This window comes from Aulonocara sp. 'chitande type north' Nkhata Bay, linkage group LG3 (genome assembly GCF_057382095.1).
Source record: "Aulonocara sp. 'chitande type north' Nkhata Bay isolate Kocher_YH1m ecotype deep benthic linkage group LG3, A_spYH_male_GT1.1, whole genome shotgun sequence".
Lineage (NCBI taxonomy): Eukaryota > Metazoa > Chordata > Actinopteri > Cichliformes > Cichlidae > Aulonocara > Aulonocara sp. 'chitande type north' Nkhata Bay.
In genome coordinates this window covers 16,998,487-17,070,575 of record NC_141346.1, presented here as the reverse complement: position 1 = coordinate 17,070,575, position 72,089 = coordinate 16,998,487, and the positions used below count along the sequence as shown (strand labels likewise).

At 40.5% G+C, this 72,089-nt stretch overlaps 3 protein-coding genes and 1 long non-coding RNA gene across 10 annotated transcripts; 2 read left to right on the top strand and 2 right to left on the bottom strand.

Annotated features, from left to right (window-relative positions):
- The first annotated feature begins 3,227 nt into the window (after positions 1 to 3,227).
- LOC147334241 (uncharacterized) lies at positions 3,228 to 10,308 on the top strand. Its single transcript, XR_015128467.1, has 2 exons — positions 3,228 to 5,542; positions 6,330 to 10,308. It is a non-coding gene; the product is annotated as an uncharacterized LOC147334241 (long non-coding RNA).
- Positions 10,309 to 13,991: 3,683 nt separating this feature from the next.
- On the bottom strand, positions 13,992 to 32,331 carry LOC147334240 (junctional adhesion molecule-like). Of its 6 annotated transcripts, XR_015128407.1 has the most exons (7): positions 32,028 to 32,325; positions 31,672 to 31,760; positions 21,253 to 21,606; positions 20,785 to 21,144; positions 18,443 to 18,486; positions 16,799 to 16,880; positions 14,003 to 16,189 (listed from the first exon to the last, which is right to left on the bottom strand). XR_015128407.1 is itself a non-coding variant. In XM_086286588.1 (6 exons), exons 1-6 carry the CDS (start codon positions 32,069 to 32,071, stop codon positions 16,872 to 16,874), a joined length of 900 nt encoding a protein of 299 aa, XP_086142714.1. In that variant the 5' UTR covers positions 32,072 to 32,325; the 3' UTR covers positions 13,999 to 16,871. The 6 variants fall into 6 exon arrangements, 4 of the variants coding, with proteins under 4 accessions (XP_086142712.1, XP_086142714.1, XP_086142713.1 ...); XR_015128406.1 differs by having other exon boundaries at positions 13,993 to 16,189; positions 16,799 to 18,486; positions 32,028 to 32,331; XM_086286588.1 differs by having other exon boundaries at positions 13,999 to 16,880.
- A 3,820-nt stretch (positions 32,332 to 36,151) lies between these two features.
- Positions 36,152 to 38,770, top strand: LOC147334239 (Fc receptor-like protein 5). 2 transcript variants are annotated; one of them, XM_086286664.1, is made up of 6 exons: positions 36,152 to 36,497; positions 37,304 to 37,339; positions 37,629 to 37,895; positions 37,975 to 38,220; positions 38,296 to 38,475; positions 38,560 to 38,770. In XM_086286664.1, the coding sequence occupies exons 1-6, from the start codon at positions 36,467 to 36,469 to the stop codon at positions 38,661 to 38,663; spliced, it is 864 nt and encodes a 287-aa protein (XP_086142790.1). In that variant the 5' UTR covers positions 36,152 to 36,466; the 3' UTR covers positions 38,664 to 38,770. The 2 variants fall into 2 exon arrangements, with proteins under 2 accessions (XP_086142790.1, XP_086142791.1); XM_086286665.1 differs by having other exon boundaries at positions 38,296 to 38,503; positions 38,588 to 38,770.
- Positions 38,771 to 48,107: 9,337 nt separating this feature from the next.
- On the bottom strand, positions 48,108 to 50,780 carry LOC147334238 (uncharacterized). Its single transcript, XM_086285898.1, has 4 exons — positions 50,476 to 50,780; positions 50,108 to 50,390; positions 49,952 to 50,016; positions 48,108 to 48,690 (listed from the first exon to the last, which is right to left on the bottom strand). Exons 1-4 carry the CDS (start codon positions 50,778 to 50,780, stop codon positions 48,108 to 48,110), a joined length of 1,236 nt encoding a protein of 411 aa, XP_086142024.1.
- Between the last annotated feature and the right edge of the window lie 21,309 nt (positions 50,781 to 72,089).

Below are 72,089 nucleotides of genomic sequence, written 5' to 3'. Positions count from 1 at the left end.
GGCCTCCTCCCGGTGGGACATGCCCAGAACACCTCACCCAGGAGGCGCCCAGGGGGCATCCTTGTCAGATGCCCGAACCACCTCAGCTGGCTCCTTTCGATGTCGAGCAGCAGCGGCTCTACTCTGAGCCCCTCCCGGATGACCGAACTTCTCACCCTATCTCTAAGGGAGAGGCCAGCCACCCTTTGGAGGAAGCTCATTTCTGCTGCTTGTATCCGCGATGTCGTTCTTTCGGTCACTACCCACAGCTCGTGGCCATAGGTGAGGGTAGGGACGTAGATCGACCGGTAAATTGAGAGCTTCACTTTTACACTCAGCTCCCTCTTCACCACGACGGACCGGTGCAGCATCCGCATTACTGCAGCTGCAGCCCCAATCCGTCTGTCGATCTCCGGCTGCCTTCTCCCATCACTCGCGAACAAGACCCCGAGATACTTGAACTCCTCCACTTGGGGCAGGAACTCACCCCCGACCCGCTGCTTCACACTCGGCTGCGAACCGTTCCAGTGCGAGCTGGAGGCCCTCACCCGATGAAGCCAACAGAACCACATCATCTGCAAAAAGCAGAGATGAGATTCTGAGGCCACCAAAGTGAAAGCCCTCCGCCACTTGTGAAGAAAATATAATCTGATCAAACATTATTCAGCTTTAGATATTGTTCAGCTTTAAAGTTACTGTGCAACTGTGTAATAAAAATGTGCTCACGACTTTGGCCTTGAGAGCGATAAGAAGCGATCGCCTCATCCTGCAGGTGCAAGATATCTGCAAGCGAAGAGACTAGAACACCCAAGGCCGATTTCCTTTTATGGAGTTGTTTTTCTGCTAATGCAGCACTTTCCTCACAACCCCCTCCTGTAAGTTTTAGAGAATATATACCCATCCTCACAGCAAATATTAGGAATCTCTTGATGTGAGCTGTGTTGAGAGGTTGTCTCTGTCTCAATAAAAGTTCACTGATTCCCCATCTGCAGCAGGTGTCCGGTTGTCTTCATTCTCCGCCAGCCTGGTTAAGTCAATTCCTCCTTAACATCTAAAAGAACCTATTTAATGAAGGAAGACGGGTTCACTTTGTGTTTAATATTATTCTATTGCTGTTGTTGTTTTTTTTATATCCTTCAATTGGCGTCACGAACAGGATCCGCTCCAGGTCAACTGGAACGGATGGGAGGACATCGGCTGTGGTCTGAGTGAACGGAGTTTGGACAAAAGCTGTGTGCACACAAAAACAAGGTAAGCAGACCTTTTATTTCTGCTATATTGAACATTATAAAAATACTTAGTGTCCAAACTCCTAGTAATTCATAACCAAAATTGTCTGGCTTACTTAAGGCTTGTTGAGAATCAGACAAGTGAATAAGAAATAAGTGAATAAGAGATAAGTGAATAAGAAATAAGTGAATAAGTGAATAAAGATAAGAGTGAACTGAGGTCTGACCACGGTTGCAGCCGACGGGTTGCTCTCCGGTGTCGGATACATACCTCAGTGCAGGTCTGGGACCTTGAAAGGGTTTATTAGTAACGCCTTTCTAAACAAATTAAAAGGTTAAAGGCCTTGAGAATATTTTTTAGTAATATTCTCTAAACTACAGAAGGGTTAGGAAGGCCCAGAGGACTTTATTAGAAAAGATCCTCTAAAACTTAAAAAGGAGAAGTACTGGTTGGAGTCCAAAGGAGGGGTCCCTTTGATCAATAGGAGAAAACGGATCTCTTCTTAAAACCCCGATGATTTTAGTGTTTTAAATGTTTTGATGTTCTGTTTGATATTGGACACACATAAATACACGCTGAATGCTTGCTGTGGAACACTGGGCAGGACAGTTTGGTTCTCCGTTGTTCACAGATTACACAATTAAAGGAACTAGGTTCCTCTTTTGGTTAAAATAATACACCACACATAGAATTTTTTTTTTTTACACATTTATTACATACATAAGGAGGGTAATGAGTGACTGCAGGTAATGTATGAAGTGTGAATGAGACGTGTGAACAAGGTGACAACCAACTAGCACCCCTATCAGGAAGCTCTAGGCAAGGTTACCCGCCAGACTCCGGTTTGGTAGAAGCTTGGTAACACCTGAAGGGATATTTCAGTGCTGACTCACCTTTAAAGCAGCGCCCCAGCTGTTAGTGCCTAACAGAGGCAGAAACCCAGCTGGCCCAAATTCTCCTTTAAAATCAATAAAAGAACACTCCTCCATTGACAGTAAAATGGATGGAGAATTAGATCGACAAACTAATGATGATGGTTGGGGTCCCGGTGTTATTCTTAGCACATTGGGAGAACAATTAACATGTGTTGAGACAGTCATCAACTCCACACACCAGCCTAAAGAAGCAAAAAAGCAGAAAGAGTCATTGAGGAAAACAGCTGAAAGGTTAATGAAAGAAAAGGGAAAGGACGAGGGGAGTAGTGGTAACTGGGGAATAATTTGGCAGAATAAGGCTATGCAGGCAAAAGAGAAAGAGGAAGAAGCCAACTCAGCAGCAGCAGGTGCAGGTGTGATAAGCGGGGTGAGACACAGAAAGAAAGCAGATAAGCACGCAGGCCGCAAAGCTAAATTTAATCACTGGGTGTGTTTATGGGAAACTGCAAAACCACACATGAAGAAAAATAGGTCTCAGCCACCTCCCTATTCTGCCTCAACTCCTCCCTCAGCAGGCATATATCCGGTACTTAATATCTCTGGTGGAATAATGACTATTGGAGAAGAACCGCCCGTAGCTCCAACTCCCATAGATACCAAGCATTTTTGCCCAGGAAGCTCCTCTCTGTCGGCGACATCCTCAGCTAGTAGTAGAGCCCCCTCTTCTATGTCCCATTGTTTTGGAACCGGATCTGAGGGCCTAACTGACCCATTTGCGAGCGCACCATTTGCGGTTCGAATGAACAGACAGGAACCCACTGAACAACAATTAACTGATCTAGAAGCAGCATTACGCAGCTGCTTAAACGAACATAGGTCAGTGGTCCAGGTGAATAATCGTGTTGCGTCAGCCCCTCTTTCCCGGTCCAACCCCTTTGCCAGCACTCCTGTCGCTGTTAAAGGAGATCTGACCGCTACTGCAAAAACTGAGCCTGGCACTTCACCAAATGTCACAGTTACCATGTCTTTGGTGGGCCGTCAGGATCCGGAAACACAGATGAGTTTAGCCCACGTTTTTGCTGACATCTACTGGGCATTATTGGAAGTTGAAACACCTGCTGAACCAGGAGTTTGTACTGCTTTTCAGCAATGGCGGCCGTGGCTCTCACTCCTACATCCTTATGTCCCTCCCCCTGACCCACCTCATGTTACACTGTTTTATGACAGGCATGACACCACCTGGTACCAGCACATGTTCCAAGAGCAGTGTGAGGGGCGGGCTTGGTCTCTGAACATGTCGTGCATTTTTGCGGCACCGGAGGGAGTGGCAGCAGCGGTTACTTTTACAACAGATCAATTACAGTGGTACATGATGTCTGATGAGGCAGCTCCCCATGTGTCACTGGCCTTACATCCTGGACACCAGGCTAAGGAGCTGGGTGGAATGGTTAAACGTTCCCTTGCGGCCACTGACTGGACACCTACAAAACTCCCACAGGTTTTGTTTTCTCCATCTACCAACACATACCAAATTTTAAATGATTGCTTTAATTCCTCAACACTGCAACATGGAGTGGTCAGCGGGTCACATGGCAGAGAACACACAGACCACTGTGATGCTGCGCCTTTACTCGACTCTCTTCCAGATTGTTTGTGGTCCCTTGGACCCACAGATGTAGGTTTAGTTGATGTGGAGCCAGTCTCTTTTCAACTGTCATCTGCTACCCCTTTGTGGCAGCCTCAGTACTCACACAGACCGGAGGCTGAGGCTGGGATTGCAGAAACAATTTCTGGTTTGGTCACTGCCGGTGTCTTGGAGCCCTCCTGCTCTAAGTGGAACACGCCCATCCTACCCGTTGAGAAAAAAGGCACGGGGAAGTTCAGAATGGCACATGATTTGAGAAGGATTAATGCCTTACTTGACACTCCTACTTTGCCTGTGCCTAATCCTTATGTTGCCTTGACCAACCTCCCACCATCTCATGCCTGGTTCACCTGCATTGACTTGGCTAATGCCTTTTTCTGCCTCCCACTTCGTGAGTCACTGCGTGACATTTTCTCATTTACATTTAGAGGCCGACAATGGCGTTACACTCGCTTACCACAGGGATTTGCCCTCTCCCCAGGACTGTTTAATCAGTGTTTGAAAGAACTTTTACAAACCAGCCCACTACCATCTGACTGTATGTTAATACAATATGTGGATGACCTTTTGCTGTCTGCCCCCACGGCTGACATCTGTTTGGAGGCCACCAGAGTGGTACTTCACCACCTGGCCAACACAGGTTTTAAAGTGAGCAAAAACAAACTACAGATTGCAAGAAAACAGGTTTCTTTTCTAGGCCGCATGGTCTCACAGTCCGGTATTTCCTTGTCCCCAGAACACAGGAACTCCATTTTGCACCATCCAAAACCTCTAACTGTAAAAGACATGTTGTCATTTTTGGGCCTGACTGGTTACAGCAGGACCTATGTCCCAGACTATGTTGGCCTTACTTCCCCTTTGCGCGTTTTGGTAAATGAACAAGGCATGAGAAACCTCTCTGCTCGCCTCTCATGGACTACAGAAACAGAACAGGCGTTTATAAAGTTAAAACAACAGCTTTCTGTCGCCTCTGACCTTGCTGTGCCAGATTATGCTTTGCCTTTTCATCTTGATGTTTCTGGAACTGGAACCCATATCAATGGTATCCTGTTCCAGAAAAAAGGGGGAGAGAGAAAAGTGTTGACATATGTAAGCGTAATGCTTGACAACACTGAAAAACGCCACCCACCGTGCACACAACACGTTTCTGGACTTGCAAAAATCATTCAGAAAACAGCACACATAGTGATGAACCACCCACTAAAAATTTTGACATCACACAGTGTGGTGGCCTACGTCTCTTCACAGGCCTTCACACTCACTTCACTCAGGCAGAGACGCCTCAGTACCATTTTGGAAGCACCACACATCACCTACTCACATGAAGGCATAAACATGGCTGATCACATGGGATCAGGGGAACCACATATGTGTGAAGAGGTTGTGCAGGTACAGGAGAAAATCAGGCCAGATTTGCAGGCAGAACCTCTAATGGATGCAGAAAAAGATTGGTTCACAGATGGATGTTGTTTCAGAACTGAAAGTGGAATGTTGAAGGCTGCATGGGCAATAGTGGAACAGACAGACATGAGATGGAAAACAGTGAAAGCAGAGCAGTTGACAGGACAACAGTCTGCACAGAGAGCTGAACTGAGAGCGGTGATTGAAGCCTTAAGGATGGGAAAGGGACAGAAAGTGAATATATACAGTGATTCAGCTTATGCTGTGGGAGCAGTGCATGTGGAGCTCAAGCAGTGGCTAAGAGCTGGTTTTTTGACAGCCAGCGGAAAGCCTATTAAACATGAGATAGAAATGAGGGAATTAGCGGAAGCACTGTTGTTACCTGTTAAGGTGGCAGTGGTAAAATGCAAAGGTCACAGTGCCGGATTGGATTTAGTGGCATTAGGTAACAAACAGGCCGACTTAGTAGCTAAGCAGACAGCTGGTTACTTACCCTCCCTGATTATGGTAATGGACCCAGAAGCCACACCCCCTCCAGAAAGACCACCCATACAACTAGGCCTAGCCACAATCAGAGAGTTACAGGACAAAGCCAGCCCCCAGGAAAAATCATTATGGGTAACAAGAGGGGCCACAAACACAGATGTTTGGCGTGGCCCAGATGGAAGGCCCATTCTACCGCCAGGGGTCAGACAGACAGCAATGGAAGAGGCACATGGAGTGGGGCATGTGGGACCTGCACAAATGATGAGGAACTTAGCCGCCTGGTGGCACCCTTATCTAAAAGACATGACAAAATACATGGTTAAAACCTGTAAGGAGTGCAACCAATTTGGAATCAAGCCCGCCTTCAAGCCAATAGCAGGGTACTTCCCCATCCCACTTTGCCCAGGGAAAGAAATAATCATTGATTACACAGACATGGTGGACAGAGTAGGTAGTTACAGGTACCTGCTGGTGGCTGTGGATGCATTTTCAGGTTGGCCAGAAGCCTGGCCGACAGCAAGTGAAAACAGTAGAACTGTGGTGAAGTGTCTGATTAATCATTATATACCACAGCATGGGTTTCCCGAGGTCATAAGGTCGGACAATGGTTCACATTTCAGGAACCACGATCTGCAGAGGGTTGAAGCCGCATTAGGTTTGAAACACAAGTTTGGCTCAGTTTACCACCCCCAATCCCAGGGGAAAGTGGAAAGGATGAATCAAACTCTAAAAACTAAATTGGCTAAAATCTGTGCACAGACCAAATTAGATTGGGTTAAGGCATTGCCTCTTGCATTAATGTCCATAAGATGCTCAGTAAATCAAACCTCTGGTTACACTCCATTTGAGTTGGAGCATGGCAGGCCTTTTCCTGGCCCCTCCTCTCGCCTGTTAATGTCGGATGAAGCTGATTCAGACCTCGATCCGAGGACATATTATAACATGCTCCGCAGTTTTGTTGCCCAGTATTCCTCACAGGTCGCTGAAAGAAACCAGCAAGAGCTGAAAGAGGCGGCTACACCTGGAATGGACTACGTCCTCCTGAAAGTCACAAAGAGAAAGTGGGCTGAGCCTCGCTGGACAGGCCCTTACCGCATAACAGAGCGGACCTCCCACGCTGTCAGGCTCGAAGGGAAAGGTGACACCTGGTTTCATTACACACAGTGCGCTGCTGCCACCGAACCAGGAAGAACCTTGAGAGAGGTGCAGAAGGACCTGTCAGAAGGAGCTGCAACAGCATCACCAACCACTTGAGGGAGCCAAAACTCAACCTACAAGCCGGCTGGTTACAAAAGGGGGTGTTCTTCATACTGAACTAAACATTTTTATTTTTCTATTTTTAACATCTTTTATGACTTTGCTTTTATATTGGCTTGAGTTTTTAAGATTTACATTTTACATTGCAATAGTTTTAACCGCTGAAAGCTCATTTAAAGTTGTGTCACTGATACTTTTTGTTGCTCTTTAACTCCTAGAACACGCCCTTGGCGAGGTGGGGGGAACTGGACCACCTTTCTCTGCCCCATCATCCTCTATTAGAAGACATCCAAGCTAAGTAAACATGTCTTGGCCCTTTCCCCCTGAAATGACAGGCAGGCAAAGATGTTGCGTCTTTGTTTGCTTCCTGGCCCTGGGTCTCATTCCCATTGGCATAATCCTGATCTGTGAAGGGCCCCCGACACTTCTGACACCTTCAAGTTCAAAAGCTTCGCCCCCTTCTGACAGTCCCAATCTGACAAATGTAGCCCCTAGGGTCTTGCCCACCACTTCCTCTCCAGTTTTGCCCACGCCCGATCCATTTAGAAAGAAACGACACACGGTTACCTCCTGCACCCCAAGTACGACTAGAATGATTACTCTCTGTGTCCCCAACAATAAAAGTTGGGTAGTCGAAATAGATTTCGCTAGCTTCCCAGTCACTCCCGTCACCAAAGACCAAGGGGGGGATCTTTTTAACCTTGCAGTACATCTCTCCTCCTCAGTGTGGTATATAACCCTGGGAGGTTGGCATCAGTGGAAGTGGTCCAGTTTAGTGTCAGAAACGGACCTCGATTGGTCCAAGCACTCTAGGGGTCAGGCTTTGCACTGGAGAAACCAAAATATGCTCAGAATAGCAAAAAAACCGGATCTTTCAGGCTTAATTTTTACCCTAAAGGATCTGGCCTTGACCTCCTGTCAACAATTTATACTTGCCCCTTGGACTGATCGCACCGCCCTGTATTGGCAAATGGAAATATGCCCTAGCGTTGGTGCAGCTCCAAGCTCTGTAGTTAAAGATGATAACCCCACCTTTAATGGCCCTCCGGTGACATATACAAACGGGGGGAGAAACGGCCGAATACGCATTGTAGACACAAATAAAATGTCTAAAGATGACCTCTTCCAAATTCTAACCGGTATTTCTGGAGCAACAAACAACTGGTTACTACTAGCTGAACAAGCTGCTGACAAGACGGCTTCCGACTGCATAGTATGTATGGGAGCCCGCCCCACTTTACGAGTTGTACCGGCGCCAGTCAATAGTGCATGCCTCCTGCATCTTATGAACAATACAAAACGAGGTCATTGCTCATATCTGGAAAACCACTTTCCTAAAACTCAACGCTCGGTCTCTAATAAACCACCTTTCTTTTCTTCAGATGTAGCTGTGAACAATTTCACTTGTATTAACCTGACTGGCAATGCAGTAAAACTAGGTAGCTTGAACTCTTCTTGGTGCACTGAGATGACGGTTATGAAACCAAACTTCCGACCTACGGCTAGGGCTGATTTGTGGTGGTGGTGTGGCAATAACAAGTTATATGATGGTTTCCCTCGGGATGCGTCAGGTCTTTGCGCTCTCATAACTCTTATTTTACCTGTTTTAGTCACTCCAGTAGATCTCTCTATAAAAGTACACGAAGTTGGCCTCCCATCCTCCTCTGAACGCCGCTCTAAACGTTCTCTAATCCCAGGTTCAGCTCATAATCCAACCTATATTGATGCTGTAGGTATACCCCGTGGGGTCCCCGATGAATATAAACTGCGAGACCAGGTTAAAGCAGGATGGGCCTCGATACTTTGGATGGTTGAAATAAATGCGAATGTAGACAGAATTAACTACATTCACTTTAATGTGCAACTGTTGGCTAATTACACTCGAGATGGTTTTGAAGCTGTGCATGCACAGTTATCTGCCACTTCCCTAATGGCTTTCCAAAACAGGGTCGCAACGGATTTTCTCCTCGCAGAAAGAGGCGGAGTCTGCAGCCTTTTTGGTCAGGAGTGCTGTACCTATATCCCCAATAACACAGCTCCTGATGGTTCCCTCACTAAAGCTATTACTGGTCTCACAGCTCTTACTGTTAAAATGAAGGCACACTCGGGCGTTGATACTGCCATGTGGGACTCTTGGCTTAACATGTTTGGCAAATATAAGGCCCTGGTAGCTTCCATCCTAGTTTCCATCTCAGTTTTTGTTGCTGTCCTAGTCACCTGCGGTTGCTGTTGTATTCCATGCATTCGATCCCTCTTCCAGAGACTGATTGTTACAGCTCTCACTCCTGAGGATAAGGATCTCGCCCGGCAGATGCCTTTATTGGCTAGTCAACTTCCCACCTCCTCGCCAACGGATGATGAAAACTCTGATCGTGAGGGTGACGAACATTATCGTCTTTCTCTTGTTTAAATGCTTCTAGAATGGTTGTTTCTCTGTGGTGTTTTGTATTAGGCTTGTTATTAATTGTTTCCCTCACCCACTTCCTCTTGAAGGATATATCTGGTTGAACTGTGTCTGGTCGGGTTGTGAGGGTTAAGCGATGTTCTCAGGGTCTCCGGACTTAAGCCTGAGCGAATGTGTACTCCCACCACTGGATATAAATTGTTTTTTTCCACACCCCTTCCTCACGTTTTACCATATTCACTTTTGAATGTCCTTAGCAGTTACCGTTCTGGGTTTATTTTACGGTTGATTTATTCTTTCACATTTTCACGTTTATATCTCTCATTATTATAGTATACTCTGTACTCTCCACATTTTTATCATTACTTATCCTTTTTGGTTGCTGAGTTACAGGAACTGTTAATTTTGTGTCACTACCCTGGTTGCACTAACTCGTTGTATCCTTGGTTGCAGGACAGCTGTTACTGCTTTCGTCGGGAACCGAGACTGCTTGCAGCCGACCCCTGGGCAGGGTGGTGCCTGGACTCTTTTCTCCTCATCTGCAATGACAGATAAAGACAAATGATAAGACCCGAGGAGTTTTTCGAGCCAGGCTTCGACACGTCTCTGTGTTCCTTTGAATGTTACTTATTTTTGTGTGTTGACCCATTTAAGATGGGTCAAAAGGGGGATTTGAAGAAAATATAATCTGATCAAACATTATTCAGCTTTAGATATTGTTCAGCTTTAAAGTTACTGTGCAACTGTGTAATAAAAATGTGCTCACGACTTTGGCCTTGAGAGCGATAAGAAGCGATCGCCTCATCCTGCAGGTGCAAGATATCTGCAAGCGAAGAGACTAGAACACCCAAGGCCGATTTCCTTTTATGGAGTTGTTTTTCTGCTAATGCAGCACTTTCCTCACAACCCCCTCCTGTAAGTTTTAGAGAATATATACCCATCCTCACAGCAAATATTAGGAATCTCTTGATGTGAGCTGTGTTGAGAGGTTGTCTCTGTCTCAATAAAAGTTCACTGATTCCCCATCTGCAGCAGGTGTCCGGTTGTCTTCATTCTCCGCCAGCCTGGTTAAGTCAATTCCTCCTTAACATCTAAAAGAACCTATTTAATGAAGGAAGACGGGTTCACTTTGTGTTTAATATTATTCTATTGCTGTTGTTGTTTTTTTTATATCCTTCACTTGCCAGGCCTAGAAATCCTGTCCATAAAAATTATGAACAGAATCGGTGACGAAGGGCAGCCCCGGCGGAGCCCATCACCCACCGGGAACGAGTCAGACTTATTGCCGGCAATGCGAACCAAGCTCTTGCAACGCTTGTACAGGGATCGAATGGCCCGTAGCAATGGGCCAGACACCCCATACTCCCGCAACACCTCCCACAGGACACCCCGAGGGACATGGTCGAATGCCTTCTCCAAGTCCACAAAACACATGTAGACTGGTTGGGCAAACTCCCATGCACCCTTGTTACGAGATCGATCAACTTTAGACCAGACAACAAACGACGGAGGCTCCGGAAAAGTGCAATCAAATGATGAGTTTTATTATCACAGGAGAACAACCAACCATCAACATAGGGATTGTTTTTGCTCTCCCAAGAATACACTGGGTTCTGGTTTTATAGGACAAAATATCACACCTACGTCAATACAGTTCAAAAATACATGGTGACAGACGGGCAAAAGTTCAACCCGTGCAGACAAGGGTACATCACGTACACTTCTAATAACCATACACCGACATATAACTTCTCTTTTCTACATTGCTTGCCTTTTAGGGTAATAACTTCAGGTCTCACCATCTCCGAGAGCTAATAATGGACCCTCGTCATTAATCACTAAGTAGAGTACTTTTGCAGCCAGTCTCAAACTGAAGCAGAAGACGCTTAGGCCTTTGCTCAGACCTGCTACTAGATTAATATGTGTATCGTAAGCGTGCATGCAATTAACCTGCTATGTTCTCATCTCCCCTCAGCATGTATCATCTGGACACTCTCACCAGTGAAGCTTAAAACCTTCTAGAATGGAACATCAACTCTAACCAAGCACATTCATGCATTGTGTATAAAATGATCCCTGGGACACACAAACCCCTCCACCACGATAAGGTAGCGATTCACGGAGAGGATTTATCTGAATCTGAATGTTAGCCTAACTATTAGCCTAAAAATCCATCATCGGTATTATATGAATCATGAGATTAAAACACACTTACCTAGCATATTTTGGTTCCTGCAACTGGTTCGTTGGGTTATTGTCTCCCCAGAAACACTTCACTTGTGCTTTCAGAAATCTGTTTTTTCCTATTTCCATTTTTTCTATTTGTTTTCGTTTTTCCTATTACCATTGTGATGTGTGTGCTTTTGCAGCATTTGACTTATTGCTTGTGTCTTTTTGTTTTTTGTTTTTTAAGTTGCAGTCCGTTTGATGTCTCAGGGCCACCATCGATAACTTATTGTCATAATCAAAGTATGAAAGGACAATGTTTACACCTTGAATCAGAAGGGCTACAACAACATCATGAAAGAATGGATCCATCCTTCCTTTTATTAGCAGTTCAGGCTGATGATAGTCATGGTGCAGAGGTGTGGGCCACTTTGTACCCTTCCTTGAACAAGAAAATGAATTCACTGCACTCAGATTGTCTCAGCAGTGACTTTTTGCGTGGCGCACAATTTTTTTTTTTGTATGTGTAGGGTTGTCAGGAAGACCGTGACAGGTCAACCTGTATGAATAACTTCAGAAATGTGTCTCCCACACTGATGAATAGAACCAATCACAGTGTTGATCTTTGTCTCAGTAGGAGAAGTTTGATCTGTTTCTGACAGCAAGTCAGTGGTTAAAGCAGTTTGATTACTGATGCAGTCACTCATCAGAAATCAGACCACCTCCAGCTCACTTCCTGTCCGCTGAACCACAGTCAGGTACAGAAACATGCAAGTTGTTTCCACAAATCTGCAACACGATCAACACAAGATGGCAATGAAAAAATTTATGAAACCCATTGATAATTAATATTGAGATTCTCTCATTTTAAGTAAGAAAAGAGGTCCAAGATTTGAGGGAAACCTCAAATCTTGGACATGGAGAACTGTCAATGCGTCTGACAGACACTGAGATGTTTTCATGTATTCATTTGTGCAGTTTCCTGACTGATTTCAGCCACTTGCCCACAATTTTTGCTTTGTCTCAGACCATCATAGAGGTACCAATTTGTTTCTGTCCATCTTAATAGACAGTTATCAGCCAGCTTAACTATTTAAATGGGTTTTTCTCATGTTTGTTGCAGACTGACAGGGAAAACTTTGCTTTTACTACAAACCACAACACTGGCATCCTGTCACAGAGGAAGAGGAGGAGGGTTCAAGTTTGAACTGGTCAAAGTGTTAATCTGATATCACTGAGAGTTGGATAAAGAACACATGCAATGATTATCTATAAAAAATCTATTGTTTCTTTATCACAAACTTCCAGTTTGGTGTGGGATCAGAGCAATGTTCCCTCTAAACTGCGCGGGTGCACAATCGCACGTCTATGCGCACAAAAAATCTACGTTGCGCACAGAAAAAAATCTAACCTGAGTTGAAATTAAAATTAAAACTTTAACAATTCTGTTTTGCAGTGTTAGTCAGTAAGTGAATGGCTACTCCCATATGGGATTAGAACGATGCCATCTTATCCCATAGTCCAGCCAATGACGCGATTCACATTTTGTAACAGTTGCTGTTGTAATGCAGTGTATCACCACATGGCGGCGCCTCCCGTCTCATGACTGGTGTGTCAACCCCTTTTTGTTCTTCTTCTCACTCTCCCTGTAATGGATGCTCCCGTGTGTACGCGGACTAGTGTGTTCTCGAGTAATGTGTGGTAGAGGTAGCACTTTTATTTTTGATATTCTAAATAAATGAGTACTTTTGGAAAGTCAGAAGCTGTTGCTCATTCGCTATCCACGTGCACACCTCCGCGGCTGGGAGTTTGTGTGTTTGCTCAGACACATGAAAAATTAGAGGGAACATTGGATCAGAGGTGTATTAGATCAGTTTTGATAGAGGAGAGCGAGACAAAGGGTCAACAGGAAATCACAACTAATTAAATACTGAATTTTACATTGCTATACAGGAACTATACAGATAGCTGCACAGAAGTTTAAACAGCGTGAAATAACCGTTTTACAAGGTGATGTTTTATGACTGGTAAAGTCAGAATTCTGCTTGAATACCATATTTTTCAAACCATAAGGCACATTAAGCAAAACAAAACAGTCAGATAAGTCAAAGTTTACTCAACTCATTCTTCTTGCCTCCTCCACTTCTGTACCATTGATTCATTCATGTTGAATTCTCTCACAGCTGCTTTATTCCCATGTTGTTGCAGTATATTAATGACTAACCTGGTATTGTGGATCTCAGTTGTTCTCCTGACTGAAGTTTGGTCCATTTACAGCATCCTGCCATGCGATTGCATTTGTCTCTAACCACCAGAAACCCTCACTTTAACTTTTATCAGGAGGAAAAGAGTTAGCATTCATCCAATTGAGATGGTTTTTAACTCTGTGATGTTGCAGTGTTTATTTGACTTTGGGACCTGAAGCAGACTGAGTTTTAGACCCAGTTTACTCTGCGAGCCTCCTGACTGCGGTAACCGTAATGCTCCCGCAATCCATCTTCGTAGCTTACCAAAGTCATACTAAAACATGTTTTGATAGGTTTTGAGCACCGTGTACCACGTAAAATCGGTTTGAGGTCAGTAAGCGCAACCAGAATTATAAGTGCAGAGAATATAGTAATCATACAAAAGTAATATACCTAAAGAAATACTAACAGAACTTACTCTCCAAAATCATATAGATGATACAGGATCATAATTATTGATTTATGTCGGTTTTATTTTAATGTTGCAGCTTTAGATGGTTGGTACAACTTATATACTGCTGAGTCACTTTATCTATAATAATGTAGCATGACATAGTAATTAAATAAATGTCAGGGAGTACAATGTTTGAATTCAAAATACAGTAGAGCAGAAATAGAAAACTACCAAAAAAAAAAAAATACATCAATACGGTTCAAACATACAGTATGAATTATATATAAGTACTCAAGTACATGTACAACTTTACTTTGTGTCACTGGTGGTATTAACAGATTTACAGCACTCTGTGTAAGATATAGAAGAATAAGCTGTTTCCTACTTTCTCCACTCATCAGTCTGTAACTCAACCAAACCCATAACGTCTGTGTTCTCCACAGTCTGGTGGTTTTCTGTTTTCTCTGCTGTTTTGTTGAATGTCAAACTCAAACTAACCTCAGTGGCATTTCAATTAAGTTGTGATGTCACTGCTGAGCAGTGCAACAAATCAGGGTCAGTCAATTTAAACCTGACATGAGTTCAGACATTTGATGCTTTTTAGGCTTTGCTGTAATAATTATCATGCATGACATGATAATTATTACAGTAATTGATCACTGAAACCTAACGATGTGTCGTGTGTGTCGAAGCTCCAAAGCGTGTGTCGGGTAATCTCAGGTTGTTTTTGTGAAGCACGTATCGAGGCACACTTTGATTACGTATGCAGTGACGCTCGAGGCCTCGCGGGCAGTCCGTATCACGTGACTGATTCAGGAACTGGTTTTCTGGTGTGTGCCAGATTCGAAATCAAATGGGCAGAAAAACACAGCTGATTTCCCCATCACATTGTGTTGTTGAAGTTGATTACGTACGTGCTACATAGTTGAGCTTCTTCTTCAATGTAACCAGCAAGGAAGAGCTTTTTTTTAATATCTCATCTCTCCTAATAAAGTATGCACAGAGTAATAAATATCACAAATGATAAGAACCATAATATAAATAAACACCACAGATCCTATAATCTGATTTCTGTCTTTTAGTTTATTAAAAACTGAAGCACCACACACTAGTTTGTGTCATTATCCAGATGTAAATAAGCATGCCAAAACGTTGTCCTGATAGTTTCCACTTTCTTTTGTATCAGACATCTGATGGTGTTGACAAAATACCATACTTTCTCTCATAACACATGTTTTTCTGACAGAAGCCATCTTGTTTTTCATCATTTGCTTATGGCCTCAACAATCTACCTAAATGAGGCTGTTTTTACAAGAAAAAATAATCAAATCTTGGATTACATCGACTTGACGCACGATTTTAATCACTTAAAAAATATGTAAAAATAAATTTTCAATTGCATATTTTGATATAAGGTATTGACTTTAATACTTAGTGACGAGAGCCATGATGTTTAATTACTTTTAATTTTTTTTCTGTATTTTAATATTATCACACCTGCTTCAGGACAATGGATTTTTAAGGTACTGGTAATGTATTGTACCATTTAAAATAAATATATATTTATAAAAAATCATAGTTTTGTAGTATAAACATTGCCTTGGTTTGTCTTTTAGGCAGTTGGGTTAACACTTGTATGCATATTTTTAACCACAAAATTGGGTTTTATCTGCTGGACATGTTTTGTCCCTTATCTCAAGAATCACTGGTTTATTAAAAAGTGAAGCGCCACACAGTTTGTGTGATTATCCAGATGTACATAAGCATGATTACACAGTTACACAATCATACCAAAGCTCTGTCCTGATAGTTTCCACTTTCTCTTTTGTATCAGACATGCTGAGACAATATTCGTAATAAATAACCATGAAAACAATTTATTTATTCAGTTTAGAGGTTTACACATCCCATCATTACAATCAAAGAGCCTTTTTCACTTGAATCGTCCACTTGATGGCACAGTAGAGCAAATGAATCATCACAATGCTTTGAACCATGAGTCGACCAGTTGGATGGAAACCTTCAGTTCCTCACGAGGCTTCATCTTACCATCACTAGGAGTCATCATCTAATGACGCCTTCCCTACTTCAGTAGAATGCCAGGACCTAGAAAGGAAGAGGGGAGAGCTTAGTGCAGGACGAGCAAGCTAGGTAAGGAAGCAGTGTGTACAACAGTGTTTACGGCAGCTTGAAATAAGCTGCATTAATAAGGCCACAAGCATCACAGCTAAACCACTGTGTGTGCGTCGTGCTAGGTACCCCTGTAACACATCTCTTGCTAAACAGTTTTTGGACTAACTTGTGCTCTGCAGCCAGAGCTTTGTTAGACTGCTAACTGACATATTAACAGTTTTCTTTATATTGACGCAGAGCCAAAGGTAACACTATGAGTATCTTACATTATTATTATTTTGTCAACAGAGAGATTGTCTGAGGACTATGATGACATTACGCAGGTAACCACTGAACATCAGTTCTGAGCCTGTGCTCCATCAGTTAGATGGTGGCTCTCAGATCACTGTAATTGAATTACGTGTGCCACTATAATATATATAAATATATATACTATAATACCTGGTTGTTTGTGTAAACTTCGTACATAAATTTTATTTGTTCTGTCAGCTCACATTCTCTACATGTCAGTCTGAGGGAAAGCGCTGATCCTGATGTTGGTGTGTCAAATTTGTATTTCACCAGTTGACATCACATGCGTACCTTTAGAATGTGGTAGTAAACCCATACAAGGTCCTCTCTGCTGCCTCGTACTCGAATCAGAGTTTGATCGATGTCAAGTGATCTATTGATGTCAAATCACAAGATTTGATATATCAAAAATCCTTGTACATCGAATCAGAGTGTAATCGATGTCAAGTGATCTATTGATGTCAAATCACAAGATTTGATATATCAAAGATACTTGGATATCGAATCAGAGTTTGATTGATGACAAGTGATCTATTGATGTCAAATCACAAGATTTGATATATCAAAGATACTTGTACATCGAATCAGAGTTTGATCGATGACAAGTGATCTCCATCCATCCATTCGCTTCCGCTTATGCTTTTCAGGGTCGCGGGGGGCGCTGGAGCCTATCCCAGCTGTCATAGGGCGAGAGGCAGGGTACACCGTGGACAGGTCGCCACTCTGTCGCAGGGCTAAAACACAGGGACAGACAACCATTCACACTCCCATTCACACCTAGTGGCAATTTGGATTATCCAATTAACCTATCCCCACAAGCTGCATGTCTTTGGACGGTGGGAGGAAGCCGGAGTACCCGGAGGGAACCCACGCAAACTCCACACAGAAAGACCCCGGTCTGATGGTGGAATTGAACTCAGGACTTTCTTGCTGTGCGGCAACAGTGCTAACCACTATGCCACCGTGCTGCCCTATTGATGTCAAATCACAAGATTTGATATATCAAAGATCCTTGTACATCGAATCAGAGTTTGATCGATGTTTGATGTTTTAGAGATACTTTTGATTTTACATAACACTATTTAAAAATTTTAGTAATATCAATTTGATATAGATATTGTTATGTTATTATATGCTGTATGTGTTTTTACTTTTGTTGTCATCTTGCTAGGTCTCTCTAGGAAATGTGATTTGAATCTTAATGAGATTTTTACATGGATAAATAATGGTCTAATAATATAGTAAAGATTAATTATAAATTAACCTGAGTAGCGAAAGACCGCGGTAGGTTTGAAAATGATTTGTCGGGAGTCCGGTGTTCTCACCGGCTCTGGTGAGCCTTGAACCCCAAACACCAGCTATCGAGCTGGTGGGTAACAGAAGACGTCGGGGCGCTTTTGAAAATATGTGGTGTCTTGATAAACTGAGCAGATATTTGAGGTTTACACAGCTACATTCTCGCCTGAAAATATGTTAAACATTTATTTTGTGACCCAGAAAGAATAATAAGAGTAATATTAAAACTAACTAGCTGCCGCCATTGTTGTAAACTGAGCAGGGCCGCACTATGAATTCTGGGACACAGCTTCTTCTTCTTCGGGGTTTAACGGCAGCTGGCATCCTCGTACATGCAGTGCTGCCATCTTCTGTTTCAGTCCGTTATTACCCTCTTAAATCCTACTACTTATTCCTGCGTCTTTTGGGATCTTACGAAGCTTCAAACGACGCGTCGACTATTTAATTAGTTGTCAATGATTTTGATAGTCGACGTAATCGTGGCAGCCCTAATATCAACGCAGAGATTGTTCAGTAAACTTCATTTCCTACTTCATCAGTCAGAGGAGTAGGAAGTGGGGGATTATTTTTGTTCTTTTTTTTACAGATCAAAATAACAGCCACAAGAGCTGGTACAAGAAACAAAACAAAATATATCACTTTATATCTAATGACTCCATCCTCTGTGTCTCCTCCTGTCTGACCTGCAGGTGAGAAACAGGTGTAAGGTGTCAGCTGTCAGGTAGGTGATGAGTGAAGAACAGAACAGAATCCATTTCCTCTTCAAACTGCTGTCAGACATTATCTACTGCACTCTGATCACATCACTCAGACCAGCTGCTTTCTACAAAGTCTCATCAACAACATCTTTAGAAACAAACATCAAGTCTAATGAGCGTCTGAACTTCTTTAAGTTGCTTGAAGACATTTCACCTCTCAATCGAGAAGAGTGTCCCCCCAAAAGGGACATGGACCCCCTAATGATCCTCTACCTAATCACAATAGCTAAGGTGTAAAAACAGGTGTAGGTCACAATCAGCCAAGGTTTCAGGTGAGTTCATTGTGAAATCTAGCCCCATAAGACCCTAGTCCTATTATGAGAGGTCAAAAGGCCCAGGATGTGCGTAGGTGTTAAGGTGTCTGGGAAATGATCTCAAAACTGAATTATAGATGGCAGACAGTTGGTGACAGACAGTTTTTCACTATGGCTGAATGTTAAATTACTGTTTGAAGAGTTGAGTGAGAGATCTGATTTTTGTAGTTTTGTCCATTTTGGAAGTTTTTTGTTACTTTTCTAAGTGAATGCCATGCTTTTGGGACTTCTGAATTGATTTGAATTCCTTTTAGATTATTGAACGTGTTGCACAACACATATAATTAAATGTGTGTTGGAAATATTTGATTAACCTTGGATAATGTTTATTACTCTTATTGCTAAATTACTTTACTTTGATGGGACCCATGCAAATGGTTTTCTATAACATTATTTTTGAATGAAATTCATTATAAGAATCAAATGTTATGTCTTTGGTTATTGGTTTATTGGCTGTTATATAAAATATGACATTAATTATTTGACTTTTCTATTTATGGATTTATTTTTCAATTGTAATGGCAGTAGAACGCTGTTCCAATTTAACTGTGAATGCTAATTTATGTTTTTAACCTTGATTAAGTCAGAGTTTTTTCCCCATTATCAAACCCCTGATCAGCGCAGGATGGCGAGCCACCTGACCACCGCTGTATTGCGGTAGGACTGATAAATCTATATAAACTGATAAATGGACTTCAACTTCCTACCTGTTTGGAAACACGGCTTATTGCAGGTCAACTAAACTGAACTGACTAAACCTTGTTCAACTTCCTCTTGGGACTAAATTAGTTGTTTTGTATTATTATTATTGTTATTATTATTATTATTATTATTGTTATTATTATCACTATCATTGTGTTTTTTTATAATATATATGCTGTTGGGAATAAATAATTTTTCAGTGTCTCAACAATGCTATGCTTATTTATTAATAAGTGTTATGAAGTTATATAGTGTAGTATTAAGTCGACACAGCCCTGAAAAATAAAGGCATTAGACCATGTGTCCTTGGGGAGTAGAAAGCTGCAGGCTCTTGCTCACGCTTGCCTGGGAAAATTAGACAAGAGGGGACTGTCTCTAGTGGAAAGTTACTGAGACACTGTTGTTTAGACTAGAATGAGAGAGCTTCTGTAATAAAACTGTCAGGGGCACACCACCAATTTGAGATCTGCGGCAACGTGTCATGCAGGACGCATCTCCCTTCTAGAAGTAATAAAGTTTTGAATGTTCTACTGAGCAGTGTTTTGTCTTCCATCGGATGCCTCTGAGGAATCAAAAGAACTCGGTGAAGTGTTGATATTTACAATGTATATATATTTTTCTTTTGTTTATCTGTTTATAAATTTCATCTCACCATAAGATACATAATACATGTATATTTGAGCTCTACTTCTGTTGTTTGTATTTTATCCGCACACTCAGGCTCCGTAGTCGAAGCACTTCTGACTAGCTTATTATCAAGCTGCAGTCAGGCACCCTGATCCTTTACTGCGTTACATTGTGCCATGCGTTTATGAAGTGGCTGTTTGGTCTCTCCAATTTAGAGGTCTGAGCATTCCTCATTACATTAAAGTATACACTAGGATTTTAAGTTTGTGATTAGGAGTTCTGTCTTTGGGAAGAACCAGTTTTTTTCTGGGTGTGTTGCTGGGTCTGAGGTACACTGGGATGTTCTCCCATCGGGCTTAAGTCTGGGACTCTCCGCCATTTGAACCTAGAACTGAAGAAGCTTCTTGGATGAGAGGTGAAACATCTTTAAGCAACGTAAAGAAGTCCAGATGCTTTTCTTTCCAAGCTCCTTAGATTACGATGACCTGGATGACTGAAAACCTTCACAGACAAACAAACATCAACAAACAGGAAGCAGCTTCACCTCTGATCACACACACACTCAACTCTACTCACTCACCTGAAGGAACAACTCTCAGGTTGACAACAGTGATGAGGTCACTATCCAGTTTTGCTCTCCTTCTGTGTTTTGCTCCCTTCATGAAGACGCAACACATGTATGTTCCAGTGTCATTAATTGTCACATTGTTCAGAATCAAAGACACGTCTCCATCCTTCATCTTTCGGTCCTGCAGATCCACTCGGTTCTTAAAAGATGGATGCTGGTCATCTGGAATAAACTTCTGGTCCTGGTAAAAGAAGACATGTTCTGCCCCCAGATCAGTTCTGCTCCACTCTATAACCACGCTGCGATCGCTGTTGAGGTTTGAAACTTGACATGGCAGAATGACTGTCTGTCCAGCTGTCGTGTTTATCTGGACTGAAGGACAGGAAACACCACAGAGCAGAGAGGTTAAAAACATAATAGAAAACATCAGCAACTAGGAAGCAGCTCGTTTTTTGATCAAAAACAATTGTAATAACTCACCAAGAGGAAGAATATTTAGCTCTATGGTACAGGTGTGCTCTGTTGCTCTCTCCCTCTGGTTTGCTCCTCGCATGACGACATGGCATTCATATGTTCCACTATCAGCAGGCGTCACATTGTTCAGAATCAAAGACACGTCTCCATCCTTCTTCTGCCTGTCCTGAAGATCCACCCGATTCTTAAAAAACGGATGCTGATGATCTGGAACAAAGTGCCCATCCTGGAACAACAAGGCATAACCTGCCCCCAAATCAGATCTGATCCACTCTACAACTATGATGGGCTTCTGATTGTTGTGAGCTCGACATGGCAGAGTGATGTTCTGTCCAGACTCAGCTGTGATGTTTATCTTGTCTGAAAGAAGAAATAAAAGATAGCTAAAGTAAGAGAGAGAGAAAACAGAGATAAAGCTAATGGTATCTATTTAAAAAAATCCAATGTTGCCTTGTTCTTGAGTTACCGCACTCACAAGATTTTTGGAAAACTTGACTTCTGACCAAGGTCTGGTCAAACTTATCGTCATTCTCACATTCACATACTTCGTTCTCCAGGCCGCTGCCCACCTGCCTAACCAGTTGACAACAATACCCCATCAGCCTTTTAAAGCTGAGGTATCAGTTTGAAAGTCCTCTTTCTCAAGTTATCTTACTCACAAGGCTTGGTGTCCCCACCAGCTGCCTTTACCAAAGTTAAAACAGATAAACCCACCCACCCTCAGACCCCACATTGTGAGATGTGCACAAAGGTAAAGTTTATGCAGACTAGAAATAAGGAGCCTGATGTAAGAGTATAGGTAATGATCATTCCAGTGCAGTGTTTGTGTATTATCTCGAAAGTAAGAGTGACAAGGTGCAAGCAACACAAAAGTTTCTGGCTGATACAGCCACGTATGGGCAGATTAAATATATCAGATCAGAACAGACTTTATGGGGAAAACTTATCAGACTCTTCTTAGCAAAACTGGGATCAGACATGAGACCTAAGAACCACACACAAAAGAGTACTGCTAAGTAGGGATGGGTATTGATAAGATTTTCACGATTCCGATTCCATTTTTGATTCTGTTTAACGATTCGATTCTTTATCGATTCTTTTTAAAAAACATGAGAACACTAAGGTCGATTAGCTTAGAACTTTGTTTTATATCTTCTCTTTGAACAAAATAGAAATTTAGGAGTAACATGGCCTTACAAACCCAGCAGTGAGATCTTAAGAGATCCAGCCCACGGCTCTTCAATGGGGTGTCACAGGGTCCCCAGGAAAAAAATATATAAATGTAAAATAATAAAATAAATATTCTTCTGTAGCAATAACAAAGTATAACATAAATTATTCTGTAGCAATTACACAAGAATATCCAGTAATGTCCCTGCCTACAATTAAACACATTCACTTACTGAAAATCATCTGCTGCGGCAAATGGGTGCAAACCTTTGACCACAAACTTAGTCACTGCTCGGTGACATTCGTCTATCCTGGCCTGAAAGGAGAGGCTACCGGTAGACTGCAGTGAGAACTGCCAGCATCTGAGCCAGCCAGACTCTGTCTCTCTCATCATGGTCACCTAAATGCACAGTAATAGCAGGTTTTGTAATAAGGCAGATCGCTCTAACATAATATGCACTGTTAGTTGATTATTTACCTGCCGCATTAACGGGAGAGGACGTGCAAACGTTACCGCTGCTGCTGGGTTGAGATTCACGAGTCCGGAGCGGAATTAAAAACACGACATTCATTTAAGGTCATCGTGTGTTTTGTGAGCAAATGCTTTTGCATATTCGTAGTGTTTCCTACCTTTAATGAAATATCTACTTTGCAAGTATTGTAAGTTGCCCTGTTGAGTATTGCAGCATCGACAGCGATCAACTCGAAGGAAAATGACGACGGAGGCAAAAATGTCCTTAATATTTTGGGAACTTTATTCCTCATTAACACGCGGCAAAACTTTTCTCATGGGTGCCGTATCTATTTCTCTTCTTCTTCTGTTTTAGGAACGTACAATGAAACAGTGCCTCCTTGTGGTGAGCACTAAAACACTGTCTCTGTTAAACCACAGTAACCATAATGCAGTTAAACAATGTACAACATGAGTACACACAACGAATATCTTAACACCCCCTCTTGTACTCAGGTTGCTGGAATCTAAAGAAAAGTTTTACAATGAACGATAAACAGTCGTACAATCTCTACCATACTTCCTTTTCCCTTTTTTTTTTTTTCCTTTTTAAGCACCAAACATAATGTCAGCAAACTTAGCAAGTTTTAGCTTGGAAACAGGTTTGGTCATAACATCTGCCACCATTTCTTCAGTGGCGCAATATAACAGACACATTTTTCCTTAATTTACAATGGACCTTACAAAATGATATTTAATGTCCACGTGTTTGCACCTCTGTCGGCTCACAGGGTTTTTAGCCAGGGCAATTGTTCCCTGGTTGTCCTCGTACACTATTGTTTGAGTGTAGCTGTAGTCATCTATACCTTTCAAAAGCTGTTCTAAATATATACACTCTTGCATTGTGGAAGCCAGAGCCATATACTCTGCTTCACAGGTAGAGAGCGCCACAGTGGGCTGTTTCTTGGTCTTCCATGAAACTAAAGAACTGTTGTTACATAGACGTACACAGTAACCAGTAGTGCTGCGTCTGTCGGCAGTGTCACCTGCCCAGTCAGCATCACTGTAGGCCACTAGACCCAAATTTTCATCTGTGTTTCTTCTAAAACACAACTTCTTATCTTTGGACCCTTTGAGATATCTCAACACATGTTTCACAGTTCCCCACTGTTCTTCTGTAGGCTCATGGAAATGTTGCGATAACTTGCTTACCACAAAACTCAGGTCAGGACGGGTACCTGATGCAAGGTATATAAGACTGCCTACAGCCTCTCTATACATCCTCACATCTCTTATCTTAGTAGCACCTTCTGTGTAACACAACTTCTGATCACAGGGAGTTCCTCTGGGTTTACAGTTCTGCATGTTAAACCTCATCAGTATCTTGTTGACATAGGTTTCTTGTGACATTGTTACACATCCATCAGACTGAGTGAAATCAATACCCAGAAAATGCTTAAGTCTGCCCAAGTCTTTCATCTTAAATTTGACTGAAAGCATTTCTTTCGCATCCTTCATTACCTTTTCATTGCCAGCAGCAATTATCAGGTCGTCCACCCAGATGATCATAATCACCTTACCATCTTTTGTCTCTTTGGTATAAACACAGTGGTCTGCTGGGTTTTGCCTGAAACTGTTCGCTGTTAGGTATTCATGCAAGATCCTATTCCAGTTACGACCAGATTGTTTTAACCCATACAAGGATTTTTGTAATCTACAGACTAGCCCTTCTCCCTCTTCATAACCTTCTGGCTGATCAATGTAGATTTCATAATCAGTGGGAGCGTGTAAATATGCTGTCTTCACATCCATTTGATGGAGTAACAGGCTCTCCTGCGCTGCTTTCTGTAACAAAACTCTTATGCTGGGTAAGTTGGCTGTTGGTGAGAATGTCTCTCCATAATCTATCCCCAACTGTTGGCTGTAACCTTTGGCTACGAACCTTGCCTTGTATCTGTCGTTTCCCTCAATGTCACTCTTAACGGAATAAACCCACTTCCCCCCTACAGTTTTCTTTCCCTTTGGCAAAGTGGTTAGGGTAAACTTAGGATAAAAGTTTATCTGTGGTGATTTTAATATTGACCTGTTGAATCCAAAAAAGCATAAAATGACCGACGAATTCCTAAACACTATGTACAGTTTGAGTTTACATCCTAAAATAACCAGGCCTAGCAGAATTACACCACATTGTGCCACCTTACTTGACAATATTTTCACTAACAATATGGAAAACAACATTGTGAGCGGAATATTAATTAATGACATCAGTGATCACCTACCAGTTTTTGCAGTTTATGACACTAATTATAAGAAAAATCAGCATGAAGAACAACTGAGATACAGACGTGTAAGAACAGAAGAAACTATGACTGCATTTAAGAACGATCTATTAAATCAGGACTGGGACAAGGTGTACAAAGAAGCTGATATTGATATTGCATATGGCATATTTTTAAGAATATTCATGGAGTTGTACGATAAAAACTGTCCAACAATAAAATACAACAGAAAGCACAAATATTCAGATAGACCATGGATCACTAAGGGTTTACAAAATGCATGTAAAAAGAAAAATACACTCTATAGGGAATACCTAAAACAAAGAACAAAAGAAGCTGAAAATAAATATAAAAAATACAAAAATAAGTTGACCAATATTATACGTGTATGTAGAAAGGAGTATTATAGTAAAATATTGAACAACAATAAACATAATATGAAAGGAATATGGGATGTTTTAAACGGTATCATTAAAAATAATTCTGGACAACAAAGTTATCCACAATACTTTATCGATAATGGCAATATTATGGAAAACACTGCTGATAAGGTCAACAGCTTTAATCATTATTTTGTAAATATTGGACCAAAACTGGCAGAACAAATTCCTGAGTCACTGCCATCAGTAGAATGTAGTGAAAACCTGATTGATAGGAACCCTAACTCAATGTTCCTCACATCAGTGGAGGAAAAAGAAATAATTGACATTGTACACATGTGTAAATATAAAACATCCACTGATTGTAATGATATTGACATGAAAATCGTCAAGAAGGTCATTGAAGGAATTGTAGGACCTCTAACATATATTTGCAACTTATCATTTCAGACGGGAAAAGTGCCAAACAAAATGAAAATAGCTAAAGTTGTGCCGCTGTATAAAACCGGGGATAGACGCCACTTCACAAATTACAGGCCTGTTTCTTTACTACCACAATTCTCCAAAATCCTAGAAAACCTGTTTAATAAACGATTAGACAAATTCTTAGATAAATATAAATTACTCTCTGACAGTCAATATGGATTCAGATCAAAAAGATCAACATCTCTGGCATTAATCGAATCAATTGAGGAGATTACGAATGCTATAGATCAGAAACAGTATGCAGCTGGAGTATTTCTGGATCTCAAGAAAGCATTCGACACAATCAATCATGACATATTAATTAATAAACTGGAACGGTATGGGATTAGGGGGGTTGTACTGCAATGGGTGAAAAATTATTTAAGTGACCGGAAACAATTTGTGAAGCTGGGTGTCCATTCCTCATCATGCTTGGACATTGCTTGTGGTGTTCCACAAGGCTCTGTACTGGGTCCAAAATTATTTATTATTTATATAAATGATATTTGTAAGGCATCTGATATATTAAAATTAGTATTATTTGCAGATGACACAAATATTTTTTGTTCTGGGGGGAATCTAAAGGAGCTGCTGGATACAATTACTTCAGAAATGTGCAAAATTAAAAAATGGTTTAACAGGAACAAACTATCGCTAAATCTAAGTAAAACTAAAATTATCTTATTTGGGAATTCCCTTAGAAATGCACAAGTGCAGATTCATGTAGATGGTGTGGAAATTGAAAGAGTACTTGAACATAAGTTTCTTGGTGTGATTATAGATGATAAATTAAACTGGAAGTTTCATATAAATCATATACATAACAAAATTTCAAGAAGTGTCTCAATCTTGAGTAAAGTAAAACACATTCTGGACCACAAATCACTCCACATTCTCTATTGTTCCCTGATTGCACCGTATTTGAATTACTGTGCAGAGGTTTGGGGCAATACTTACAAATGTTCGCTATCATCAATCTTTATATTACAAAAAAGGGCCATAAGGATAATCCATAAAACTGGTTACAGAGATCATACAAATCCACTATTCTTAAAATCAAAAATTCTAAAATTCACAGATCTGGTTCATTTTCTCACAGCACAAATTATATATAAAGCAATAAATAACCTGCTTCCTGACAATATTCTAAAAATGTTTTCTAAAAGGGAACGGGGATACAATTTGAGGGGGGAATTAAATTTAAAACATCCTCGTATCCATACAACATTAAAAAGTTTTTGCGTCTCTGTGTGTGGAGTGAAGCTGTGGAACAGACTAAGTAAAGATATGAAGCAATGTCCAAGCATGGCGCAGTTTAAAAAGCGGTTTAAGGATATGGTTTTTACAGGGTACAGGGAAAAGGTAGAGATTTGATAGGGTGTTCTTGTCTAATATTTTCATGTGTGTGCGCATGCACGGGTTTGTTGGTATGGGTATATATGTATGTGTATATGTATGTATGTATATATATATATGTAATTGTAGGTTGTGTATCCTTCAGGTGTTAATGGGGTTATTGAAAATGTGTATATGTGCGTATGTGTGTATATACGTAGGTATGGATAGATAGAAACATATATGTGTATATATTAAAAAAAAAAAAAAAAAAAATTACACATAACATATAATGTAATTACAAGGAGGTATTTCTGTAGTCTATTGATACTAGATAGTGGAAAAGGGGTGGGATTAAATAAGCTTATGCTTCTTCCTGCTCCTTTTTGAACATGGACGTTATTTGGAGTTGTGGTTGCTCGTTTTCCTTTTGTTTGCTTTGTTCATTTGTCTCTTTTAATTCTATTTTTTTTTTATACTTTTTCAACATGTTCAAAATAAAGATTCAATCAATCAAAAAAAAAGTGTCATTTTCCCGTAACGAGTGAATTTCTTCATCCATGGCTTTGATCCAGTTCTTTGAGTTAGCTGATTCTATGGCTTCCTTAAATGTGTCTGCACACTTTTGCTCGGTGGCCTTTTAGTCCACACTTGAAACACACAATGTCCACATCGCTCTTGTATCTGCATTGTGCGCTGGATCTTGTGTGCTCACGCCCGGTTCTTCCTCCTGTTTTCATTACGTTGTCGCTACACTCGGATGCGCTTGACTTTTCAGTGTCTTCGAAACTCCGTAGCTTTGTTTTGAACTCAGCAAATGTCATATCGTCTTTATCGTGAGTAACGTGTATTGCAAATGGCTTAAAACTTTCAGGTAGACCTTTTAAAACCATAGCAATCAATAATCCATCACCTAAAGTCTCACCCGCATTGCGCAGTGCTGTAATGGCGGCCTCTGCTCTGATGACATAGTCTGTGACAGTCTCTTCCCTCTTTTTCTGAAGCGATGATAGCGTGGTGTACAGGTTGATGATTCGGGGCTTCCCCTTTCCAGCGTAGTAGTCCCTCAATATTTCTAATCTTCTCCCATTATCAGGGGCATCTCTCATAATCAGTGAGAGGCTTTTATCGTCCAAAAATTGGATTAACTCAGCGTAAGCGTCAGCGTTCTTCTTACCGTCTGCTGCTACTTCAGCCTCACTGTTCGGTTCCTTCAGAACAGTGGCTTTTAATCCCAACAAGTGCAAATATCCTAGCACCTTAGTTTCCCAAAGTTCATATCTGGTCTCATCTCCGTCAAACATGAGTCGAGGCAGCCTGCTTGCTCCTCGTTGATCCATGTTGCTATTTAGCCGTTAGCCCGCTATCCGTTGTGGCTCCGGATCTTCATGAGAAAAAACTCTTCTTCGAGTCGGCCCTGGGCCCATAATCTGTTGAGTATTGCAGCATCGACAGCGATCAACTCGAAGGAAAATGACGACGGAGGCAAAAATGTCCTTAATATTTTGGGAACTTTATTCCTCATTAACACGCGGCAAAACTTTTCTCATGGGTGCCGTATCTATTTCTCTTCTTCTTCTGTTTTAGGAACGTACAATGAAACAGTGCCTCCTTGTGGTGAGCACTAAAACACTGTCTCTGTTAAACCACAGTAACCATAATGCAGTTAAACAATGTACAACATGAGTACACACAACGAATATCTTAACATGCCCTGTTGTCATCCGTTCTCGTAAAGTGTAACCAAAGTTTTGAGCGTTTGAGCCGCTTAGGCGCCGTGTTTCCTGCCAGGTAAATGACGCTCCGCAATGTGGTGACGTCATTCGGGGCGACTGGAATCGAGAAGGGAATAGTTTGCAAAAATGGCAAACAATTCCAAGGAAATGAAACAGTGGGAACAAGAACCGGTTTTCGATACCCATCCCTACTGCTAAGCAAAACTGGCGTACAGTCTTTGACGTGGCCAGATGTATGCTAACAGAGAGAGAGTTACTTAAGGAGTTTGCATGTAGTACAAACAGCAGCTGTGGTGATTAACAGATGTTTTAACAAACTCACAAAACAGACATCGTATTTGATGCTGACAAGAAGAAAGCCAAACCTTTTCAAGATGCAAAAATTTGGAACAGCATATTATGTTTATAAACAGAACAAGAGAAAACTAGACTCAAGGTGTGCAAAGGGAATGTTAGCTGGAAATGACAAAAATATTTCAGCATTCTGGGTCTTTTATCCTAACAGTGGGAAAGTGCTCAGCCACAGACTTGTCATGTCTGTGATGAAAACAACTGTGGGAAGACAAACACAAACTGACATGATGCCATGTGATAAAGATGACTTAGATATAAAATAGGACTAAAAAGACGAAGTCAAAAGATGGGTGTAGACTTTGAAGAAACTTTCTCCCCCACTGCTTATCTGACCACTATCATGGTATCTATGCAAAGAGCAGTACAATTAAACATGGTTTTACATCAGATGGATGTTAAAACTGCCTATCTACGCACACCACTAAATTGTGAGACAAACATGAAACAACCAGAGAGCTAAAAGGTAGCTGAATGTGATGCAAATGAAAGGTTGAAATAGTAACTGTATGGGCTAAAACAATCAGGCAGAAGCTGGAATAAGATGTTACATGAACATAAGAGTGGGAACAACTTTGTGCTCCTCAATTTTATGGTTACACATGAACACCAAAGAATGAAAAGGTAATCTAGGCAGGAAATGTATGCAGGAAAATTCTAAATGAAAGAGTTAACTGAAACATTTTACTGGTATTGATTTTGACCAGAGAGATAACTATGTGAGGATGTCACAGAAAAAAGAAAAATATGTGGGGAAAAAAATCCTTGAAAGGTTTAATATGCAAGGTTACAAAGCTAGACCGACACCTTGTGAGCAAAAACTGAACTACACTGATGGTGTAGAAAAGATGAACGATTTCCAAAGGTACAGAGAGGCTGTCTGATCAGTGCTGCAGTAAAACCAGAGTTCTGAGCACATAGTGATACAGATTGTGGGGCTGATGTAACAGACAGAATGACACAGCAGAACTGGTTACTGTATAGGCCTGACTGTGAATGATCATTTAATGTAATAGAAAACTAAAAAGCAAACCACTGTTGCATTATCAAGCTGTGAAGCTGAGTACATGGCCTTAGCTACAACTGTACAAGAGAGTATGTACTCATACAGCTGTTCGAAGGTATCGATGGACCTATGCACCACCTAAGGTTTATGAAGACAACCAGGGTGTGATAGCATTGGCAATGAATCCTTTAACCGGACAGAGATGCAAGCATAGTGACATAAACTATCACTTTATAAGGTCAACTGTAAATGAAAGGAAAATTATTTTGGATAGCTGTCCGATGGGATGGTAAAAGATGTGATGACAAAACCTGCTACAAAAGTTAAGTTGTTTAAATTTGAATGGTTCATGTTCATACCATGCATAAAAAAGTTTTGTATGATACTGGGTGAGAAACCTCCTGTTTTTAGGAGAATGACAAAGTGAGAGCAAGTGGAGGTGTTAGATAAAAATATGCTCTAAACTGTAAGAAGGTCATCTTTCTTTAGTATTTTCTAGACACAGACAATGTTTGAGCTGATGTAGAGAGCATATAGAGGAAAATGGAAACAGCCAATAAAATTATTGTTTGGCATGTGACGTGCATGTGGCTGTCAATACAGTTAATAAAGTCTCTCTCTCTCTCTCTCTCTCTTTCTTGGAGCGACGTTAAGTCTAAAAATGGCGGAAGGCTGTTGTGTGTTTATTCCTCCGTAATAAACCTCGACGCAGTCTCGATATTTACACCAGAATTCCTGCGCATTTCTCCTTCGCTAACACTTTCAAATAAGAAAATATGAATGCTGCAGAAAATCGTTAATGTGGTGATTTATCGCACAAAGCGGTAAAACAAAGATTTTAATTACAGTTAATTATTTTATCACTGAGCGCGCTTCAGTGCTGCTGTGAAGGTGGCGGCAGCACATCAGCGCTCTGAAACCATTTAAACATAAAAGCTGACTGTCCCACCGCCAAACGTGGAAATCACTCGTTTGCAGAACAAAGTCAGTTGAATGTGACTGATTGAACACATATGTGTGTGTTCTGCGTTCTTGTAACTGCGACAGCAGTAGAGTAAGGGCGTTTCCACACCTAAAGCTCGTTTACTCTGGTCCCAATCCCAGTTTCTAAACTGGTGGTTTGGTTTGTTTTCACACAGAAAAATCAAAGTGAACTCCAAACAAAATGCTTCACTACAAACAACGTGAACATGTCTGCAAAAGGTTCCGTCAGAACAACATTTAAATGAGATTAGATTAAACTGTCACTTACCATCGGAGCCTGAGGCGAGAGTCACAGAGAGTATGATCCACGGCACAAATCCTGCGCGGAAGATGTTACACATGTTCTCGGTGACATCTCTATAAACATCAAACAAAGTTTCCAAAGTTTATTCCAAATACAACTCCATGTTTCAGCTTCTGTTTTACAGCGTACCGGAGGATCAATACTAGGCTGCGTATTGATACCGAAACTTTAGACTTGTAAGTTCCTGCTCTGAACTTGATTTGGATGTTCGAAACTCAATTTTTAACGTCACTGATTTGAGCTAAATGTGTATTTTGTTATCAAAAGAGGACACAGAAGGAGACGAATACAATAAGAAGAAACTCCAGTGTAAAAAATACCTGATATAAGAACTATTTATCCTTCCGCTGAGACGCCTCCTCATGGGATCACCTCACGGCGCGCAGCGGAGTCTTACAAATGCTTATGTTCGAGTTGCGTCATTCTCTTTTTTTTTCCATTCCCGTTCAGTTTTCTGACTCTTTGGTGACTCACAGTTGTTGTTGTTTTGTTTCTTTCGTTTCGTGTTGTGGGAGGGGGGCTGTGTCAGGAAATTATTGATCAGTGAGCAGATTAGTGGTCAACATGCACGAAGCTTTTCAGCCTCAGTGGGAAGTTATTAAAGCAGAGAGGTGCAGTCGATTAAGCAGTATTCACACAACGTTTCCGCTCACTTCCTCTCAGCCAAACCGCTTTCAGCTACAGGAAGATGCAAGCTGTTTCCACGAATCTGCAACACGATCAACACAAGTCACGTTAAGATAAACATTAAACAAAGTCATTGGTAGTCATTCAGGTTCAAAAAGAAAAGTTTTGCTCTGTAATCTCAGAGGCATCATACTGTCAGTGAAGGCATCGCACAAGTACTGACATGTTTTCATTCATGTGGATTTACTGTCTGCGGCTTCCTGAGTTAATTCAGCCACTCACAATTTGTTTTAACAGTCAAAGAAGGCATCAAATTATTCCTTTATAGTTAGTTATCATTCTGTTTGAGCATTTGAACGCTTTCTGAAAGCTTTGTCAAACAGTCGAACCATTGCTTTCATGATAACCACAACAAAGACATCATGTCACAGAGGAAGAGGAGGAGGGCTTGAGTGACTTTGAACTGGTCAGTGTTGATTTGATATTACCGAGAGTGGCATGAAGAACACTGTCCTGTCCTCCCTGTGATGGAGGGAGATGACGTCGCTCTGCTTTGTAAATCAAAGACCACTCCCTCCAACATCACAGCTGCTTTTTATCAGTGATGGCCAAATGAGGCTTTCTGACGCATTGAAGCTTGTATTGAAAAACGGCTCATTACGCGAAGCTTTGCACAGTCCTCTCTGGTGACATCTGGTGGCCAAAAATATGACGAGCAGCTTGAATCTACAAAATAAAACGAACTGCTTCATTATGACTGCTCACTCTACAGAATGGAGTTCTGCTTGATATTGGGCCACCGCTGTGTTGCTTTGAACTTTGAAAAAAATCGTTGTCCATTTCTTTAATAAATAATTTTGCTCAGTAAATTTTCCTTGTTTAAACATGCGCCATGGTGTGGTTCTGTTTTACTTGTGACTTCTCGATGAAAAATACATATAACATACATATAATTCACTGGACAGCTGGACAAGTATGTTTATAAATATAATATTAGGCCAATTTTCTTACACATATTTTTGACCTAGGGGTTGAATTGATTGTGAACTGGAAAGGGAGAATGCTTATGAACTTGCAAAATAAAAACTTGACGCATTTAAGGTAACACTTTTTCATTTTTCTTTAAGAAGAGAATTTGTTCTGCTGTGCGATGGCCGAGGCTGTTTCTTTTCTTGGAGATAATTTCTCCTGCCTTAGAGAATATTCTTTCCCATGAAACGGAAGAGGCTGGAGTGCAGAGAAACTGCAATTCAAGTTGGTAGAGATGCAGTTATACGGTCTTCCTGGGTCCCACAGAGGATCACCTTAAAAGAATAAACAGATTAAATTGCTGGACATCTTGTAGAATAACATTTTAAGATTATTTAAAAAAAAATGTTATTATATTAAATTCATGTCTTTCTAAATGTGTTTATAAGTTATATAATGATATTTATATTATGAAAAGCGTATTTTTGACATTTTAAGTTTTTCACATTTTCAGATAGAAACACGCACATAAATAAGCACAAAACCAAAGTAAACAAAAAAACCTAAAACCTGGCAAACCCACCTGATTGACCAGAATCAACTCACATACACGACAGGACCTCCTCTCTTCTGGCTCCATATCTCTCAATAGAATGATCAGTGGTTCGCCATCTCTGTTTCATTCTTCAACTGTGGATCTGCCTTGTCATTTTCCCAAACCAACTCGGACTCAGCTCTCCCTCTCTTTCAGTGCCACTCCATCACCACTGTTCCCCTTGCTGAGCTGCGTCTATCACAGTTTATGTTCAAAGTTCACAGTAATCTCATAGCTTCTGTTCATAGTACATCACACTCACTTTGTCTGAGACCTCATACTTCATGTTACAGTAACTTCATTTTTACTTCATGTAAATATTATTGTCACAACATCACTGTGAATTAAATTCTTGTTCACTTCATTCTGGGCCTCCGTTTTAAGTCTGCTTTTAGGACCACCTCACGTTCTGGCTTCAGCCACATGTCACCAGTAATGACATGCATATCTTTACACTGTGGTAGGAAACCCACACATGCTCCTGTCTGCTGTCTGGTTTTCCACAGACTCGTGTACATCACAGCCAGCAGACTCACATGTGACACCTTTCTTTGTAACTGACACGTTGGCTGTGGCTTAACTTTAGCCATCTGTGGTGTGTTTGCTCTCAGCTTTGTCTGCAGCACGCCTCACAACAAACATCTACTACAACTGCAGTGCTATTCAGGTCTGTGGCAAAGCAGATCAAAGCAGAAATAAAAAAATAATGATGTTGCATCATTAACAACAAATTGATTAACATGAATCGCTACTTTATTGTGCTGCAGGGCCCTAGTTCATGGGGCCTGGCCGGCACAGCACAAACAAGGTCCTAAAGGATGGTTCCGACCCTCCTTTAGGCCCACCACCCATATGAGGCACTATAGGGGTAGGTGCAATGCGTGCTGGGCGGCGACAAGAAGCGGGAGACCCTGGCAGACTGATCCCTGGCTACTGACACTTGCTATTCGGACAATGAATGTCACCTCTCTGGAAGGAGCCCGAGTTTAGGCAAAGAGGTTGAGAGGTACTGGCTAGATATAGTCGGTGTGCTGAAAGGTGTTCCACCTGTGGACTCTGTTGTCCTACTGAAAGATTTCAACACTTATGTGGGAAACGATAGCGAGACCTGGAGGAAGGCTCTGCCAGATCTGAACCCAAGTGGTGTTCTGTTACCAGATCACGTGGATCATGTGGTGGGGAGGATGCTGGACAGACCTGAGGCACCCAAACGTATACTCAGGGTACACTGGGAACATCTGACAGATGCCCTGATCTCCAAAATCTTCAACTCCCACATTCAGTAGAGCTTCAACAGCATTCCGAGGGAGACTGGGGATACTAAACTCAAACGGACCATTTTCCACACCTCCATTGCTGCTGCTGTACTCAGCTATGGCCGCAAGGTGGTTGGTGCTTGTTGTGGTGGTAACCCCCGAACAAATGGTGGACATCAGAGGTGAAGGGAGCAATCAGGCTGAAGATTGCTCCCTTCAATCTCCGGAGGCAGCAACTGGGACCGACAGGCAGAGTGGAACAGCTTTAGGTAGTGACTGAAAGAACAAGGTCGCAGATACAAGCAGTGGAAATAAGCTTTCTCCTAAGGGTAGCTGGCTTCTCCTTTAGAGATAGGATGAGGAGTTTGACCATCCAGGAGGAGCTCAGAGTAGAGCCGCTGCTCGTCCACATTGAAAATAGGTATTTCTGGGATCTGAAAGGTACGCTTCCTCGGTGAGGTGTTTCAGACCGTCCCATCACGAGGAGGCCCCGGGGCAGAGCCAGGACACCCTCAAGAGATTATGTATCTCGGTTTGCCTGGGAACGATTTCTTGTTCCCCTGGACAAGCTGGAGGAGGTGCCCAGGGGAGAAGGAGGTCTTAGGCTTCTCTGTTTAGGCTGCTGCCCCAATGTAATATTTAAGGGTGCAGTGTTGTCAGAAAGACAGTGACATCTCAACGTGCATAAAACCTTTCCTGTTTTCTTCACAGTCAGGGGTTAAAAAAAGACTTTATAAACGTGTCTCTCCCACACTGATGACTTTGGATAAACAGAACCAATCACAGTGTTGGTCTTTGTCTCAGTAATAGAAGTTTTACCTGTTTCTGACAGCAAGTCAACGGTTTAAGCAGAGAGAAGCAGCAATCAAAACAACTGCAGGTCACTGTCTCTCAGCTGAGCTGCAGTCAGCTACAGAAAGAACCACATTGTTTCCACAAATCTGCAACACGACCAACACAGGAGATGATTAAGATCAAAGTTAATCAAATACACAGATAATCACTTTTGAGATTCTCTCATATTATATAAGAAACGTTTGCCACACAGAACACAGGGAACTGTCAATGAAGGCATGAGGCAGGTTTCATTTATATGTATTTATTGTTGTCTGTGGTTTCCTGATTGACTTCAGCCACTTTCAATGCTTGTTTTAACATTTAGTGATTTTTTTTCTTTTTTGCAGTCTGACAGAGAAACCATTTCACTGATGACCGCGACACTGGCAACCTGTCACAGAGGAAAAGGAGGAGGGTTTGACTATAAGTGACTGTGAGCTGGTCAAACTATTGATCTGTTATCACCGAGAGCAGGATGAAGAACAGATGTCTGCTGTGGCTGCTCTGTAAGTGCACTGTAATGATCTATGAAAATCTGTTGGTACTCCAATTTAAACAGTGAGTTTCGTGTAGAATCGGAGAGGTATTAGATCATGTTATTATTATTGAGACAAGGAAAATGGGTCAACAGGAAATCAAAGATTTTCTTTACAAATAAATACAGTGTAGAAAACTGATGTGGAAACACTGAGTTATCAGTTAATATGCTCCACCTATGCAGATGGCTGCACAGGACTTTAAACAAAGTTAATAAGTTAAGTTTTTTGACTCTTTAGTAAAAGTCGGAATCCTTCTTGAATAATGATAAACAGGCAAAAAAAAGTAATATACCTAAAGAAATAGTACTTATTCTTCCAAATTATATCAGTGATATTGGATATCATTTATTTGTGTGTGTTTTGTTTTAATGTTGCAGCTTGAGATGGTTAGAACAACTTATATAATGATGTGTAACTTTATCTATTATAAATGTTGAGGAACACAGTGATTGAATCCAAAATGTGCGGGAGCTGAAGTATAAAACTACAAAACAAAGAAATACCTCAAAAACATTCAGACACGTGGTATGAATTGTACTCTATAAAGTGCTACTTTCTTTGCTTTCACTTTCTTTACTTTTCTTTGCAGTTATATTAACAGATTGCCAGCACTCTGTGTAGTATATAGAAGTTTCCTACTTTCTTCACTCATCAGTGTGTAACTCAACCAAACACATAACGTCTGTGTTCTCCACAGTTTGGTGGTTTTCTGTTTGTTCTTCTGTTCTGTTGAATGTCAAACTGAAACTTACCTCAGTGTCATTTCTCTTTAGTTCTGATCCCACTGCTGAGCAGCTCAACAAATCAAGGTCAGTCCATTTAAATCAGTTAATGGATTATACCTTTGGTCCTTTTTATGCTTTGCTGTAGCATGAGATGATAATTACTACAGTAATTGATGGCTGAAGCCTGCTGATTAATTGACCTTCCAAAGTATAAAGGAAGTATATTCACCCTTAAAAATTCCAGTTTCTAAATATACTGATCAGTATTTAATTTAACCACAGGAAGCAGACAGTATGAATCTCGAGTGGTTCTAACAGACTAGAAGAAGATAATTTATTTTGTTTACATAATCCCAAAACATCCCCCTCACAGCTCGTCTGACTGTGAGTCCCAGCAGCTCTCAGTTCTTTAAAGGAGACTTTGTGTCTCTGAGCTGTGAGGAGGACGACAGCTCTGCTGGATGGACTCTGAGGAGAAACACAAGCAAACAACAGAGGACTCAGTGTGGAACAGATGGATTTGGAAAACCAGCTGGTTCTTCCTGTAATGTCGGTCACATCTACACATGGGAGAGTGGAGTTTACTGGTGTGAGTCCAGAGAGGGTCCCATCAGTAACATGGTTAACCTGACAGTCACTGGTAAGCTGAGTGTGTGGAGTTAGTGTTGATGAAGCTGTGTGTAAATGGATGAAATGCTGTAGTTTGTCTCTGTGTTGAGGTGGATCAGTGATCCTGCAGAGTCCTGTCCTCCCTGTGATGGAGGGAGATGACGTCACTCTGCTCCGTAAAACAAAGACCACTCCCTCCAACCTCCCAGCTGCTTTCTATAAAGATGGCTCCCTCATCAGGAAGCAGCCTACAGGTCACATGACCATCCAGCATGTTTCCAGGTCTGATGAAGGCCTCTACAAGTGTGACATCAGCGGTCATGGAGAGTCTCCATCCAGCTGGATCACTGTCACAGGTGAGGAGCTTCACTCTGATTTCACCTCTTACTTCATCCACATATTCACCTGAACATGTGGGATTCTCTCTGCAGGTAGACCTACAACCACAACCTCGCCCACCACTTCTAAAAATATGCCACCTACCTCTGCTTTGTCCCCTTACTCTACCACCCTCCATCTTGTGATCAGAGTAGTCTGTCACCTGGTGGTGTTCTGTCCATACTTCATCTCCACTTTCATCGTGGTGTCTCTATATCGAGGCAGAGCCAAAGGTAACTCCCTGAGTCTCCTCGATAACTTATCATTATCATTTATGATTGCTTTTGTATTATTTCTCTGATGACCTCATGTTACAGAAAATGACCCCACTATCCCCATGGCAACAGCAACCAATGCTGAGCAGAGATTGTGTGAGGACTATGACGATATTGGGGCGGTGACCACTGAGCATCAGTTCTAAGCTCATGCTCCATCAGAGGGAGTTCACTGTGACTGAATTACATGTGATATCATAACACCTGGCTTTGCTCATGTGAACTTTATGAATAAAGGTTTTCCTTGTTGACATCCTGGTGTTGCTTTTTCACATTTTTGTAGTTTTTAAGTTTTATGTTCATGTCAGTTAGAGGGAAGATATGCAGGCTTGATCGAGAACAGCATAAGCACATGTAAGAAGTTAACATGACATTCGTGTCTTTAGACTGTGGTAGTGAACCCACACAGGCTCCTTTTCTGCTGCCTCGTATGTATGTTTTTCTACAGACCCAGGCTCTATTCTAGCCGTCTGTTGTGTGGTTACTCTCAGCTGCAGTACTCGACTTTCAGATCTGTGTTTCTGATCTGGTCGCATTTCCCCACACAACCATGTATAGAGTTTACAGAGAATGGTCTGAAAAGAGAAACCCGATGTTGAACTGTGTTCCAACTCTGAAGGTGATGACAGTGTGCTTCTCCTCTGTTTTATTTACTGCAACTGAATCAATGAAAACAACCTGAATCACAGACACAGTCCTCAGACAGGGATAGAGACCAAAGTTGAACAAGTTTATCTTTTGGATCAGAGATGAGCTTGTCTGAGGTAGAAATTATCAAATAATGAAGGAATAAATGTTCTAAGGTTCCTGTTGAACATGCGATTTCATACTTATCAGAGATGAATGGAGTAGTGTTCTTGTTTCCCTGTGTTTTTAGTAAATACCGACCTCATGATGTTTTAGCACTAGTTACAATTCACTGACTCTCAGCTCCCTGGAGTTCCTCTACATGTTTGTTATTAACAGTTTTCAGGTGTGAAGTCACAAGCTTTCTTTCTCAAATTTTCTAAAAAGAAAAAAATGTGTTTAGGTATTTTTCCCCCTTTTTTTAAATCACAGTGTTGTTTTACTGCTGTGATAACTGTGTTAAAATGTTAAACTAGGCTTGTTTAAACTCATCCAGCCATTGGCAGGAATTTGAGGAGGAAAAACAACACAAGCAACATGCTGACTCATCTATGCATGTTAGAGCAGGTTAAAGGTTTGAGTGGTTTGGCTGTCTACTCTATCACATAGTAGAAAGCTTTTCTTTTTTCTTTTCTTTTTTGTGATTTGAACAACACACAAAAAAATCAATTGTACGAAATAATATTTAAAAACCAAATGTCATTTAAACACATGGACACAGTTTCAAACATGACCCACTTGTCATACTGATGTTTTTTGGGGGGTTTTTTGGTTAAAAATAGACTTTTAAAAAAGTCTTTGTTCACTCACCTACAGACTGCAGTGTGTTACAATGTTACAATGCAAATCAGAAACAAAAACACGACTTTCACAGAATTCATCTCGCACACTCTAAGGAGTGTCGTAGTCTGAACGAAACAGAGAAGTTTTAGTGAACAGCTCTGAGGATATGGGAGGAGGAAAGTAGGGCGAGAGTAAGTCTTGTAATTCAAGAAAATTCTGCTTACAAAAAAGAGGGGAAAAGAGAAAGCTATGAAAGCTACGTGTATGTCTCTTGCACCTAAACAGAAGAGCAAAAGCAGGAAGGAAGTCAGCTTTGCTATTTAAGTACCACAGAAAATAAGACCAACAATGGCTTATGAGGAGACTCTACAGTATAACCTGGTGTTGGGGTTCCTCTTTTCTTTGCGATGCTAATCGCTGCACAGAAACACCAGGTGGAGTCCTGTTAACCAGTCCCCTCAATGCTTCTAAAGGAAACTAAGTGTCACTGCAGGGTGTGTTTAAGGAACGGATCCAAATGCAGACCATATAATATACCGTAGTAAACAGAAACAAGCTCATAACCAAGATTAAATAGAATAAACTAGACTTAAAACTCAAGGCAACCTGATAACAATACAAGAATTTAACATCCTTTCAATGTACCTAAGAAATCACAAATATAACAATCAACTCAAAATGCTAGGTCACAGATCCCAGCCCCTGACACTAAGAGTGTGAGAGGCAGCCAAATAAGATCACAGTCTCTGTTTAATAGGTTAAATATTAAAGTTCAGGAAATGAACTCCTTAAGTTGGATCTGCAAACATATGTATCGTGGGATTCACTTAATTTTCACAGAACTTCAAAGATGCCTGGAAGGTTTTTACACAAATGAAGCATGCAGATGTTAACCTCGCAACCTGCTTCTAGCCTTAAAGTGTTTTCAGCCTGTTTGGTGTTGAAGCACGAGGTCACCACAATAACTATGAATAATAATTGTATTTGTATTTTGGTTGAGAAGGATGAATAGCAGTATGTAGCAACACATTTATTGTATGTGCAATGAAAGGAAATGTGATAGACATTTTCTGTTGTTCCTTTAAATTTATCATATAAGTAACAACATCCAGGCTGTTCAGCTTTCAATGCTTTGTCACTGTGGTATTTTAATGTCTTATTTCATCAGTCTGAAACTTCCTCCTGCTCATGTTCAGTTCAAACAGTCTGTTCAGACAATATTCTAGCAATAGAAAAAGATCTTACAGAGAAATATCATTGCTGGAGAAACAGTCAGTGGAATAAAAGTGACACTAACAACATGCTGATCCCTCGACACAAGTTGGAGCGACTTAGACATTTAAGTATTAGATAATTAAAACGGCAGCTCGCAAACAACAATTAGAGCCTTCATAACTGAATACAGAATGTATAAATTATAAATTGCATTACCACAGGTAACAGGCAGTAATAACTACAAGTAACAAACACACATACATATACATACATATATATCTACACACACAAGTACATATATGTACATACATACGCACACTTTTTTTTTTTTTGGAATCCATACCAGCAATGGTAAGAGAACATACATTACAGAGAACACTAAAAACCATCATTAAGTATACTGTGACCAGACCAACTGTTTGTAGAGAAATTTAAATCTATGAATATTTTTGCATTGTTTCAATTGTAAACTCAGACTGTTCCAGATTTTCACACCACATACAGACACACAAAAACCTTTACGGGTTGTTCGAGTTCTGGGTAATTTGAATTCTCCAAAGCCTCTCACATTATAAACCTTTTCTCAAATTTCAAATCTAGTTTGTAAATTTGCCGGTAAAAGTTTAGTAAAAGCTTTATACAAAATTATGGATGTATTGTAATTAACCAGATTCTGGAATTTAAGTAACTTTGCCTGAAGAAAGAATTTGTGAGTATGATCTAGATAACCAGCCTTGTGAATAATACGCAGTGCTCGTTTCTGTACTGTGACTAATGGATTAGTTGTATTTTATATGTATTTCCCCACACTTCCACACAATATTCAATTCAATTCAATTCAATTCAATTCAATTCAATTCAATTCAATTCAATTCAATTTTATTTATATAGCGCCAAATCACAACAAAAGTCGCCTCAAGGCGCTTCATAGATACAGAGAAAAACCCAACAATCATATGACCCCCTATGAGCAAGCACTTTGGCGACAGTGGGAAGGAAAAACTCCCTTTTAACAGGAAGAAACCTCCGGCAGAACCAGGCTCAGGGAGGGGCGGCCATCTGCTGCGACCGGTTGGGGTGAGAGAAGGAAGACAGGATAAAGACATGCTGTGGAAGAGAGACAGAGGTTAATAACAGATATGATTCAATGCAGAGAGGTCTATTAATACATAGTGAGTGAGAAAGGTGACTGGAAAGGAAAAACTCAATGCATCATGGGAATCCCCCGGCAGCCTACATCTATTGCAGCATAACAAAGGGAGGATTCAGGGTCACCTGGTCCAGCCCTAACTATATGCTTTAGAAAAAAGGAAAGTTTTAAGCCTAATCTTAAAAGTAGAGATAGTGTCTGTCTCCCGAATCCAAACTGGAAGCTGGTTCCACAGAAGAGGGGCCTGAAAACTGAAGGCTCTCCCTCCCATTCTACTTTTAAATACTCTAGGAACAACAAGTAGGCCTGCAGAGCGAGAGCGGAGCGCTCTAATAGGGTGATATGGTACTACAAGGTCATTAAGATAAGATGGGGCCTGATTATTTAAGACCTTGTATGTGAGGAGCAGGATTTTGAATTCAATTCTGGATTTAACAGGAAGCCAATGAAGGGAAGCCAAAACAGGAGAAATATGCTCTCTCTTTCTAGTCCCTGTCAGGACTCTTGCTGCAGCATTTTGGATTAGCTGAAGGCTTTTCAGTGAGTTTTTTGGACATCCTGATAATAATGAATTACAGTAGTCCAGCCTGGAAGTAATAAATGCATGAACTAGTTTTTCAGCGTCACTCTGAGACAGGATATTTCTAATTTTAGAGATGTTGCGCAAATGGAAGAAAGCAGTCTTACATATTTGTTTAATATGTGCGTTGAAGGACATGTCCTGGTCAAAAATGACTCCAAGGTTCCTCACCGCGTTACTGGAGGCCAAGGTAATGCCATCCAGAGTAAGAATCTGATTAGATACCATATTTCTAAGATTTTCAGGGCCGAGTACAATAACCTCAGTTTTATCTGAATTAAGAAGCAGAAAGTTAGCGGCCATCCAGGTCTTTATGTCTTTAAGACATTCCTGCAGTTTAACTAATTGGTGTGTGTTATCTGGCTTCATGGACAGATAGAGCTGGGTGTCATCTGCATAGCAGTGAAAATGTATGCTATGTCTTCTAATGATACTGCCTAAGGGAAGCATGTATAATGTAAACAGAATTGGTCCTAGCACTGAACCCTGTGGAACTCCATAATTAACCTCAGTGTGTGAAGAGGACTCTCCATTTACATGCACGAATTGGAGTCTATTAGATAGATATGATACAAACCACTGCAGCGCAGTACTTGTAATACCTACAGCATGTTCTAATCGCTCTAATAGGATATTATGATCAACAGTATCGAACGCTGCACTGAGGTCTAGCAGGACAAGCACAGAGATGAGTCCACTGTCAGAGGCCATAAGAAGATCATTTGTAACCTTCACTAAAGCTGTTTCTGTGCTGTGCTGAGCTCTGAAACCTGACTGAAACTCTTCAAATAAACCATTCCTCTGCAGATGATCTGTTAGCTGTTTGACAACTACTCTTTCAAGGATTTTTGATATGAAAGGAAGGTTGGAGATTGGCCTATAATTAGCTAAGACTGCTGGGTCTAGAGATGGCTTTTTGAGTAAAGGTTTAACTACAGCCAGCTTGAAGGCCTGTGGTACATAGCCGATTATTAGAGATAGGTTGATCATATTTAAGATCGAAGAATTAATTAATGGCAGGACTTCTTTGAGCAGTTTTGTAGGAATGGGGTCTAAAAGACACGTTGATGGTTTGGAGGAAGTAATTATTGAAGTTAACTCAGAAAGATCAATTGGAGAAAAAGAGTCTAACTTAATATCAATGGTACTAAGAGTAGCTGTAGATAATATTACATCTGTGGGATGATTATTGGTAATTTTTTCTCTAATGATAAAAATTTTATGTAAGATATGGAAGAACCAGGGTACAGTACAGAGTACGAAGTGTATCTTTATCAAGGAATTGTTTCACTTTGTTCAAAACTGTTCTGGAAATTTTGGTTTTTATGTGTCTGACGTGGGGTTTCCATGAAATTTTATTATCAATTACGACTCCCAAAAATTTGTTTTCACTCACATTATCAATTGGTACACCTTCAATGATAATTGGTAATTCTATATTATATTTTAAATTACCAAAAAACATTGCTTTAGTTTTATTTATATTTAATGATAATTTATTTATGTCCATCCATTTTTTTTATTAATTTTAGCTCCATGTTTACGGTCATTACAAGATCATTATAATCATCGCTACTGAAAAATATGTTGGTGTCATCTGCGAACAGTATGAGTTTAAGTACTTGAGAAACATCAAAAATATCATTTATGTATACATTGAAAAGTGTTGGTACCAACACTGACCCTTGGGGAACACCACATGTAATACCAAGTTTCTCTGAATGGTAATGCCCTATCCTAACATATTGTTCCCGACCTGTTAGGTAACTTTTTAACCAGTTACCAGCTTTCCCTCGAATACCATATCTTTCCAATTTATCCAATAAAATTGAGCGATTGATTGTGTCGAAGGCCTTTTTGAGATCAACAAAAATACCAACTGCATATTTATTTTTATCCAGTGTATCAGCAATTTATTCTACTGCCTCAATTATCGCCACTGAAGTGGTTCTTTGCGTTCTGAAACCATACTGACCAACATTTATTATTTGATGTTTTTCAAGGAATTTTTCTAATCTTGAATTAAAAAGTTTTTCTAGAATTTTTGAGAATTGAGGCAGTAGAGAAATAGGCCTATAATTGGTAAAACTGTGTTTGTCATTACTTTTATATAGTGGTATTACTTTCGCAATTTTCATTTTTTTTTGGAAAACAACCGGACTGAAATGATAAATTACAGATATATGTTAAGGGACTAGCAATATTCAGAATAACCTGTTTAACTACAGACATATTTATTTGATGATAATCCATTGAAGACTTACTTTTACATTTTAATGTGATATTTATTACTTCTTGCTCATTTGTAGCTGAGAGGAACAGTGAAAAGGGATTTGATTTTATATTACTGATATTTTCATTTTTATGGCACGGGATGTCCGCTGCTAGTTCAGGGCCAACATAAATGAAGAATTTATTGAACCTATCGACAATATTACTCATGTTGTGATTTTCACCATTTGCATCAGTAAAATATTCAGGATATGATGTTCCAGAAGATCCTTGTTTAATTAAGTTGTTTAACACATCCCAAGTTCCTTTTATATTGTTTTTATTTACATATAATCTTCTTCTATAATAAAGTTGTTTGCTCGTTCTTATAATATCAGTCAATTTATTTCTATATGCTTTATATCTCTGTTCCACTTCTTTTGTTTTTACTTTGATAAACTGTTTATACAGATTGTTTTTCTTTTTGCAAGCATTAATAATTCCTTTTGTGAGCCAAGGACTTTTTATCTTTTTTTTTCTTTGTCATGTGTTCGTTTACAGGACAATGTTTATTGTACCACATAGTAAAAATATCTAGAAAATTATCATAAGCCTTGTCCACATCTGACTCTGCATACACCGAACTCCAATCTTGTTGTGCTAAATCGAAATTGAAGGCATGAATTGCTTCTTCATTTATTGTTCGCTTTGCTATCGTAATCTTGGTATCTATTTTTTTTAAATCACAGTCACACAAAGTAAAAACTGGTAAGTGGTCAGTTATATCACAGACAAGCAGGCCACTATTAATTTGGAAATCCATGACATTAGTAAAAATATTGTCAATAATAGTGGCGCTATGTGATGTTATTCTGCTTGGCTTTGTTATTGTTGGATATAGTGATAAGCTGTACATCGTGTCAGTAAAGTCGTCAATGGCTTTTAACCCTTTAAGACCTACCATAGAACCAAGTTCGCCAGAGCTTATATTATATTTTTACATGCTGTGGAGCCATTTTTGGGAGCATTTCAAGTTGCTATACATCAATACAACCATTATAGCCCAAACTTTAATAATATGTCTGCATTAGGTGCATAGTAATTACATAAATTGCAAAAAAGTGCAATAAACTACAAAAAAATTGAAAATCGTTTTTGTTTTTTTAACATATATTTCTAGTTAGAGAAATTTAAGAGGCTTATCCCTCAAAACTGTAAATACAAAAAAGTTACACAAACTAGTTTCCCACCACAGGAAATTTATTTTGAGTGTCTTCATAGTTTTATTTTTGAAATACACCAATTTTTATATACTGCAGGAAAAACGAAAATAAATATTATAGAGCAAATTTGCAAAATAACAGCATATGCATCAAAATAAACAATTTCCAGCAGTGCAATATGAGTCTTAAGCATCCCAGAAACGACACAGAAAGTCATAAAGTCAAACATAACTTTTTAAAACACATAACAAGTAAAACACAAGCTCATAAGGCCCCGATCGTAAAAAAACTACATTTCCGCAAAATGACGTCACTTCCGGTTTCGGGCAGGTCATGCGGTCATGTGATAGTTCGCGCTGATGGACGTAGGAAGTGTTACAAACAGCTGATGGATCGGCGAAGCGTGTTTCTGGAATATCATGTTTTTGTTGCTGCAAGTGATTTTTATGCAGTTTTTGCAAAGCTATATGTGGAAGGAAACTGTGACCTAGGACAAGCTGATGGCATAAGATGTAAGTACAACTCCTCCAGTTTCATATGCAAAAAAAATTATTGCGCTAGCTTACTTGGTTGCAGAGCTACCGGGATTTAAAAATAGTTACGCAAAACAGAGCGTGCCCGCTCCGATCGGCTGTAAAGGGTTAACCTTGTTGGATTTAGCAAATCAATATTAAAATCACCACAGATAAATAGTAATTTTTGGTTCACCGAAGCAAACGTTTTTTCTATCCATTCATTAAAAGTGTCAATACTTGAACTGGTTGTCCGATATATGCAACTTATTATAACATTTCTCTTTTTTTCATTCATAATCTCAATAGTCAAACATTCCAAAATTCCATCAATAGCCATAGACATAGTTGTTACAACATTATATTTTATAGAGTTATGAACATATATAGCAACCCCGCTGCCATGTCGTTTCCTGGTGTAATTGATACATTGGTGCCAGTTATACTTGTCCAGATCCTCCATGTTCCTCACTATCAGTACTTTTGCCTCTTCTGGTGTCCCGTTTAGCTTAATGAAAATCTTACAGTTTGTTATCCATGTATGTTGTATTTTAGCGTTGACATTAAAGACATGAATGGAAGAGCTTGTGAGTTTTGAGAGGTGATAAGCTAAAGTACTTTATAGTGAGCACTAAAGTACTGTGATGCCTTTCTTTCTTTTCATTCTTAAAACACAGCTTTGACACTTAGTACAACATATTCAGACATCTGTTTTCAGCTCCAATGAAACAATTCTTTAACACGATTCAGTCAGCTAAATCTGTTAAGTAATCTTATAGTAATAATGTAACAGTTGTGATGAACAAAAAACCCTTGTGTTATTTTTATTTTCCTCTCCTCTTTTCCCCATGTTTCTATTACAGTTTTTTCTGATTGCTTAAGCACATTTTTCGTAACTATTGGCTAATTTTGCAAAACTCTACACACAAATAAGAAAACCTGTCACCCAATTATCAAAACATTTTAGTTCTCTTGCAAAAGCAAACACAGCTAGATTAACTCTTCACACCTTTGTAAAAATGGTGTTTTCGTATCAAACAGTACACACAAGCCATCATCTACTAAGCACACAATGCGCCAACTGCACACTGATGGTATGAATACAAAACACATCTGGCTTTTGCTTTCTGTGTACAGATGTCAATTTGAGGTCACACCTTTGTCATAGTGTCATGTAAACATACAAGGATCCAAACGTCAAGTATTGGTGTTTATTCACACTCATCAAAACCAAGACAAAGTCAGAACACAAAATAGGAATTCCACAAATAAAAGGAAAAAAAAGACAATCAGCCTACATCATGTTGTCTTTCTGGGTCCGGCCACAAAATTTCGTCCACATCGCATGCGATATCCTCCAGTCCAAGGCACCGGGGAAAATATCTCCTTGAATGCCGTATCCAGGCCTGACATGATGCCTGGTCAATATCTCCACATGCCTCCTCCATTGCCTGTAAAAGGGCTACCTGTTGATGAGGATGACGGTCATACACTTTCCAGCGCCAGGCAGAGAAGAACTCCTCGATGGGATTCAAGAATGGAGAGTATGGAGGGAGGTTGAGTGCCATGAAGGATGGGTGGTCTGTAAACCAGTTGCGGACCAAAGCAGCCCTATGGAAACTAACATTGTCCCATATGATGACATATCGGGTCTGCTCTGGTCTCTGAACAGTGAGCATGTCATGCAAGGTGTCCAGGAATGCAATAATGTGTGCAGTGTTGTATGGGCCTATGGTTGCATGATGGTGAACAACACCATTTTGGCTTATAGCTGCACACATGGTTATGTTACCACCACGTTGTCCTGGGACATTGATGATGGCACGGTGTCCAATAATGTTCCTGCCACGTCTCCTGGTTTTACTGAGGTTACAGTTTTTTCTGATTGCTTAAGCACATTTTTTGTAACTATTGGCTAATTTTGCAAAACTCTTCACACAAATAAGAAAACCTGTCACCCAATCATCAAAACATTGTAGTTCTCTTGCAAAAGCAAACACAGCTAGATAAACTCTTTACACCTTCGTAAAAATGGTGTTTCCGTATCAAACAGTACACACAAGCCATCATCTACTAAGCACACAATGCACCAACTGCACACTGATGGTATGAATACAAAACACATCTGGCTTTTGCTTTCTCTGTGCACAAGGTAGGCTATGTCAGTTTGAGCTCATACTTCTGTCATAGATCCATAAGCATAGAGGGATCCAAACTTCAAGTACTGGTGTTTATTCAAACACATCAAAACAAACACAAGTGTTTATTTCCAAGTATAGGATTATTTGCAATCGCCATAATGACTATATGGGTTACTTGGTCTGCAGTGAACATGCTTCCTCTGCCCCAGCATCTGGTCATCTAGCAATTCTGTAAAGTAACAATTTCAGTATTTTTACATCAATGGTATTGGTGTGTTTCTCATTGGCATATGGCAGTGCTACAAATCTTTGTGCGAAGTGACTGTACTCACCGATTCTCATTTCAAGATGTCCTTATGGTACTTGCTACAGTGTAGCGGCTCGAGTTAGGCTGGACCCGTTGGCCAGCTACCCTCAGTGTCATTCCACGGTTGATTACATGGTCCACTATTGTAGCTCTGATGTCATCAGCAATTCTATTTCTTACTCTTCCTACCCTTCCTCTCCCCCTTCCTCGTCTTCCTCTTGCTCCTCCTTGTCCTTGTCGTCCTCTTCATCCTACTTCTTCACCTCCACGTCCTCTTCCTCGGCTTCCTCTACTTCTCACTCTTTCTGCTCCCTCCATTGTACTCCGCACACACAGCTTACCTGTATTATAGTGCTTAGGCTGATTGCAAAGTGAACTAATTATCTAAAAAAGTTTTCACATGTGAAAGTGTGCCAGACAGTTGGCAAATTAGTGTTAATGATAGCCATACATGTGTATACTTTTGCTAGGAGTGTGTTGGAAATTTGATAATTGAGTGTTGTGCAGTGAATTGTGCCTACAGTTTTGCAAAGTGTGTGTTACAAAATTGCAAACTGAGTGCAAAGCAGTTTTTGTGCTTTTAGTTTTGCAAACTCAGTGAGTGGTTTTGCTATAAGTCTGAATAGTTTTAGAGATTGTGCTACAGGAATCACAGTTAGGGTTTAAGCATTCAGAAAAAACTGTAAAACCGGCCTCATCTACAAAAAGTAGCTCATGTCCCATTGCATCTGCTTCTAGTTCCATCACTCTCTGGACAAGACAAAACAAATGCAACACATCAGGCCCATGCACAGCACTAAAGTATGCACTTCCAAATTCAGAACCAATGACACTAGCTTACCTGCACATAGTCATATCGCAGTTGCTTTACACGTTCTGTGTTTCTCTCGAAAGGAACTCTGTAAATTTGCTTCATTCTTATTCTGTGGCGCGCAAGTACACGACTTAGTGTAGAAATGCTTGCACTGTGTATATTTTGAAAGATGGTGTCATCATCCATTATGCGCTGCTGTATTTCACGCAGTCTTATTGCATTATTGGCAATCACCATGTTCACTATATGGGTCTCTTGCTCTGGAGTGAACATTCTGCCTCTGCCCCCAACATCTGGACGTCTAGCAATTCTGTAAAGTAACAATTTCAGTATTTTTGCATGTATGGTACTGTTGTGTTTCTCATTAGAGTATGGCAGTGCTACAAAGTACTTACCGATTCTCATTTCGAAATGTCCTAATGATGCTTGCCACAGTGTAGCGGCTCAGTTTAGGCTGAACACGTTGGCCAGCTTCCCTCAGGGTCATCCCATGGTTGATGACATGGTCCACTATTGTAGCTCTGGTGTCATCAGTTATTCTGTTTCTTACTCTTCTTACCCTTCCTCTTTCCCCTCCTCGTCCTCTTCTTGCTCCTCCATGTCCTCTTCCTCCGACTTCTTCACCTCCACGTCCTCTCCCTCGGCCTCCTCTGATTCTCACTCTTCTCACTCTTACTGCTCCTTCCATTGTACTCCACATAGACAGCTTACCTGTGGCCTGTTTATAGTGCTTAGGCTGATTGCAAAGTGGACTAATTATCTAAAACAGTTTTCACATGTGAAAGTGTGCCAGACAGTTGGCAAATTAGTGTTAATGATAGCCATACATGTGTATACTTTTGCTAGGAGTGTGTTGGAAATTTGGTAATTGAGTGTTGTGCAGTGAATTGTGCCTACAGTTTTGCAAAGTGTGTGTTACAAAATTGCAAACTGAGTGCAAAGCAGTTTTTGTGCTTTTACTTTTGCAAACTCAGTGAGTGGTTTTGCTATAAGTCTGAATAATTTTAGAAATTGTGCTACAGGAATCACAGTTAGGGTTTAAGCATTCAGTAAAAACTGTAACTGGTGGTATATATATGTATACACACACACACACACACACACACACACACACACACACACACACATATATATATATATATATATATATATATATATATATATATATATATATATATATATATATATATATATATATATATAAATAATATATTAGGGGTGCAACGATACACAAAATTCACGGTTTGGTTCGATACTTTGGTGTCACGGTTCGATTTTTTCGATACAAAAAAAATGTTCATGCCTTTTTAATTTGTCATATATATATATATTATATAATATATAATATATATATATAAAATATATATATTGACAAATATATATATTATATATATTTGTCAATATATATTTTAACTCAAAAGTACAATTTTTATATTTAATGTTGCTGAAACAACAAAGTAAAAATCCATCTGATCAAGAAATCGAGATTTCTGTAGATCAAAAAACCAGCAGGAAGAAGCACAGCAGAAACTGAAAGACCCACAATCAGTCCAACAGGTCCTTCTGCAGGTGAGAAACAGGTGTGAGGTGTCAGCTGTCAGGTAGGTGATGAGTGAAGAACAGAACAGAATCCATTTCCTCTTCAAACTGCTGTCAGACATTATCTACTGCACTCTGATCACATCACTCAGACCAGCTGCTTTCTACAAAGTCTCATCAACAACATCTTTAGAAACAAACATCAACAACCAGGAAGCAGCTTCACCTCTGATCACACACACACTCAACTCTACTCACTCACCTGGAGGATCAACAGCACTCAGGTTGATGATGCTGATAGAGGTGTTCTTAATGATGGTGGCTGTGAACTCTGTGGATTTCCATGATCGTGTTTTTCTCATTATGACACGACACTCGTATGTTCCAGTGTCATTACTCGTCACATCCTTCACAATCAAAGACACGTCTCCATCCTTCATCCATCTGTCCAGCAGATCCACCCGGTTCATAAAAGATGGATGCTGCTTTTCAAGTACAGACCCCTCATCTCTGTACAAAAGGACATACTCATCCAAGTCAGCTCTTCTCCACTCCACAACTATGATGTTGTTGTCCGGAGCTCGACATTGCAGTGTGACGTCCAGTCCAGCCTTAACTGTGATGTTTTTCTGGTCTGAAAGAGGAACCAACAAAGAGCAGAGAGGTTAAAGGTCAAACATACAACTGTTCACTTTTACAGCAGCCGATTAGGGTGAGCAACAGTTGGTTTTTTTTGTCTTACCTTTCAATCATTTATAATAATTTAGAGGACTATTAGACAGTTTAAGCAGTGAGTAGATATCATTTCAATTTTTTATAAACCAAACAATCAATGAAAAATCAGTCGGCAAATGAAAATGATCAGCAGTTACAGCCTGATGTGGGACCACCTCCTTCGAGTCCAGCAGTAACACGACACACACCCCCTTAAAAATGTCATCATTAAAGTTTCCTGCAGAAGTTAAGGATACTTTGTCCTTATCACAAACTGGAATTTTGCATCATAAACATGAATCAAAGACACTGTAGTGATCTGGATTAAAAATGCTCAAACATTTCAAAAGACAGAAATCCCATCAGTGTTAATTTCGCCTGCTGAAATATTCACCAGATAATGTGGATGCGTTTCCTAAATCAGCAAAATGCAGGTAAACTCTGGTTGAGCTGCTCGGTGGAATCAGAAGAAAGATAGTCGCTTGTGATTTATGTCACAGAAACATATTTATTATAACTTTATTAAAACATTTGTAATTATAATTCGCATTGTTATCTGAAGATAATGTCAACACCTATGCATTCACATGAACTGGAAATAGCAGATTAAATATTGCACGATAAACAAATGTAAATAAGTCAACCATTTGATGTAAAAGCCAGTTAATCTGAAACACAATTAATGACAGCTTAGGTAGAAAGTGGACTTGCAACCTAGACAACAGGGAAAAGATGCAGGACTTTGGGTGCGCTCACTACAGATGAAGAGTTTTTGAAGTGACTCTGGGATAAGAATTTAAAATAGGCCAACTGCAAGATCTCATATTCCCTGTTAAATGAGGCAGTTGTTTGTTTAATTTCCTGACTTATTGCCATGTGTTTAGATGATTAAAATATGCTAAAATATAGTGTCCAAATTGTTTTTCTTTCTTTTTATACTGTCTTATTTTAACAAACAAATTATAGTTAAAACTGACCATTACAGTTTTTTACAGCCGCTAGGACACATTTCTCAATAGTTAGGTCACTTTTGCAAAACTCTTCACACAATTCTCCTAACTGACCTTCAGCTTGGCAAAGCAGTTCATTTCACATTCAAAATGCACTACAACTACCAAAACACTTTATTCAGGTCTCAAATAAACTCATTCTTCCAGAACACTAGCAAAGGTTGACAGCCGACAAACACACTTTGTCACCCACAAAACAATGACCTAAAAAACACTAACAACATGCAGCATTACACAGTGTTTTCTTGTGTAAAACAAGGACACATCGCTGTTCATAATTTCAATATATGTTACTGGAATGAATCAGACATCATGCAGAATTCGTTAATATTTGTTTATGTATTTTTATTTTTTTGCACTAAGTAATCCCAAAATACAAGAATTTGTATACACACCATCCACTGATACACATACAATAGTAATGCTAATCTACTCGGTCTCCTCCATTTGGCCACAGGTTCTCATCCACATCACATCTTATGTCATCTAGGCCAATACACCTAGGAAAGAATCTTCTGGCATGCCTGATCCATCCCTGGCAATCTTCTGCTAATATCTCCAGGCATCCAGCATTCATTGCATCCAGGAGGGACATTTGATCATGTGGATGATGGTCGTAAACCTTCCACCGCCATGAGGAAAAGAATTCCTCTATGGGGTTGAGGAAAGGAGAGTAAGGTGGGAGGAAAAGAGACTCCATTCTGGGATGGGCTGCAAACCACTCGGTGACTGCATGGGAGTGATGAAATGCCACATTGTCCCATACAATTATAAATGTTGGCTGCTTCCTTCTCTCCGCATCCCTTTCCTCACCTAGCACAACCCTTCCATAGAGATCATGCAGGAACGCAAGGAGCCGTTCAGTGTTGTATGGCCCAATTAGTGGTCTGTGTAACAGCAGTCCATCAGTGGATATTGCTGCGCACATTGTGATGTTGGCACCGATCTGGCCCGGGACAGTCACTGTGGCTCTCTTTCCAATCACATTCCTCCCTCGTCGCCGTGCTTTGGCCAAGTTGAAACCTGCCTCATCCACAAAGATGAAAATGTGGTGCGTTTGCCTGCCTTCAATCTCCATGACTCTCTAACATAAATCCAAAAGGCAACATAAACTGTTACAGTAATAAATGTGTAAAAATTGTCTTTGTGTGTGTTTGGTTTTGTTCAAAAACAGATCTGTATTTTATTGTGATCTTACCTGGACATACTGGTTCCTGAGTTGCTTGACATGTTCAGAGTTCCTCTCAAAAGGCACAGTGTACTGTTTCATCCTGACCTGATGTTTTTTCAGGACTCTAGAAATTGTTGTTATGCTTACACTGTGAATATTTGTGAAAGTAACGTTGTCTGCCAAGACTCTGTGTCTAATTTCAGTGGGTTTTATCCCATTGTTTCTGATGACCATATCAACAATGGCAGTTTCCTGCACATTAGTGAACATCCATCTTCTCCCTCCTGTGTGAGGTAACCGTTGAGTCCTAAGCAGAAATGCAACAACAATTACACAAAAGCTTATTTACATCTGAAATATGCAAATGCCCCTGCAGAATACAAGTTACCTGTTGGTTCGCTGGAAAAGTCTAACAATAGATGCCACTGTAGAGCGTTGCAGATTTGGCTGCACTCTCTGACCAGCCTCTCTCATTGAGTGACCATGATTTACTACATGATCAATTACAGTAGCTCTGATCTCATCTGAGACTACAGCTCTTGATCTTCCACTTATTCTTCTTCCACCACGCATACGTATTCCTCGCCCCCTCCCAGCCACTCTTCTTCCTCTTTCAGCCACTTCTCCATTTCTGGCTGGGTCCATGTTTACATCACAAAACAAACCTATTCAACAGTTGTCGCCTTTTGTAATGAAATTGAAGGAGTAACACCTGTGTAGATGTTCATCTACAATGAGAATCAGCTGTGGCTGGTTAAACTGCATTTTTAGATTTAAAATATGTTTCAATAAAATATTGCTGTTGAATTTTGCTGTCTTATTCAGTATTTCAGTTATTCAGTATGTTATTGTTTTGACCATAAGTTTAACAGTTTTGAAAACAGTATGTAAGTAGATGCAAAATGTCCTGTACGTACAAAGATTTTTGGCAGTTGTTGTGTGTAAATGACCTCATTAATATTTGGTAAAGTGTTTTGTAAACTTATGAGTGGCTATTATAGTGTTGGGGTGAATGCTTTTATTTTGAAAGTCACAGAGCGACAAGGTGCCGTAAATCAAGTGGCGTAAACCATATGGCGGAAGCGCGAGTTTTAATGCACAGAGAGAAGGTGTGCTCTATGGTTAATGGACGGGAATGGGAAAAAAGAACGGCTATTAAGGTGCAACACTGAGTTGAAAGCAGTTTCTTAGCACCTGGTTAATGAGGGAACAAGGTTTGTAACAAGGTTTGACCTGTAGATATGTATTTTGTTGTTTTACGGAGCATATAGCTGCTGACCGCTACTAAGCATAAAGGCTAAGTTTTCACCCACTAGAGGGTGCTAACGTACCTCGTCATGTTTAGGCAGCGATGTAACGATTTCCCTGTTATATGCAATAATTTACAAGTTTTAGTGTTATTTGTTATGTAAGGTAAGGAGAATTAAGGAGATTTGGCTGCACTCTCTGACCAGCCTCTCTCATTGAGTGACCATGATTTACTACATGATCAATTACAGTAGCTCTGATCTCATCTGAGACTACAGCTCTTGATCTTCCACTTAATGGACGGGAATGGGAAAAAAGAACGGCTATTAAGGTGCAACACTGAGTTGAAAGCAGTTTCTTAGCACCTGGTTAATGAGGGAACAAGGTTTGTAACAAGGTTTGACCTGTAGATATGTATTTTGTTGTTTTACGGAGCATATAGCTGCTGACCGCTACTAAGCATAAAGGCTAAGTTTTCACCCACTAGAGGGTGCTAACGTACCTCGTCATGTTTAGGCAGCGATGTAACGATTTCCCTGTTATATGCAATAATTTACAAGTTTTAGTGTTATTTGTTATGTAAGGTAAGGAGAATTAAGGAGATTTGGCTGCACTCTCTGACCAGCCTCTCTCATTGAGTGACCATGATTTACTACATGATCAATTACAGTAGAATTAATTTGTGATTAATGAATAAGTCAAAAGATTAAAGGTAACACACTGTTTGATTTACTAATAGTCTTTTATTCTGTATGTTGTAGCTCTTACGGTGTGTTCACATACACGGCTGTTTAATAAAAGGATTGTGAACCATCAGTTTGAGAGACCATCTTTTCTATGCTACATTGTGTCTGAGTGAGAAAATACTTCATGAAATTTGAGAGATGTAGTCATTGAATGCATTTTGTGCCAAAACAATGATAACTGATCCTCAGTTTAGCCCACATAGACTTCTGTTGTGCTCACTGTGTGAGGAGTTTTGCAAAAGTGACCTAAGTATTGAGAAATGTGTCCTAGCATCTGTAAAAAACTGTAATGCCAGCAGCTAGCTCTAGTGGTGTGCGATAATACATATTTTGGTATCCATCTGATACCAAGTAAATACGGGCCAGTATCGTCGATACCGATACCAATACTTTTCAGTGAATAAGGTGGAATCCTCATTGAATTGCTAAATCGCAATTAATTTTCATGACCGTAAGTGTTTTTTGTGATTTTATTTCCTTTTGTATTATTAATTACTTAAAACCCAGGACATGATTAGGAGGAGTAATGTAAGGAAAGAATTGTCCCCATCAGCATCTGCATTGTCAGTTCCTACACCAGCTCGGCCTGTCGTTTTAGAAAGCTTTTTACCCGTCCCACTATCAGAAAAAATAGTTAATGCAACAAAAGCATCCTCCTGTTCACTCGACATTTTACCCGCATCGTTATTCAAAAATGTCTTCCACTCTATTGGTCCCTGTGTGCTCACCATAGTTAACACGTCACTGGGATCTGGTAAAGTCCCTGCTTATTTTAAAACTGCTGTTATACACCCCCTGTTAAAAAAGCCTATGCTGGACCCATCTCTCACTAGTAATTACAGACCAATCTCAAAAATACCGTTAATTGCTAAGATATTAGAGAAGGTTGTGGCTAAGCAGCTTACATCAGTTTTAGACAAACATAATATCTATTTCAGTCTGGCTTTCGTAGAGCTCATTCTACTGAAAAAGCCCTTCTTAGAGTTTCCAATGACATTCTGATGCAAAACGATGCAGTAAAGTGTTCTGTACTCCTAATGTTGGACCTCACGTCAGCCTTTGACACCATTGACCATTATATTTTGCTTGAAAGGCTGAAATACTGGGTTGGTGTATCTGGGTCTGCCTTAGAGTGGTTGACCTCGTATCTCTATGAACGATACTTTTCTGTGGCGGTTTCTAGGTCCTCTTCCATGTCCCTGTCCTATGGTGTGCCACAAGGTTCTGTGCTGGGGCCCTTATTGTTTTTAATATATCTACTTCCTCTCCAGCATATTTTGAGCCCCTTTAAGGACATTTGCTACCACTTCTACGCAGACGACATCCAGCTATATATATCTTTTAAACCTGAATATGTTTCTAAGCTGCAGATTCTAAATGTGTATGTGCTTGTATGTGCTCCAGACAGACATGTACCTAACATAATGAATGCTCTTGGTCCTCTTTCAACATTTGTGAAATCATCTATCAGGAACCTAGGGGTAACCTTTGATTCTGCTCTTACCCTGGATGTCTACGTCAAATCTCTGGTTCGGTCCTGCTTCTATCATTTAAGAAACATTTCTAAATTGAGCCCCATACTATCTCATACTGAACTGGAGATTGTTATTCATGCATTCATTTCATCACGATTGGACTACTGTAATTCACTGTTTACCGGGTGGCTGTAGCTCAGGTGGCAGAGCAGGTCAGCCACTAATCAGAAGGTCGGTGGTTCGATCCCAAGCTGCCTCCTGGCTGCATGCCAAATATCCTTGGGCAAGATACTAACCCCATGTTTGCCTACTGGTGGTGGTCAGAGGGCCCGGTGGCGCCTGTGTCTGGCAGCCTCGCCTCTGTCAGTGCGCCCCAGGGCAGCTGTGGCTACAATGTAGCTTGCTATCGCCAGTGTGTGAATGTGTGTGTGAATGGGTGAATGACTGAATGTAGTGTAAAGCGCTTTGGGGTCCTATGGACTAGAAAAGCGCTATACAAATGCAGGCCATTTACATGTCTAAACAAAAACTCTCTGGAGCGTCTGCAGATTGTCCAAAATGCTGCAGCAAGGCTTCTGACAAAAACATTGAAATACTCTCATGTAACACCATTGCTTTTACAGCTGCACTTGCTCCCCGTTGAATTCAGAGTCCATTTTAAGATTCTGGTTCTGACATTTAAAGCTCTTCAAGAACAAGCACCAGCGTACATCATTGAACTTTTACAGCCCTATGCCCCTAGTAGGTCCCTGAGGTCTTGTGATCAGGGCCTACTTGTTATTCAGTATACAAGACTGAAAACCAAGGGTGATAGAGCTTTTGCTACTGTGGCCGCCATACTGTGGAACTCTCTTCCTCAGAACTTAAGATCTGCAGACTCAGTGATTACTTTTAAAAAACAGCTAAAAACACATCTTTTTAAAATTGCATTTTGTTAACTTTTGACTGTTTTTGTTTTACACCTTGTTTTATACCTTTTATACCTTTAAATAAAATTAAATAAATTAAATGCTTTATTATTGTGGCCGTGGTCTGCGATGCTGCTGCAGGTGAGATTGACTCACCTTCACTGCATCTACAATCATGCCTCACTGGCTTAAAACCTGTGCTGTTGTTGTTTTTGGTGTTGATGTGTACAGCCGGCAGCAGTCAGTGAGATGTCGCCTTTTACACCCGACTGCATGGACACGGACACGGTCGGGGCTGAAAGCCGACACCTCACTGATTCTGATGTTTCGGCGGGTCCGCGCTTTGTGTTTACGTCCTTTTTGTGCTGATTCTGAAGTTGCAGGTTTTATCTCTCTCCAAACAAAATTGACTGAACCAGCAGCAAAAGAAGATCCAAACTACGCTTCACATAAACATTGTCATGAATTTCCTCTTACTATTGCTGTTTCACTTCCAGCACGATACAATCACACTTGATGCACAGCTCTCTCTCTCTCAGTGTACTTTAAGAACAGTTTCCAATCTAAAAATCTCTGTTTTCTGCATTGTTTGCTTGCCCCACAAGTCTACTGTTGTTTACAGCGCTGTCGGATGCTGTTTTTTTTCCTTTTACTTACATCTGAAAAGAAAACCTCATTTCTGCTGCTGAATAAGCTACTGGACAAATTTAAACTTTTTAAAATGATTGCAAAACACTTAGTTGTGTCTCTAATAATAATGGATTGGATTTATATAGCGCTTTCCAAGGCACCCAAAGCGCTTTACAATGCCACTATTCATTCACTCTCACATTCATACACTGGTGGAGGCAGCTACAGTTGTAGCCACAGCTGCCCTGGGGCAGACTGACAGAAGCGAGGCTGCCATATCGCGCCATCGGCCCCTCTGGCCAACACCAGTAGGCAAGTAGGGTAAAGTGTCTTGCCCAAGGACACAACGACCAGGACAGAGAGCCCAGGGATCGAACCGGTGACCTTCCGGTTACAGATGCGATTCCCAACCCCCTGAGCCACGGTCGCCCACAAATAAAACCTCTAACGTTACTCTGCCTCACTTCAGCAGATCAGGTAATGTTCATATGTTGATTCATGGTTTTCTTTCATTTTTGATCTACTGCAGAATATTTTGAGGTCATCTGCTATAAAATCCCAGGCCAGGAAAATTGCCTTCATGTTTTTTCTGCATTTTATCCTCAGTTACTTTGACACAAAGGCATCTGCTGTGATGTTCACACCTTTGATAAAGTCTTGCAAGTGTCTTGCAAATTTCCCCAAATCGAATTGAATCGATTCTAGAAATCAGTGATGATACCCAGCACTAGTGATCATTTTTTCAGGGGCTTGTTCAGGTTAAATAGAACAAAATACAAACACTAAAACATGTTAAAGACACAACAGCCTTAATAAATGCAAATAGTTTGGATCCGGAAGCAGGATTCACACGTCATCACTTAAAGATTGGATATTCCACCCGCGGTGAATGTTTTAATGCAGTACATTTGTTGTTATTATCGGTTGTCACCTCCTGCTTATGACAGTTAAAATAAATAACATTCATATAAGAAATGAAATTGTCTCGTGTAAACTGTATGTGGTGTTAAATAGGCCTATACTACTGTACTTTAATGTCGGTCATAAGGGTGTTACTTCAAGAGCCATATATTTTATGAGGTGGCACTCATTGTGAAAAGTTTGAGAACCACTGCCATAGATGAAGTAAGCTGCTCTTACACAAACAAACATGAAACACATTAGATGCTCAGTTTCACTCACATGTAGCGTCACAAATCCCAAGCAAAAACAAGACGACTTCAAGAGAATCCATCCATGACAAATGGAGAGTTTGTGGCATGACTGTAGTCTGAACTGAACAGAGTTTTCATCAACAGCTTTGTCTGTGGGTGGAGGAAAGAGGAGGAGGAATTCTGCTGTCGTAGAGGAAGAAGCTTTGACTGCAGTTGTATGATATTAATCTAAGTGGACATGTGTTATAAAGAGTATGGGTTGAAAGTAGCATTACAAAACAGCAAAAGAGGGAGACTCTGTTACTTTAACTCTGTTTTTGAGTTGGTGGTGGTCAGAGGGCCTGGTGGCGCCAGTGTCCAGCAGCCTCGTCTCTGTCAGTGCGCCTCAAGGCAGCTGTGGCTACAATGTAGTTTCCCATCACCAGTGTGTGAATGTGTGTGTGAATGGGTGGATGACTGAATGTAGTGTAAAGCGCTTTGGGGTACAAATGCAGGCCATTTATCATTTACTATTTAAAGAAGAGACTGATTATAAAAAATATAGCTGATGAATTTTGTTGACGTCTTGAAGACTTCAGAGTCATTTAGCCTCAACTCTGAAACATCTCTAAGAAAGGATTGTGGGAAACACTGAAGAGACATGACCGAGGAAGCTGGTTCTGTTTTGTATCCAGAGTGCAGGAAGTGCTGCAATTTGCTGCACAGCTTCCAACCACAAAACCATCATGGCGACTCAGTATTTCTCTGCTGTCTGACAGTGACAGGCCTAAATGGTGATTTAGAGTCAAATGCATTTAATTTCCCTTCTTATTCACACAATGAATTTTTGCAGTTATGTTTTACTAAATACTAACAGAGCAGATTGCAGATTTGTAGCCTGAGCTGAAAATCTTCTTCACTCACCTGCAGATTGGAAAATCACCAGTGTTGGTTGAGTTACTTGAAAAAAGTAATCAGTAACTAATTACTGATTACTTCCCCCAAAAGTAATCCCGTTACTTAACTGATTACTTCTTTTCAAAAGTAATTAATTACTTAGTTACTTTTTAAAAACACGATTTACAACCTGAAGAGGTGATAAAGCGATAGATCCTTCAGCCCAATTCTACTTTTTCTGCATAATCCATCATACAAAATGTAATCAAATGGAAACGTCTCTTTTTAAAACTTGTTTTATTAGTTTTAATCTTTTAACTTTATGCATCAAGCAAAAATTAAATTATATGCAACATTCTCTGACTGGAAGAATTTTTTTTAACATTTAAACCTATTTTCTGCACATTCCAGCACAAAAAATGTAATATTGTTTGGTGTTTACACTCAGTCTTTCAAATAAATGCAAGTGTCCTGTTACTCTATTTTCACCTGTATAGCAGGCAGATGTTTAGGCAGGTGTGCCGCATGTCAGTGGAAGAATTCGCGAGTTTGTCTGTGAATTTCCCATTCTTTAGCAGCGCACTCGGTGTTTGCTCGGAAGTTAAGGTGGTTTTTTTTTTGCTGTAAAAATAAGTTTTCTTCCCATGCAGTGAACAACGGAACCTAATGTTTTTGTCACGTTATTGTTGTGACTGGTTGTTGTTGTTGTGACCATGAATAAAAAAAAATCCCACATTGAAAGTTTATTTATATACAAGCAAGCACCTGCAAGCAGTGGGGAGGACAAACTCCCTTCATAAATCTATGGCAGAACCAGGCTCAGGGAGGAGAAGCAATCTTGCACGAATCTTTGAGGTGGTGTAAAGAAACAAACACAAACAGTGGAAGAGAAAATAGAGACTATCTAGCATAGTTGAGATATGTAAAGATCTGCAGAATGAAAAAGTGAAATGGTGAGTGGAAAATAAATGCTCAGTGCATATAGGGGAAGTCAGCAGCAGCTTGGTGGATGGGCCTGAAAGCTAAAGCTGAAGATGAATAGAATTAATGATAAATAAAATGATCAGTGGCTAAAACTCTAGTGTGAATCGTAATGTTGAATTTGTCCTGTAGGCCTACCTGTTGCCTCGAACGGCCTTCACAGAACACAATAACATCATCTTCATTAGCACATAGACGACTCAGGATCTGATGGTGAAAAATAATTTTTGACACGTTTTACTGGCCAGCTGTTCCACACAGATCTCACATGCATATGGTGGAATAGTTTGTAATAATGCATCTCCATTCTCAGGATTTTGTTGATTTTCCTTCAGCCTCGGCTCACTGAACCGAGTTGTGATGCTGGTTTTGTAGTTGTGTGTAAAATTTCATTTGCACATTTACCACTTTGCAAATCGGGTCTTTAAAGGGTTCATTGATTCACATCATAAATATAGGGCTTTGGAGCGTGATGTCACGGGGGTGGGCGTGGAAAGGATTTTGGCCCGATCAGCCATTTTGGGGGTCTAAGTGAAAAAGGAGCGAAAGCATAGCCATGGTTCAATTTTTGCTGTGTGGTCGGCTGCAATGTTCGATCGCACGACCGGCACGGGAATAAGCTTGAAAATGGTTTATCTTTTAATTCTTTCCCAACCTGGAAGCAACATGAGGCAGCTCGTGTATCGATGTTAGCAAACGAAGGCGTCCAGCCTGGATAGCAGCTGTGAGACGAGCTGACGTGCAGTTCTCTTCCATCTCCAAATATCTGTTGGTGCTCCAGACATTTTCATTCCGGCAAGTTCTAAATATGTTCATATCACTCTTTATAGCCTATTAGTTTTATTTTTGATGCGCTCTGAGGTCATAGCAAATTACAACAAACATCCTACTGAGTGATTTTGCAGAACTACCTTCTATTTATAGAGTTGCTAATTATTTGGCATTATTGCAGCAAACCAGCCGATGAAATGGATGAAACATCGGGACTGGTTTCCAGCGCTACACGAGGGACCTGCTTCAAATCAGATTACTTCTTCCATGTGAGGGTGAAGAGGTGACCCTTCTGGATAAGATGGTGATGGTTTGCTGCGTTTGGTGAACAGTGTCATAATAAAACCAGGGAAGAATGAAACCTGCTCCTGTTAAATATTCTTAAGTCTTTTGCTGTATAAATAGCAGTATTTTTTCAAAAGATACAGTAAATAAAGTAATGTTAGTAGTGGGTGATATCATGTAAACACATGATTTTGTGTGAACATTTTGTCATTTGTAAACTATCAATGACATGGATTCTACATTGTACCTGATGTGATGTTCTATAAAGTGGTTTTAATAAAAAAAAAAAAAAGAGGCAAAAATTAGTTTGTTTCTTTATTCAACTTTTGAACAGTGGGACTCAGTCAGTACATATTCAGTAAATGCAAATTATTTACACAGCAGTGCACTACAGGCATAAATCTAGACCCCTAGATAAAACATCATGGCATTATAGCAGTGACAACTCCTCCACAGTAGCAGGTGGGATTTTTCTGTTTTGAGGCTCCTTTTACCTTTCAATACGGATGGTCTGTCTATGTTTTGATCAAGAACCTTTTTTGGGCAGCTGAAGAGGAGAAGTCTATCTTATGGCCAACCTCTGGCTGTATCTTGGTCATATTACCCAGCAAAACCCAGTATGCAGGTTCATCTGTAACAGTCCTTGTGCCACGGATCAACACTGTTCCGTCTACTTTAGAGGTCTCTGCGACTCCGGCCATACAGGTGCAGTGGGCGGCTTCAACCTTTCCTGTGATGCTCACAGTGACCCATGGCTGCAATGCTGGTTCATTCAGTCTTTGAGAGTGCAGTACCTGAAACACACACAGACAAAGTTCATTTAAAGACAAGAACTATGAGCCAAGGCCGACACAAATGTGTTTTATCTACTTTATCATAAATGTAACAAAGTGTCAAGAAAGTTAGCACACACATGTGATTATGCATTTCTTTATGTGTCCATCTATAGAACGCTGCATGTTATAGTCTAAATCTGTCTGTTCTCTGTCAGAAACCTGCCTGCAGAAAATGAACCTAAAGTATGTAATGCAAGGATGTCATCACTTTAGAGATGGAGAAAGCATAAAGTGACAATTATGAATCACTTAATATGATAAGGAGATTCTGCAGGTCATTAATCAATGTATAAAACTAAAATAAAATGTATTTTTAGTGACACAGGATACAAACATGGAAGCAAGATGTATAATTAGAATTATTTATAATAAACATTAATAAATCATTGCAATTTCTTTAACCATAGAGAATAACTAAATCCTTCAGGACAATGTCACATCAATGCACTGAACTCACTATGTTATCCCTCTAACAGCCTCCACATGTTCTCACTGTAATTTCCCCTCATGAATGAATTTATGCTGCACTAATGTGAATGTTTGCAGGGAAATCAAACGCATTTCACAGGCAGTACTCGAGCTGACTTACCTTTGTTTGAATGATGACTTGTACGCGCTGACTCCACAGATAAGGTATGAAATATATCAGGCTACGTCAATAGCGGTTGGTCTTCAGGGTTTCTACTCCACGGCCGTATGTCATACGGGTCCACATTTCCAATGCACGCTATTTTCTGCAAGTACCGCCGCTTCGCCTCTGGACGCAATCGGTCTCTATACAGTCCAGTCTCTATTGAGCTGCTTTTAAGCATCTTGTAATCGTCGTTCCAACACAGTGTGTTTGATTTGATTCGTAGACCCCGAAAATGGTGCCGCGCTCCCACAATGCATTGCGGCGTGACGTCAACTCCAAAGCCCTATACATATATATATATATATACAGTGGGGCAAAAAAGTATTTAGTCAGCCACCGATTGTGCAAGTTCCCCCACTTAAAATGATGACAGAGGTCAGTAATTTGCACCAGAGGTACACGTCAACTGTGAGAGACAGAACGTGAAAAAAAAATCCATGAATTCACATGGTAGGATTTGTAAAGAATTTATTGGTAAATCAGGGTGGCAAATAAGTATTTGGTCACCTCAAACAAGGAAAATCTCTGGCTCTCACAGACCTGTAACGTCTTCTGTAAGACGCTTTTCTGTCCCCCACTCGTTACCTGTATGAATGGCACCTGTTTGAACTCATCATCTGTATAAAAGACACCTGTCCACAGCCTCAAACAGTCAGACTCCAAACTCCGCCATGGCCAAGACCAAAGAGCTCTCGAAGGACACCAGGAACAGGATTGTAGACCTGCACCAGACTGGGAAGAGTGAATCTACAATAGGCAAGCAGCTTGGTGTGAAAAAATCAACTGTGGGAGCAATCATCAGAAAATGGAAGACATACAAGACCACTGATAATCTCCCACGATATGGGACTCCACGCAAGATCTCATCCCGTGGGGTCAAAATGATCATGAGAACGGTGAGCAAAGATCCCAGAACCACACGGGAGGACCTGGTGAATGACCTGCAGAGAGCTGGGACCAAAGTAACAAAGGTCACCATCAGTAACACACTAAAACGGCAGGGAATCAAATCCCGCAGTGCCAGACGTGTTCCGCTGCTGAAGCCAGTGCATGTCCAGGCCCGTCTGAAGTTTGCCAGAGAGCACATGGATGATACAGCAGAGGATTGGGAGAATGTCATGTGGTCAGATGAAACCAAAGTAGAACTTTTTGGTATAAACTCAACTCGTCGTGTTTGGAGGACGAAGAATACTGAGTTGCATCCCAAGAACACCATACCTACTGTGAAGCATGGGGGTGGAAACATCATGCTATGGGGCTGTTTTTCTGCCAAGGGGACAGGACGACTGATCCGTGTTAAGGACAGAATGAATGGGGCCATGTATCGTGAGATTTTGAGCCAAAACCTCCTTCCATCAGTGAGAACTTTGAAGATGAAACGCGGCTGGGTCTTCCAACATGACAATGATCCAAAACACACCGCCCGGGCAACAAAGGAGTGGCTCCGTAAGAAGCATTTGAAAGTCCTGGAGTGGCCTAGCCAGTCTCCAGACCTCAACCCCATAGAAAATCTGTGGCGGGAGTTGAAAGTCCGTGTTGCTCGGCGACAGCCCCAGAACATCACTGCTCTCGAGAAGATCTGCATGGAGGAATGGGCCAAAATACCAGCTACTGTGTGTGCAAACCTGGTAAAGACCTATAGTAAACGTTTGACCTCTGTTATTGCCAACAAAGGTTATGTTACAAAGTATTGAGTTGTATTTTTCTTATTGACCAAATACTTATTTTCCACCCTGATTTACGAATAAATTCTTTACAAATCCTACCATGTGAATTCATGGATTTTTTTTTCACATTCTGTCTCTCACAGTTGAAGTGTACCTCTAGTGCAAATTACTGACCTCTGTCATCATTTTAGGTGGGGGAACTTGCAAAATCGGTGGCTGACTAAATACTTTTTTGCCCCACTGTGTGTGTATATATATATATATATATATATATATATATATATATCACATCAATTAATATATATGTGAATTAGTTGTGGGTTAAACTGAAGTGTCTGTCCTGAGAGTTTTTTCAAACTCATCCTGGACCTTCACAGGGCTGGCTCAGAGAGACAAACAACTAGACCAGGGTTGGGGAACTCCAGGCCTCGGGGGCCAGTGTACTTCAGGTTTTAGATCTCTCCCTGGGTCAACACACCTGAATCCAATTATTAGTTCATTACCAGACCTTTGGAGAACTTCAAGACATGTCGGTTGTATCACAATTCAGGTTCTGCAGCCTTAAAGTACGCAGCCTTAATGGTCCACAAGGGCCGCGTACTCAAAGACCGTTAAGGCCGGAAGTGCGAGGCTTGTAGGCTTGTGAAATGGGACGGTCTAGCCTCCGTCACGCTGCCCAGGTTGCTTAGTAACCATGATACTAACCGCTGTGTTAGTACAGCTTTATTTGAGAGAAATGAAGGATAACATATTTTGTTAGTTTGTTTGTTTGTTTCTACCTGAGCTTTGTGTGATTTGATAAGTATCTGAGGCTGAGACCACAGGACTGTGAAACATGATTGTTGGGCTTCATTTCTGTACTGAACAGTCATTTGAGATTAGCTACTAAATAACAATTAGTTAATGTTGTTCATGAGACTAAAGTCAGCGTAAATATAATATGGCCAATATTATAGTTATTATATTAATCATTATTAGTTATTACAGCAGTGAACTTGAACTCTCAAATCAAATCACTTTTATTGTGACATCACATGTGCAGGTACACTGGTACAGCACATGTGAGTGAAATTCATGTGAGTGAACTGTGTCAAATACTGAGCTTCAGTAAAGTTTAATGTTGCAGCTATTTATATGTTCTATCACCTTAAATCTTCACTCAAAGACACTCATGTGAGACACAGCACATGTGAGTGAACTCTGTGTCAAATACTTAGCTTCAGTAAACATTCAAGTTGCAGTTATTAATATGTCCTATCACCTTAAATCTTCACTTAAAGACAAGTATCTGTGACAGTGTATATATAGATGTATTATACATAAGAGACAAATATTGTTCATTTAATATGTTGGCATTATTACATTTGGCTCAATGCTTACATGTGTAAAAAGAAAATGTACAAGCTGTGATAACTGTGTCTGATAGAATGAAGAGTAGACTGATATATTAAATATTCCTTTATTGGGTGAGAAAATCAGACCATGTCATAACTGCTTTAAGTCATACAGAATAGATATCAGAGCCTTAAACAGGCTGACTTCTGCTAAATCGGTCAAACTGGGCAGAAAGTCTACAAACACATAACATCCTTATAGAATATGATGTAACACTATAGATCAACTTACCTCAGAATATATAAAGCATGTAAACAATTACAGCAATATGATGCAACAAACACAGCAGTGCTACTGATCCAAAATACTCAAAGCTTCATAGAACTGAAACAAACATTTATTTTTAGCTCCATTCTGCTGCTGATACATACTTTAGGTTTCTGAACATTAAACTTGTTGCTGCCTTTCATAGTGTGTAACTTGAAGGCCCCGAGTACTTTCTCCCACACTAAAAACACTGGAATGATAAAACTATTTGAACATTACCTAATAAGACTGATTCAGGACAGACAGTTAGTTATGTTAAACTTCACAAACAGGGAACAGTATGTCTATTCTCTCCATCTGTCAGCTGCTGCTGGCTCTTCCTCCTCTTCCTCACACACTGCTGAGTTTGTCCTGGTGGATCATCACAGATGCAAAGCCTCACAGATGATGTGCAGCAGTGGGTCCCTCAGTCTGTCCTCACTCTGGACACTTGCAGTTGTCACACATGGAAATCAAATGTGTGATAAGCTGCAGGATTCAAACACAAGTGTAACTTATAAACACATGTTCATACTTTTATTACACAATTAGAGAGAAAGAAACAGAGAGAGAGTGCAGGACAGACAGACGGGTGACAGTCTCAGGTGTACACACTGCTACAAACAGGAGGATTTAGTGTTTGTGTTATTACGAGTGCTGAACAAGAAGAGTTCCCAGATGGTGCAGTGGACACATGTGTGACTGCTGTGATTAAAGCATCTTTCTTTCAGCTTAACGAGTGAACCGTCAGCTCGTTCAAACACACGTTAAAGTCCGTTTGGCTCGACACCACCGAACAGAGGCAGCAATATAACATAGCTAACATTAACAGCGCAGTGAATCCTGCTTGTGCCGTGATATTCAGGACTGCAAACCGAGCAGCATCACTGACTTTCAGCTTGTTGTGTTTGTGGATATATGACTGACTTTAATTATCCACAAAATCATCACAATCTCTGTAAGATTAAGGTCAGCTATTGAACAGCGTATATTTTGAAGTAAAGGCTTTAAAACCAAGCTGACACTTAAAGTACAAACATCACTAATGTCACATAACTTTGCCGACATGTGGCCAACAGTAATGTTTTAATGTTCTTCATTATTAAACATTCGCACATAAATAAGTGACATAATATTCAGTACTTACTTTTGAAAGTTTACTCTTTGGCCGCTCCGCTTCCACCGTTTTTTTTTTTCCGCAAAATTATCCACACCTTTGTAGCGTACTTTGTAGAGTACGCTTGGGGAGTGTGATTGTGTGTACAGCGTCTCTTTATGTCTGTCTCCACGTTGGTTGAGTGTGGAGTGAGTGCATATGAGAGCATGAGGGTGGGAATGGATGTTTGTGTCTGTGTGTGCCTGTATGTCTGTGTCTATATGTCAGGTTGGGTATCAGACGCCACCTCTCTGGGGACACCTCAGGCCCTCCAAGGTTTGGAGGCCTATCTCCACCCACCACCACTTCCCCTGCCGGTGGCGGACTCCCTCAGGTGTCGGTGTGTTGGTGGTTCTTTGTGTCTGGGGGTGGGCGTCCGGGTACACACCGGCTCACTCCTTGGCGGCCGCTTGTCGGGGCCTGGGGCCTGGGGCTCGCTCGGGCCCCTTTGGAGGTGGGGTGCCCCCGGCCTCTCGGCCTAGGGCTCGGTCACTCAGGCGCAGCTGGGGGCCGGCGGAGCCCCCTGACTTCTGCTCCGCGGCTGCTGGGCGAGCCCTCATCTGGGACTCTCCTCAGCTCTTTCTGGGACAGTGGCGCGGCTGCCCCTCTGTTGGTCTTCCATGGTCTCTTGTGTTCTGGGGGCCTCTGGATGTCTGGAGTTTTGATCTCCTCCATACCCGCTTCACACCCTGGAGGACGGGGCTGTGGCCCCCCCACACTCCCTAGCAGATCATTACATGGAGAAACCTTTGGAATGCAAGCATGCTGATCCACACAGGTATGCACACATGGGTATTCACAGACGCGGACTAAAGCTTTCCTGGCTGCTGCCTCAAAGCACACTGTGCGCTGTCTATCTTGCGTGCTGCACAATATCGTTTATTACTTAGTAAATACTGATATCTATGACTAGCTAGTTTATTGTGATGGTGCTTTGTTTTCTCTATTATTATGTTGCTCTTTGTTGTTTGCTGTCTCCTCTGTTTGTTTGTTTGTTTGTTTTTTTTTTTTTTCTCCATACAGGTGACCCAGGAGTTTTTTTTTTTTTTTGTCTCTCTTCCCCCCCCTTCTCACCGTCTCTTCTCCCCTTTGGTTTTCTTTCTTTCTCTCCCCCTCTCTCTCTCATTCATTCCCCCTGTCCTATTTATTAAAAAAAAAAAAAAAAAAAAAAAAAGACAAAGGATGAACTGAAGCTCTGCCATCACGTAATGTCGCATACTGCTGTTTCTGATGTCATTTAAAAAAAAAAAAGAAAAAAAAAAAAAAATTATCCACACCCACCACCACGCTATGAAGTCTGGGATATGTTGGGCCATGAAGGCTACACCGACCCATCCTTAAAATTCAGGGAAATTAAGGACGCATTTGAGGGCCACATTTTGAGCAGCCTTCAAATTGGGACAGCCTTCATCACGTCACTGTGCCGTAATCGGCCTTAAAATGCGGCCTTTAAGGCTGTAAACCCTGAATTGGGATACAGCCGTTGAGGAGGTAATTCAGCCATTTGAATTAGCTTTGCTGGATCAAGAACGCAATGTAGCTGCCATCACCAGTGTGTGAATGTGTGTATGAATGGGTGGATGACTGGTTGTGTAAAGTGCTTTGTGGTCCTTAGGGACTAGTAAAGCGCTATATAAATACAGGCCATTTACCATTTACCATAACACATCTAAAACCTTGGGGCCTGGAGATCCCCTTGGCCAGCTAAAAATTTACATTTTACATCTTCGGATTATAAGAGGAAACCCACGCAGGCATGCCTCTGCTGCTCTTCATGCACATTTTTCCACGGACTTAAATTACATCACAGCCTGCAACGTTTCAGGTGACAAAAGAGGCGTAACACATGTAACAAACATTTTGTACCTAATAAAGTGGCCATTAAGTAGAAACTATAATGTTCTGTTTATGATTTTGACCTTGTGTCAGTCTGAGTGAGTCCAGTTTATCACCATCTGCTGCTGTTTTTTCCTACTTTTTTCCTCTGTAACATTGTTCATCTTTCAAAACAAACGTTACATTTTTAATCTTCTTTTAAATCTTACAAACTTTGCTGAAGAAGAAACAAATGTTTTAGTTTGACCTCTAGGTGGCAGTGTTGTCTTAGTGTTACCATAGCCACCTACAGAGGTGTGACCTTGATCAGTCATCAGCGATCCAGTCACAGTGTGCGACACAAACACTATTAAAATATGTTTCATTTGGATTTCACACTTAAGTTTTCCATCCATCCATTTGTTCCTTTTCAGGGTCGCAGGGGGTTGGAGCCTGTCCCATCTGTCTTAGGGCTTAAATGGTCACTTTGTGTTTTCTTTGCTAAATACTTCAATACTTCAATTAAATACGTCAATCCTCTACACATGCTGGCAGAAACAGGTCTACATGAAATATGGGCTAAGATATATCTGTAAGACAAATGGGAGATAATCATCATCACGTGGTATTTGAGATGGCATTCTGCTTCCTGACGAGTAAATTTACTATAAGAATTATTTTCCCCTATTGTCCATGAGACTAACTAATGTGTAAAACATCAATTTCTTTGTATATACGTTTCAGATTATTAT

Bases quoted from the DNA above. Each gene is read 5' to 3' on its own strand.
- LOC147334240 (XM_086286586.1), bottom strand. From the start codon at position 32,071: ATGAGGAGGCGTCTCAGCGGAAGGATAAATAGTTCTTATATCAG. The intron at 31,761-32,027 runs GTATTTTTTACA...TGATGTTTATAG, and splicing joins ATAAATAGTTCTTATATCAG to AGATGTCACCGAGAACATGT. The intron at 21,607-31,671 runs GTAAGTGACAGT...TTCTTCTTTCAG, and splicing joins TCTCGCCTCAGGCTCCGATG to ACAAGATAAACATCACAGCT.
- LOC147334239 (XM_086286664.1), top strand. From the start codon at position 36,467: ATGAAGAACAGATGTCTGCTGTGGCTGCTCT. The intron at 37,896-37,974 runs GTAAGCTGAGTG...CTCTGTGTTGAG, and splicing joins GGTTAACCTGACAGTCACTG to GTGGATCAGTGATCCTGCAG. The intron at 38,476-38,559 runs GTAACTCCCTGA...CTCATGTTACAG, and splicing joins ATATCGAGGCAGAGCCAAAG to AAAATGACCCCACTATCCCC.
- LOC147334238 (XM_086285898.1), bottom strand. From the start codon at position 50,780: ATGTGGAGTACAATGGAAGGAGCAGTAAGAGTGAGAAGAGTGAGAATC. The intron at 50,391-50,475 runs GTAAGTACTTTG...GTTACTTTACAG, and splicing joins ACATTTCGAAATGAGAATCG to AATTGCTAGACGTCCAGATG. The intron at 48,691-49,951 runs TACAGTTTTTTC...CAGAAAAAACTG, and splicing joins TTTGTAGATGAGGCCGGTTT to TAACCTCAGTAAAACCAGGA.